The 66,458-nt window shown below is 34.5% G+C and overlaps 1 long non-coding RNA gene across 1 annotated transcript; it reads left to right on the top strand.

Annotated features, from left to right (window-relative positions):
* Nucleotides 1-27,803: 27,803 nt before the first annotated feature.
* Nucleotides 27,804-30,825, top strand: LOC115983296. The gene is made up of 3 exons (XR_004090000.1): nucleotides 27,804-27,892; nucleotides 30,510-30,565; nucleotides 30,674-30,825. It is a non-coding gene; the product is annotated as an uncharacterized LOC115983296 (long non-coding RNA).
* Nucleotides 30,826-66,458: the final 35,633 nt, after the last annotated feature.

Genomic DNA, 66,458 nt, shown 5'->3' with positions numbered 1-66,458 from the left:
CTTTGGAAAGGAATTGTGATGAATCTTTCGTTGTATGGTTATTAGAGATTTCTCCTTATTCAAATGTTCTTGATCTTCAAAATTTTGTAGTGAAAGTTTTTTGGGGCTTTAGAGCTTGAATCCTATGAAACTTCTATGGATCAAAGTCTTTGAAGTTTCTAGAGGCTTTGAAGCTTGTTTCTAGTAGAAAGTTAAGACTGGGAAGAATGGTTTGGATTGAAAGCTCGAAATTGTGTGAAAATACAAGAGCTACTCAGACCCCCAATTAAAAATTACGGCTAGATTGCTTTTACTCTAACTTATCTAAGTACGGAACAAAAGTAAATGAAGCACAATAAACCGATAAAATCCTAGTGCATAAAGATGAACAACAAACAATAAAAGTAAAGCACAAGAGTAAGGGAAGAGAGATGCAAACACAAGATAACACAGCGATATGTTATCGAAAAGGAAACCAAAAAACTTGGCGAAAAACCTCTCCACTGCCCTCTAAGCGATAAATCGATCCAGTAGACAATAAGTTGGGATACACGAATAGCAAGAGACCCTCCAAGCTTAATCTATCCAATGTACCTAAGCCCTCTAAGCTCCTACTCCAACAAGGCTTCTTGAAACCGTGTCTTGTCTACCTTTCCGGATCCCGCAATATGCCCGTTTGCATCTGCCAAGCCTCACCGGCTTATTTTGGCAAATCCCTAAAGCTTCCCAAGCTCCAAAACACTCTCTACACTCTGAAAAGGTGTGGGTTGTGTTTGGGTACAAATCTCCTCTCAAGGTATGACCATGGGAGAGGGAAGGAGAAGAGGCTACAATGATTTCTCACTAAGGATGGGTAGCTCTCTCTCTAAAAGATGGGTGTGTGTGTTGTTGAAAACCTATCTAGGGTTTTTCTCTCTGAATGGCCTCATTTACATTTGTGGGTAATAAGGGTATATATAGTATGGGTGAAGGGGTAAGAAAGTCACACTCAAAAATCCTCCAGGCAGAGAGTCTCGCGGGTATCTCACGGGAAGGCCTTACCCGTGAAATACTCACGAAATTGACAGCTTGACATGACTCTTCAGCTTCCAATCATGTGCTTCTTACATGCCTTTTCACGGGAACCCTTCTCGCGAACTTTTCATGAGCTAGTCGCGAAATGCACTAATCTTCAGTTAAGCTTGAGTCTTCACCAACTTAATACTAAACCCAATACAATAAAATCCCACAAAATACAAGGAACAAAATTAAAGCAATTACAACACTTTTTGTCATGGAATAAAGCCAACATAAAACATAGTTGTAAATCACAACTTTACATGGATGAATGTTCTTTGAATGTTCTTTGTCTTCAAAGATATGTAGTGGAAGTCCCTTGGGGCTTTAGAGGTTGTAGTCTCTTGGTATTTATAAAGGATTTTGAGCTTGATTCTAGTGAACTTTGAGATCTCGAAGGATGACTTGCATGATTTTGCTTTGAATGTTCTTCATATTCGTAGGTTGAAGAGGATCCATCAATAAAATCTGTGTTTTGACTTGTGCAAAATACTTATTCAATCCCATAAGAAACTTCATCTCAGATTCTTTAGCTTGCAGATCAACAAGCCTTTGATTCACATTACAAACACATTTTCCACAAGTACACATTGGAAAGGGACTATGTTAGGACATATGTGATTCACTTGTTAGGAACATATGTCACTATTTTATGTAATTGGCTAATCCTTTGACAAAACACACTTTACTTGTATTTGGGTAGATCTAGAATGTGTTCAATACTTCAAGAAACCTTGTTTCAAGTTCAAGTGTTAAAGCCATGCAAATCTGTCCAAGAATTAAGTGAGAAAGTGCTGAATTTTAAAGCTTGATAGCTACTTGACACCTCTCAACACCTGGCTTATCTGTCAAGCTCTTCAGTTGCTTCTTATCGCAATCTCGACACCTTTCGACAGTTAGGTCGATCAATCGAGCAAATTTCTGTCCCCTCGATACCTCTTCGATCGATCGAGCTTTACGAAATTCAAATTTCTAGATCTAATTTTTAGCCCATGCTGACATGTATGTGTAGGGTTTCTTTTCTCATGACCCTAGACTTATATAAGGCTTATTTCAGAGGCCGTCACATAAGAGAATACAAGGAGAACATATGCAAAAGGTGATCAATGCCTTATTCTCTCTAAAAGAAGCTACTGCATCTTTGCGCCTTAGGGTTTTGTAACCAAGTGCTTCTTGATCTTCATTATTGATGAAGTGAAGAACTTTGCAGCCAACATCTTCTTCTAGTTGGTGTATTAGTCACGTACCGGCAGCCATGCATCATTGGTTAGTCACGTACTGGGATTGGTGCAAAAAGGATGGTGTTCATATATTGAAGAGTTCAGATGTTCTGAAGCGGTAGAAGGTTTCTATTATGAGTTCAACTACGGGGATTGTAGAGTCTAGGGACAAAGGTTTTGTACTAGATCTGAAACTTCTCTTTACTATAGTGAATTGCTTTTCAGGAAGGTTTCCCCCTAGGTTTTTTACTGTGAAACTAGTTTGTTTCATTGGTTTTCCTGGGTCATCATATCTTGTCTTATTTATTTTTTCCGTTGCATGATTTTGACGTGATATTGATATTTGTTTGTTTTAACAAGTTTTATTCATAATAAATCTAATTAACAAATTGGGTTTAAAACTTGTTAATTCTTTCAACCGATGTCTAAATTTCTCAACAAACTAAAGTTTTGCAATTGATCCAACAAAACCTTCAGTTGAGTGAAAACATCTGTGATAGAAACCTCACTTTAATGAAGCTTTGCAATTTCTTTCTGTAAGTTATAGATATTTGGCCCATTTCCTTGAAAGAACCTTTCTTTAAGGCCATTCCAGATCTCTAATGTTGTATCTTTGTATATTATTGATGCTAATTTGAATCTTTAGTGAAACTGAATTGATAATCCAAGTCCCAACCATATTGTTTGAATGAATCCAAGCTTGAATTATTGATGGTGTGCTAACAAGAGGAGATGAAAGATTGAGAGAACCATCTATGAAACCTAGCTTTTTCTTGACAATAAGAGATTTCCTAACAAATCGAGCTCAAGCTGTGTAATTTACTCCACCAACTAAGGATTGAGAAACAAGAATTGCACCAGGATTCTCTCCATGATGCAAGAATAAAGGATCATCCTGCCATTGATGAATCCTGTGAAGATGGTGGTGTTTCAAAGGTAGAAGCATTGGTTATGACAGTAGCCATGGATGAATGCTTCAAGATTCTAAAGAAGAAGAAAGAAAAGGAAAAATGGAAAGCAGAGAATCAATCAAAACCCTAGAAATTTAGGCTCTAATACCATATATGAAAAGGAATTTGAGAGAAAATGATTTCTTGATTAATTACTTCACATAATTGGCTTTATATATACAACGGAAACACTAAGAAACTACTAACTAACTTACCTACCAAAGACGGCCAAAATGGCACAATAGCACAGTTTACTAAAATATATAACAGTCTACCACTATTTCGGAAATATGTAGGGATTTACCACTTTTTAGGTACTCAAGTTTAGGGAACTTGAGTTTTCCATGGGACTTGAGTTCCATGGAAAATTTTTGAAAATTTTTTATGGTACTTGAGTTTCACAAACTCAAGTTTCAAAAAGGTGGTAGGTCCCTACATATTTTCAAAACAGTGGTAAATTGATATATATTTCGGTAAACTGTGCTATTGTGCCATTTTGGCCTACCAAAGATAGCTAAAAACAATGATAAACAAAAAAGCAACTAACTCTAACATGTGTGGCACGTGTGTTCACTAAAGATCTATTTATGTGAAGCTAAACTACAAGTAGTTTTACTAGTAAGGTACTGTTGTTTTGTTCTTTCTTTTTCTTTCTTGTTTTATAGCTTCTATGTTTAAGGGCGGTGCTACATTATAGTCAAGGGGTTCAAATGAACCCCCTGACCTGAAAATTATATATGTGTGTGTGTGTGTGTGTGTGTGTGTGTGTGTGTGTGTGTGTGTGTGTGTATATAATATTTCTTATAAAAAATTGTTTTGAACCCCCTGCAATACAAATTTGCACGCCCTCACCATGAACATGACCCTCTCTTTTTTAAAGCCCAACTTAAACTTTGGAAAAAAAAGAAGTCCAACAGAAAATTTTTTCCTTTAATCTCATAAATAAAAAGCCTATAAATCAAATTTTGAAAAATCATGAATAAAAAATAGGGCCAAATAAAACCTAAGAATTTGCAGCTACCTAGCCTCCAAAATCTCTCACCCTCCTTTTCCACTCTCCAAACCCAAAGGAAAAAGGCTGCCTCTGCTTCACACATACAAAATATGCTGTTGTGTAGCCCCCATGATCTGCCGCTGCCTGGACTGTCCCTAATTTGCCGCCGCTACTTGATCTAGTTTTTCATCTCTCTCTTTCTCTCTTTCTTTCACTGTGAGAGTGTGTTTATAGTGTTTTGATATACTCTTTCATTGAATCTATATGAGTGAATCACCGGGTGTGTGTGTGGAGTTATAGTCTTTTGATTTTTTTGTTGAGTTTTGAATCTTTAACCGTGTGTGTGTGGGAGGGGAGGGGGTGTGGGATTATAGTGTTTAGATTTTTGTTGTTGAGTTTTGAGTCTCTAAGTCTAACCATGTGTGTGGGGGCTTGGGGGGGGGGGGGGGGGGGGGGGGGGGGGGGGGTGTTAATGGGTTGTAATGTTTTGAGTTTATTTACTATTACTGCAAGTATTTGATTGTTTTGATATAAAGTTGGGTTATAAGCTTGTCTTTTGCACTTTGACTATTTGACTAAATTTGTGACTTGTGAATGGTTTTTTCTTATTTTGCTAAATGTGACTTGTGAGTGGTTGTTGGCTATGTGAGTGGGTCAATACATTAACACTAAAGGACAATAAAAATATAAAACATTTAAAGAATTGTAAACTTATAAGTTAAATAATTGCAAAAAAATCACTTAACAATAATAATTAATATGTTTATTGTATTAGAAAAAAAAAAATGTCAAATGAACTTATAATTTATATTTTATTCTTTTACTAGTATTATGGACAAATATGTAATAAGGAAACCCCGTAGGCCGCAAGATTCATCTCCTACCCAAGATTCATCTCTTTTTCAAGATTCATCTTCTAAGGATGGTCATGTTGATATGAACAATCTTCCTTTGGACCTTGGGCAACGAAAAAAGATTTCATTTTATAAGATTTCGTTTTACTAGTAAGGTACTGTCGTTTGTTTTTTCTTCATCTTTCTTGATTTTGATATTCTCTTCCACAGTTGATGTACTTGAGATATTCAAAAGTGAAATCTCGAAAATGTGTTAAAAACACAAGAGCTGTTTAGACCCCCAAATAAAAGTTACGGCTCGATAGATTTTACACTAACTTAATTCTAAGTGCGGAATAGTGTAAATGCAAGTGAATAAACAAACAAGCTACTCTAACACATATTCAAATAATCATTGTAGTAAAATGAAATGTAAAAGAGTAGGGAAGAAGAATGCAAACACAGATAATCGATCCACTAGACAATCAGTTGGGATACATAGGTTAGCAAGAGACCCTCCAAGCCTAATCTACCCGCTGTACCTAAGCCCTCCAAGCTCCTACTCTGACAAGGCTTCTCGGAACCGTGTCTTGTCTAGCTCTCCGAATCCTGCAACAAGCTTCATGTTGCATCTGCCATCCTTGGCTTCTTTCAACGCTTCCCAGCAGCACCAAAACCTCACTTAACACTCTGAAAGGGTGTGGTAAGTGTTTGAGCTATCAACCTCTCAATGGTATGGAAATGGAGAGGTAGGAGTTGAGGAAATCCATAAACTTATGTGTAGAGATATATGGGTATGATAATCTCTAACTCTCAATGTGTTTGGCTAGGGTTTTCTCTCAGAAGCACTCCTTAACATTTGTGGGTAATGAGAGTATATATAGTGTGGGTATAGAAAGTGTGTATCTGATAGTACAGTCTGGCAGAACAGAATGTTTCGTGGGTGTCTCGCGGGAAGGCCTTACCCGCGAGATACTTACGAAACATAGCTGTCTCCATCTGTACTGACTCTTCGCATTCCAGTCATGTGCAAGGCACACGCTTCACTTTGCGGGATGCATAGTCGTGAGATACCCGCAAGAAATCTTCTGGCTTCAATTGCTTGAGTCTTCACACGCTCTCTCTCTATCACACAACCCTTACAATCAAATCCCACAATAAATACAGGGTACAAAAGATTGAATATGATTACAATCAAATTTGGCACGGAATAAAAGCCAACTAAATATATAGTTGTAAATCACAACTTTACAATCTCCCCCCTTTGGCTATTCCGTGACAAAACCCCTAAAATAGACTCTAGACTTAAACGTGAGTTTGGAAACACTAGCAAAACTCACTCACACCTAATCTAGAAACAGTGAAGCACTTGCACGTTTATACCTGTAACCTGAAACACCCGCACACAAACAAAATTTTCATTAATCTTATGACAAGTTGAATACAAGGTATGAACATGAGCAAGCATAGTGCAATCAAGTATGCAAACATTAGATATCATGTAAACAAAAACTTGATCAAACAAGTTCAGTCATTAAAGAATGACTACAATGAACATTTAGCAAGTAAGTGTTCATCCGAACATGCAAACAAAGATCAATCACTTATGATCACTTGTATGTCCAACACATAACCAATGCAAAATACATGAAGTATATGCATCTAGGAACAATATCCTACTAGGGTACAAGTGTAAAGTACTCAAGACATATCGGCAATATCTTAAAAGCACAAAAAAATGCTACAAAGCATTGAGATAATCACAAACTAAATATAAACTGAAATTAAAAAATATAGTGTACTGAAGTTTTAAACAAAAGCAGTAAAAGCATAAACATAAACCAACAGTTATAAAAGCTAAAAGTAAACACAAGTAAGCCACTTGTGAACCAATAACCAATGTTTCTAAGCCTAAACCTATGCTCCCCCTAGCACTGTGCAAGCTCTTCCTCAGCTCCCCCTCAAAATTTTCTCCCCCTTTTTGATCGAAATGGCCAAAGAGGCTAGAATTGATCATACTTTGAATCTGATCCTTGTGCCATGGACAAGTCCTCGATCTGTCAAGACAATGTAGTGATCTGTCCTTGGACATATGCAAACTGGGTCGCGCTATGCTACACATGGGAATCTAGCATGGTGAACATCTAATCCATTCTAGCTAGGATGTGATCTAGTCTGTCTGATCCTCATGTTGGTGTAGAAGACGATGGTTGTACTGAAGTCTCTGGGGTAGAAGTGAATCTATCAATCTCCTCCTCTGTATCTCCACCCTCGTCCTCATCACGTGCTTGAGGTATGGTATGCACACCTGTCTTGGAACCCTTGATGTGAGTTGTGCTCCTAGTCACTGTGTGTGCACCAATAGGATAGTCCCTCTAAACTACTGTCAGACCACTCAGGAGTTTAAGCCTTGTCTATGCAATTAGGCCCATAATCAGTGAAGGAAAAGGCAAAATTGTTCCAGAATTTTACTTCTCAATGCTTTTCTTCATTAGATGGAAGATGTATCCACATATATCAATCTCCTTATGAGTAAAGAGATCGTACAAAAACTTTGTCCTTGGAGTTGACAGTGTCGAATATAAGTTATGGATCATCACATATTGTTAAGTTCTAAAGACTTAGGAACTAATGTATTTAGAAATCTAATGTGTAATTTTGGCAAACCATGATCAAAACAGTTGTTAGTCTTGTTTATATTTACTCAAAGTGTGTGCGTTGTATGTAAAGTTGGAATGGAGTGGCTGCAGAAGTATTAGTGACTTTCGGTCTGGCTCGATCGATTGAAGAATAGGCTCAATCGATTGAATCTCGTGCAGAATGTTTTTTCTGCAAATTTTTCCAACTCAACCCTAGCCTATTAAAACATGTAGGATTTTATGTTTTGCCCTACGTATAAAAGGCAAACCATAGCCATGTTTTTCAGGTTGCTCTATTTTGCTCTGTGTGTGAATCTCTTGTGAGATCTAGAGGTGGTTGCCTTCATACATGCTTAGGATTATCAAGAAGGATATTTGATTGAGAGCTTGTTGATTATTTAGTTGCTGCACTAAGGACTTTAAAGAAACACAAGCGAGTGTACTTGTACTTGTTGGAGAATCCAAGAAAGAAGGAGTCCGTGGTCTCGGAACTTGCACATGGTTGTGTTAGTAAGTTTCTACTAGTGGGTAGAAATAGGATGTTAGTGGTCTAAGTCGCTATTGTAAAACTTCGATTCTTTCATAGTGGATTCAAGTTTACCTTAAGAATAGCTAGGTTAAATCCTCCCCAGGTTTTTACCGGTTTGGTTTTCTGGGTCATCATATCATTGTATTATTTATATTTCCACTGCTATGTATGATATGATTGTTTGATTGTGATAACCTAGATCTGGAATTTGAACTAAGTAATAACTTGACTAATTAACTAGGTTAATCCAATTGTGTTTTAAGGGGTCTAAAAACATACAAGTGGTATCAGAGCAGGTAGCTCTCTTGTTGTTGATCTTTTGATCTCTAAGATGATCCTTGACCCCTGTTGTCATGGATAATTTGAAATGTCTTTCTGATCATGTTTCTGCTAATGCCTCTATTGATTTTATTGATGTCTGTGAAACTCTTCATAAGGAATTATTGAAATCTATGAAAATTGCTAAGAAATTCAAGGAAGAGTTAAAATTGGCTAATCTTGAAAAATAGAAATTGGTTGTTAGATTAGATGAATCAAATAAAAAGAATGAATTTTTGAGAAATCAAATTTCCTCTCAAGATGAGAAGATGAAAAGCTTGGAACAAGAGTTAGTTGAATCTAAAGCTAAAATTGAAAATTTGACTAGTACCAAGCCTGCCGTTGATAACAGAAGTGTTTCAGTTTCTCTTAAGTCTAAAATTGAGAAAGTTTATATCCCTCCTTTTAAGAGGAATAATAAAGAAAATGCTTATTTTGTTAGGTTAGACAAAGGTAAAAGTTCTGATGTAGGCGCTAAAATTTCTAAACCTAAGTCTAAACCTATTGTTAGAGAGCATAATAAATCTATTTTTGTGCCTACTTGTCACCTTTGTGGTGTTGTTGGTCATATTAGATCAAATTGTTCTTTGTTGAAGCAAAAACCAAAAGCTGAGACTAGATTTGTTGTTAGGAATACTGATGTTCCTAAATTTGTTCCTATTTGTCACTTTTGTGGTGTCTCTGGTCACATTCGTCCTAATTGTCATAAACTAAAATTTAAGCATTCTGTGTTTCAATCTAGGATATGTGATGATATTTCTCCTGCCATAAGTCCATATAAATTGTTTCATATTCTCTTGAAAAATTTGAGCTTGTTGGCTTGTGAAAGGAATTTGCAGGATTTCAGTCTTTCTCAGAAGATTGGTGTAATCCCTCAAATACACTTTGCTTCTCATGGATTTTCACCTACAAAGCCGAAGAGTCGTGCTATATGGATGAGAAAAGATTCTCCAAGGTGAGTGTTGCTGACTTGTCCCTGATTTAATTCTTTCAATTGTTTGTGGACATGTTTTGTTTTTTGTTTTTGGTTTTTTTTTTTTAAAGATCCAAAAACATTGAAAATTTTCAAAAAGACAAAAATATTTTATTTTGTGTCTTGTTTTATTTTTCTTGAGGATTACATGAATTATGATATCTCTCTCTTGATTTAGAACATGCTTGACATTGTGGAGAAACTTGAATAATATGTGTTATATAAGTGCTAAGCTTTTTCTGATTTTGTGTGAGTATGTACTAGTTTGTACATGTACTCAAAGGTAAATTAAGAAATTGATATTTCTTGTTTGTGTACCCTTTATAGCTTAGTTAAGCACTGTCATGCATTGCATTTAGCACAATGTGTGATTTTTGTTTTTGGTCATAAATTTTTTAAAAACCAAAAGGATTTTTGTGTTTTGTATTTCATATCTTGGATTTATAATCAAGGATTGGCCATATTATCTTTACATAACAAGTTTATATACCTTGTTTAGCTTGAATAAGCTTCTTTTATTGCACTTTACTAGTTTGAGCTTTGTAGTGCATGTTGTGTAGGAGATGTTTATAATTTTTGATCACTTTGTCTTGATCTTGAAGTCACATGTCTTTGACTGTCGAACTTGAACCTTTTGAGAAAGGCATAAATAACCATCTCACCACTGTTTACTAGCCAATTATGAACACCTTAGTGCATATCGTAAGATTTTGTGCTCGAGAAAGTGTAGTACATACACAAAAAGAACATAAGGTGTAGCCTCGGTTTAAATGTTAAAATTGGTGTGTATATTATTGGAATTAATGTTAAATCAAACAAATAAAATTGGTGTGTACATTATCCTGGCTATTTTAATAAGTTTCTGATCAAATAAAAATTGGTGTGTACAATATGAGGCAAATCAAGAAACTTACATGATTGCAAGCTTGTTTTCTAGGAGATGTGGGAGTTATATGATGTAACTCTTTAGGTGATAGTCTCTTTCAAATTCTATGTGATGAATTTTGTAGAAATTGTGCTTGATTTCTATTTACATATCATCTCACATGTATGTGATCTTGTCGTGGCCATCCAAGATTACATGTTCCTAGATTTTGATGCAAAATGTCTTTAATATTTGAGTTTTGGAGACAAAATCGTTGGAAAACTTATTTTTGGAAGATCTAGGTTGAATTCAAGTGTTTTTGAAAAACTTTTCATCTCATACTCATGCATTTTATTCATAATACAATGTGCTTTGAGGAGTTTTTGCATTAAAATGCTCTGTTTTTCAAAAAATTGATTTTTCCAGATTTTCGATCGATTGAACCTGTTGCTCAATCGATCGAAATTGTGATAACAATTTTTGGTTAGAATCTGCCTGGCTTGATTGGTATTTGATCGATGCTTGACCGATTGAAACTGAAAAATTTTCAATTTTTAAGTATTTGACCAATTAATTTTTTTCATGTATCATTTATATTTAGGATTCACATGCATTGCATTGTTTTCTGTATCCATCTTGCAATTTTGCAGTCATATCTCTCATTGTTTCACACATAACATGGATACACTTTACTAAATTGGGTACTCAACTTGATTTAAAAATTGATTGACTAATTTTTGAGTTATGTACCATTTAGTATATGCTATTTTTATTTGTGAACTGCAGAAATATTTTTCTTAAGAGATATGATGAATAATCAATGTGCAAATATTTTCTCTACTCATGCAACTTTTATGGGTCACATAGTGTCATTTTTGCATTTATTGAAAAAGAGAATATTTTTCTTCATGTGTATCTTCAACTTAGTTTTTAAGTTTGGTTTGTGTCTTTTTACTTTTCCCTTCCTCCTGAATTTTCCCCAAAACTGTTTGTCCCAAAACTTGTTTTGTTTTTCCTATTTTTATAGGGGGAGAAGCTTTTTTTTAACCTTTGTTGCTCTTCATAGGGGGAGTTGTCTCTATTTTCTATAGAGTTGAATTGGTTTGTGTTCCCTTAATTCTCTATTTTCTCTTACCTTTTGTTGCGTATGTTTTTTAATTTGGGCAACAATGAGTTGTCTTTGTCAATACGTGACAAAAAGGGGGAGATTTAGATGAAATGTGGGAAAATGTGGGAATCTTGTTTGTTTTGTTTAGGGAGAGATAAAATTGTTTTTGATAAGGAGAGATTTTTGTTTGTTGGAGCTTGTGGAGATTAGATTGTATTTAGGTGCTTCACTTTGTATTTACCTTTTTTGGCTCTTGATGTATTTTTGTTGGGCTATTCATGTTAGGGGGAGATACATTTATTGTTTTATATGTTTCTTGTTTCATTGCTTATTGATTTACATTTATGAGTTATTCATTTAAATATGTCTTTATTTTGTGCTGAGTGAAATCAATAATTTATTTTGTTTACTTGTATTTTCCACACATGCGTTTATGCATTTTGTTTAGTATTTCAAGAAATATATAGGTTGATCCAATTGAGATGCTGTCTACACTTGCAACTGATGGATAGAAGTTAGGATTGGATTTGTTATAGTGGGCATTTTTTTGTAAAGGGCTCTTCTTTGTAAACTTTGAGCTTTTAGTTGTGTTTTGTCATGGATTGCCAAAGGGGGAGTTTGTTAGGTTCTAAATTCTTAGGAACTAATGTATTTAAAACTCTAATGTGTAATTTTGGCAAACCATGATCAAAACAGTTGTTAGTCTTGTTTAGACTTGCTCAAAGTGTGTGCATTGTATGTATAGTTAGAATCAAGCGGCTGCAGAAGTATTGTGACTCTCGGCCTGGCTCGATCGATCGAAGAACAGGCTCGATTGATCGAATCTCAGGCATAATGTTTTTTCTACAGATTTTTCCAACTTAGCCCTAGCCTATTAAAATGTGTAGGGTTTTATGTTTTGCCCTAAGTATAAAAGGCAAACCCTAGCCATGTTTTTCAGGTTGCTCTATTTTGCTGTGTGTGTGAATCTCTTGTGAGATCTAAAGGTGGTTGCCTTCACACATGCTTAGGATTATCAAGAATGAGATTTCATTGAGAGCTTGATGATCATTCAGTTGCTGCACCAAGGACTTTAAAGAAACACAAGCAGGTGTGCTTGTACTTGCTGGAGAATCCAAGAAAGAAGGAGTCCGTGTTCTCGGAGCTTGCACGTGGTCGTGTCAGTAAGTTTCTACTGGTGGGTAGCAATAGGATGTTAGTGGTCTAAGTCGCTATTGTAAAACTTCGATTCTTTCATAGTGGATTCAAGTTTACCTTAAGAATAGCTAAGTTAAATCCTCCCCAGGTTTTTACCGGTTTGGTTTCCTGGGTCATCATATCATTGTGTTATTTATATTTCTATTGCTATGCATGATATGATTGTTTGATTGTGATAACCTAGATCTGGAATTCGAACTAAGGAAAAACTTGGTTAATTAACTAGGTTAATCCAATTGTGTTTTAAGGGGTCTAAAAACATACAAGTGGTATCAGAGCAAGTAGCTCTCTTGTTGTTGATCTTTTGATCTCTGAGCTGATCCTTGACCCCTATTGTCATGGATAATTTGAAGTGTCTTTCTGATCATGTTTCTGCTCATGCTTCTGTTGATTTTATTGATGCCTGTGAAACTCTTCGTAAGGAATTATTGAAATCTATGAAAATTGCTAAGAAATTCAAGGAAGAGTTAAAATTAGCTAATCTTGAAAAAGAGAAATTGGTTGTTAGATTAGATGAATCAAATAAAAAGAATGAACTTTTGAGAAATCAAATTTCCTCTCAAGATGAGAAGATGAAAAGCTTGGAACAAGAGTTAGTTGAATCTATAGCTAAAATTGAAAATTTAACTAGTACCAAGCCTGCTGTTGATAACAGAAGTGTTTCTGTTTCTCTTAAGCCTAAAAATGAGAAAGTTTATATCCCTCCTTTTAAGAGGAATAATAAAGAAATGGCTTATTTTGCTAGGTTAGACAAAGGTAAAAGTTCTAATGTAGATGCTGAACTTTCTAAACCTAAGTCTAAACCTACTGATAGAGAGCATAATAAATTTGTTTTTGTGCCTACTTGTCACATTTGTGGTGTTGTTGGTCATATTAAACCAAATTGTTCTTTGTTGAGGCAAAAACCAAAAGCTGAGACTAGATTTGTTGTTAGGAATACTGATGTTCCTAAATTTGTTCCTGTTTGTCACTTTTGTGGTGTCTCCAGTCACATTCGTCCTAATTGTTATAAACTGAAATTTAAGCATTCTGTGTTTCAATCTAGGATATGTGTTGATATTTCTCCTGCCATAAGTCCATATAAATTTTTTCATATTTTTTTGAAAAATTTGAGCTTGTTGTCTTGTGAAAGGAATTTGCAGGATTTCAGTCTTTTTTAGAAGATTGGTGTAATCCCTTAAATACACTTTGCTTCTCATGGATTTTCACCTACAAAGCCGAAGACTCGTGCTATATGGGTGAGAAAAGATTCTTCCAGGTGAGTGTTGCTGACTTGTCCCTGATTTAATTCTTTCAATTGTTTGTGGACATGTTTTGTTTTTTTGTTTTTGGTTGTTTTTTTTTTTTTTTTAATCCAAAAAACATTGAAAATTTTCAAAAAGACAAAAATATTTTATTTTTGTATCTTGTTTTATTTTTCTTGAGGATTACATGAATTATGATATCTGTCTCTTGATTTAGAATATGCTTGACATTGTGGAGAAACTTGAATAGTAAGTGTTATATAAGTGCTAAGCTTTTTCTGATTTTGTGTGAGTATGTACTAGTTTGTACATTGTATTTCATATCAGCCTCAGCAGACTTGAAATTGTCAGAATCAGTGTGAGAACGTTTTGTGGATTTCTTGGTCGCAGATTGTTTGGTAGGAGACATCTGCACAAATATCATAGAGAACAAAACACAAAAACTAGTGCATAGACATGAAGACAAAACACAAAACTTGATTAGATTCAAGTTAATTCAAAACAAAAGTAAAACACCTTAAAAATAGAGCATAACCAACTCAAAACAGAGTAAATAAGCTCAAACAACATGCTAAAGATGTTTAACCATGTAAACAAAAACAAAATGCATGAAGTGAATCACTGTGCATGTGTGTGTCTGTGCTAAGCATGTGCTGATGCATGTGTGTGCAACATAAGATGCATGAGGTGTGCAGCATGAGATGCATGTGATGAGCCTAGTGTGTACAACATAGGCAAAGTGTGTGAAACACATAGGCAGTGACCAAAACAGGTGAAACAGAGTCAAGCAAGTGTAAACCCAGAAACTGGAATTCACTTGAATCCAATTTAGCACAAAAATGTCACTAGGACATTTAGTCAAGCACTTGACATACTATGATGCACAACTGATGTGAAGAATGCATGAACAAATTGGAAAATGCCTCAATACACACTTAAAATACCTCAAGGGGCCAACATAGATGCACAAACAACAAATGAGACTCAGCCCAATCAAAGATTTTGAAGAAAAATTGCACAATCATATAAATCCCAACCCATTTTTGAAAAACCCCAATTTTGAAAACCCTAAGCTAAAATCTGCAAAATTGAAGGAAAAATGAAAGCAATGTGTAGAAAAACATACCTTGAAGTGATTTTGCAAAGATTTTTGCTTGAAAATGATGGGGTTTAAGTGAAAGATGATTTTGGGTTGAGAAGGGTTCGAAGAGAGGCAGTGCGAGGGAAAGTCTAAGTGTTTGAAAAACTATCACATCTACATTATAAAACTGAAAACACGCGTTTTTCGCGGGTTAGGCAGTAGAGAGCCAGTCGTGAGACAACCACGAAAATGACCACTGAAGCTAAAAAAGCTTTCGCGAGAAGCTATTGTTCACTAAACAGTCACGATACAGTCACAAGACTTTTTGTATGAAATTGAAAACTTTCCAAATTTTGCCTAAATCCATTTCGCGAGAAAAGGTTAGTTGCAAAATACGCGCGAGACAGTCATGAGACTCTGTATGAATTGACAAAACTTTATTTCCCTTTAGCACATTTCACAGGAAGCTCTAAGTCGCGAGCTTTTCGCGAAACCACCTCTAAACTAGTCTAAACTAGTTTTTGGAGAAAAACACAAAAATGCATTTTGAACAAAAACGAAAAACACGAAAGTATAAAATCACTTTCAAAAACATATAAAACACTCAAAAATCTTTTTGGGTTTGATCAGCAAGTATTTGAGCATACACATCACATTTGAACATGTACAATCACACAAATGAGATAAACATTATCTGAACAAAGTCTTGTGTGTTGTGTGTGAGTATCAAATGTGGAATAGTCCATAGACCAGAGTGAGGCTTCAATGATCAATTCAATCAAGTCATACATAACTAGTACTAAATCAATTGGACTATCTCAATTATAGAAATGAACATATATGACCTCCCACAAGAGAATGATTACAAAACTTAGAAGTCTTTCATTTGGCTTCTACATAAATCATAACAATAGATCCTTTTTGGATTATACATCTCTTTTTGAGATCGGTGCTTGAAATTTTTGATATTTCAACATGTAGAGTTAGCCTTTGGCTTTTTGAGCACCATATATTTTAATACAAAAGTCGCTTTCCCTTTTTCCTAGTCAAATACTAGTATGAGTGACAGGCTTTTACAGCTCATTATCTCTTTTCATTTGGAGATTTACATTTGGAGAGTTCTATAGCAAAAACATATATATAAAATGGGAAAAGATATAGGCACAAGCCTATGCATGTGTAAAGACCATCAAGACTATTGACCAATCATTCATGACAAGCTTGAAGATCTATTTACAACAATCACACATAGATTTCAAGATTTCTCCCACACAAATAAATGTGCATACATAACAAGCTAGGCTCGTAAATGCACTATGCCATTAGTAAGAAGGTACTAGGCCAAACTCACATGTGATTCACATAAAAACAAGTGATCAAACTTTTTGAATATTTTTCAATTTTTATGGGTTTTTGGACACACTCAAAAACAAAGAAAAAAAAAGATCAATAACAACAAGTAAAAGCAAAAACTTGTATAAGAAACGTGATATACAAACAAAAAGCAATGGCATGAACCTATGATCCTAAGCATTGGAAGTATTGATGCATGGACATAGGATATTATCATGCATGAGTACCCCTCTTCACCCACACGTCACGTGCATTTAGGGTGATATCCCTATAGGATTGGGTACGTGAATTGTGACCTTCAAACCTGCTGTTGAAGTTTTCCAAACATGTGGTGAGCACCTCAATCATCTTCTTTACATCCATCACATCGTAATCTCCATTTTGACTTCTTGGTTGCCCAATGGCCCAATTCCTCTTGTCATCTCTTGGTCCTCTTGACCTTTGATCCCTAGCATTATTCAATGGTCTTAGCTTATGACAATTAGGTCTGGTGTGTCCTTAAAGTCCACAATGATGGCGTACATGGTTCGTCCTCGAACCTCTTTGTGATTTTGAAGGTGATCTCCCTTTGGCTTCAAAACTAATCGTTGATTGGTTACAAGGCTTGTTCAACACCCTTTGGTTAGCCACAATCTTCTTTTTCTCAATCTTAGCCTTCTCCACAGTAGGGGCAACTACAACTAGCTCTTTGGCCTTCACAAACTTCACTTCTTTGGAGATATTCACAGCTGAACTACTTTCTCCGGTGTATCCCAATCCAGTTTTGTCGGAGAAAGGTTTTTAATGAGAAAGGACTTCATCAAGCTTCTTGGAGGAGACTCGCTCAACTTTAGCATTGGCTTGAACCACTTCAAGCTCAAGAAATTTCACCTTTGTGTAAGCCTCGGTTAACTCACCATTCAACATCTCAATCTCACACTTGGCCTCCTTCTATCTTACTAGGAGACTTCTATAGTCCTCCTCTGCTTTCTTCATCTTCTTCACTGCCACCTTGGCCAACCTTGCATACTTTCTTGACTTCTCAAGTAAAGAGTTGTAATTCTCTCAAAGACCGGCTGTATCTTCATCTACTTCAGCATCTGATTCTTCTACAATTCCCATGGATTCCTCATCACTATGCTCCCCAAGTTCTTGCACAAGCAAATTCAAGTCCTCTAAAGATTCAACATGAGCAATAGTCATAAATGCTGAGAAATTCCCTTCTTCATCAAAGCTATCCTCTGAATCTGAATTGGAAGAGTCCGAATCACTGAGAGTTGTGGCATATGCCTTTCCCTTCATTCTCAAATACTTAGGACATTCTCTCTTAACATATCCATGTCCATTGCACTCGAAGCAAGTGATTCCTTGAGTAGATTGAGGCTTTTTCTCATCTTTCTTCCTGAATTCCTTCCTATCACCCTTGTGAGATGAAAACTTCCCTTTGTTGAAAGGATTCCCATTGTTCTTCATCTTTAGAAACTTTCGAAAATTCTTTGCAAGGAATGATACTTTCTTCTCCACATCATCCTCTTCGAAGGAGTTGTCCATTCTCTCGGTGATGGTTTTAAGAGCAAGTGATTTACTCGATTTATGAGAAGGCAGTCCCAATTCATATGTTTGGAGAGATCCAATTAGCTCTTGGATTTTGATCTCATCCAAGTCTTTACTCTTGTATGTTTTTAGACCCCTTAAAACACAATTGGATTAACCTAGTTAATTAGCCAAGTTATTACTTAGTCCAAATTCCAGATCTAGGTTATCACAATCAAACAATCATATCATGCATAGCAGCAGAAATATAAATAACACAATGATATGATGACCTAGGAAACCAAACCTGTAAAAACCTAGGGAGGATTTAACCTAGCTATCCTCAAGGTAAACCTGAATCCACTATGAAAGAATCGAAGTTTTACAATAGGACTTAGACCACTAACATCCTATTGCTACCCACTAGTAGAAACTTACTGACACGACCACATGCAAGCTTCGAGACCACAAACTCCTTCTTTCTTGGATTCTCCAGCAAGTACAAGCACACCCGCTTGTGTTTCTTTATACTCCTATGGCAGCAACTGAATGATCATCAAGCTTTTGAAGAAATCTCCTTCTTGATAATCCTAATCTTGTGTAAAGGAAAGCTCCTCACAGATCTCACAAGAGATTTACACAAACCGCAATATGAGCAACATCTAAAACGTGGCTAGGGTTTGCCTTATATACCTAGGGCAAAAACATATAACCCTAAATATTTTAATGAATTAGGACTGAGTTGGAATTCTGCAGAAAAATGCATTTTGCCCGATTTTCGATTGATCGAGCCAAAGCTTCGATCGATCGAGCCAAGCCAAAATGCACTATCAATTCTACATTAGCTCGAATCCAACTTTACATAAAAGACACAACTTTAAGCAAGTCTAAACAAGACTAATTAACCTGTTTTGATCATGGTTTGCCAACAATACACATTAGAGTTCTAAATACATTAGTTACTAAGTCTTTAGAACCTAACAAACTCCTTTTTTGGCAATTCGTGACAAAACACAACTAAAAGCTCAAAGTTTACAAAGAAAATCCCTTTACAAAAAAAATGCTCATTATAACAAATCCAATCCTAACTACTATCCATCAGTTGCAAGTATAGATAGCAGCTCAATTGAATCAACCTATATATTTCCTGAAGCACTAAACAAAACGCATAAACGTATGTGTGGAAAATACAAGTAAACAAAGTAAGTTCTTGATTTCACTCAACACAAAATAAAGACATATATCAATGAATAGCTCATAAATATAAATCAATAAGCAGTGAAACAAGAAACATATGAAACAAAAAAATATATATCGCCCTCGAACATGAATAGCCCAACAAAAATACAAAGTGAAGCACCTAGATGCAATCTAATCTCCACAAGCTCCAACAAACAAAAAACTCTTCCCCTGAAAACAAAAACCTTTACAAGTGTCTCAAATCCCTAAATGTACTCCCCCTTTTTGTGACGGAATGCCAAAGGGCAATCAAAATCCATCATCAAAAGGAGGTGGCGGCGAGGATCGTCGAAACTGTGCCAACTCTGCTCGCAAGGCACGGATCTCATCGAGCACGTCCACCAAAATCTGTCCATGAGCCGCCTGAACGGTCAAGACATGATCCAACGTACGTCGAATGTCTGAATCATCCGAAGTAGTCGGTGGAGGAACATTAGCATTAGCAGCATTACCACCAGATGCCTCAGCTGTATCAGCACCTGTAGAAGAGGGAGGAGGGGGTACAGCACCAAAAGACTCACCTCTAGGATGCGTAGAGCCAACTCTCAAATGAGCAGCCCTCTGCCTAAGAAAGGTGGCACCTATGGGAGCCATAACATGAACGGGCTCACCAGCAAGGAAATCAACTAAACCGAGAAACAACAAAATCCCATGAATGAAAATAGGATGGATAAGAGCATGAGCGATGGCAGAACTCCTATAAAATTCGTTCAAAAAACAAAGAACCAGATGAGGAAAATTAATAGACACACCAGAAACAAAGGCATACAAAAACACACATCGCTCAAGAGGGATGGTATGAAGATGAGAAATAGGCCATAAAGAATGACACGGTATCCTAAAGAAAAGATAGGTAGTCTCAGTAAGCTGAACAGACGTGATCCAAGGATCAGAACCCCACTGGATAGAAGACCCAGTGATGTATGACATAACGTCATCAAGGCGTGGAGACTCCTCATAAGGATAGACAAACTCCCTAACGACCGGAACCCCAGGAGCTTTAGCCACTACCCTAGGGGTAATGGTGAACTCAACACCTAGTATCCAACTCCTAACAAGGGTGTTGGAATTATATACGTGGCAAGATAGATTCAAGAAGAACTCTCTACTCAGGGCAGTCGGGGGTGGATGATCTACCTCTAACAAAGACAACCAGCCTCTACTCTCAAAGTTTGCCCTAACGGTAGGATCAACCTTATCTAACACAACAGAACGCTCAGCCCAAATCTTTTTTTTACAGTTCAGCTTCTCAAAAACCTCTTTACTTTTGTCATTCCGAAACAACTCACTCCTAAAGGGAGACTCAGAGGAAGTGGAGAGTGTCCTATGGGCTCTAGTCTTCCTAGGCATGGTGCTAGGATAAGGACAAAGACACAAAGCTGAATAAAAGAAAAACCAAGGGCAGACTGCAAGTTATCACAAAAAAAATATAGAACAAAAAAAGCTATATGATGCATGAACAGTTAAATGTCATGATACATGCTCTAATGCAGTGAAATTAAGTTTAATTTGAAGTACAAATTCACAAAATTGGCTTGAGCATAGAGTTTCTAACAAAAACCCCAAAAATTATAGAGAACCACTTGTTCAATTTGAAAAAATTTATCAATTGATCATCACACACAATAGAATACAGTTTATAATGATCAAATACATCAATCCAACAAGCCAATTTCATCAATTTGGACCTAATTGAACAAAATCCCCAATTCGGATACATACAAGCCCTAGAAATTTCAATTTCTCAAAATTCATCAAATTGATCAAATTAAACCATCAAGATCAAGTTTATGACATCCTAGAACAAAAACCCATTGATCAATTTCAAAAAAGTGGCTTGAATCATCAAAAACTCCAAATTTGAATAGTTCCGAAAATCCCAACAAAATGCATGAGTTATGTATGAAAACATGAAATAAAATGCAAAAGGAAGAGTATAATGGACTAACCGGCTTAGAGAGAGGAAAACCTTGCAAAACGAATGGACGAAAACGACAAAAAATTGAGATTGAGCCTTGACCGAGTCATATGGAAAGAGAAAAGTTAAAGAACTTTTTGAAAAAGTGTTTGACTGAACTGAAAATAAGTTTTTTTAAAAACTTCTCATACGATTTTCGATTGATCGAAATCTTAGATTCGATCGATTGAAACAAATAGAGGCTCACCTAAATTTTTTGAACCAAAAGCTTAAGATACATGTGAGGTGATATGTGAAAAGCAATCAACCACAAGGCCTACAAAATTCATCACATAGAGTTTGAAAGAGACTATCACCTAAAGAGTTACATCACATAACTCTCACATCTCCTAGATCATAAGCTTGCAATTATGTAAGTTTCTTGATTTTGCCTCATATTGTACACACAAATTTTAATTGTTTAGAAACTTATTAAAATAGCCAGGATAATTTACACACCAATTTTAGCATTTATTTGATTTAGCTTTAAGTCCAATAATGTACATACCAATTTTAGCATTTAAACCGAGGCTGCACCTTATGATCTTTTTGTGCATGTACTACACTTTCTCGAGCACAAAATCTTACGATATGCACTAAGGTGTTCATGATTGGCTAGTGAACAGTGGTGAGATGGTTATTTATGCCTTTCTCAAAAGGTTCAAGTCTGACAGTCAAAGACATGTGACTTTAAGATTAAGACAATGATCAAAACTATAAACATCTTTCCCATACAACATGCACTACAAAGCTTCAACTAGTAAAGTGCAATAAGTAAGTTCATCAAAGCTAAACAAAGTACAAAAGACATGTTATGTGAAAATAAATTGACCAACCTTGTTTTCAAAACCAAGAAAATAGTGCAAAACACAATTTGCTTCCTTTTTCTCCCTTTTTTTTTTATTTGAAAAAAATAAACAAAAACAACCTAGAATGAAATGCATGAATGTTATTCAATGCAAATCCTAAAAACAAAGAACAATGGTCACAAAGAATATAGCAATGAAGGACAAGGACCAAGAAAGTTAGGACAGATCAGGGACATAGAATCACACCAATTACTTGACGAAGTGTCTCAAACTTACTTCTATCAAGAGGTTTGGTGAGGATGTCAGCATTCTGTCATTCAGTAGGGATATACTCAAGACACAGGATCTTTCTTTCAACAAGATCACTAATGAAGTGATATATAATCTCTATATGCTTAGTCTTAGAATATTGAATAGAGTTCTTAGATATATCAATAGCACTAGAGTTATCACAATAAACAACTATGGTATCTTGGGATATCCCATAATCAGTCAAAACCTTTTTCATCCAAAGAAGCTGTGAGCAACAACTTCCAGCAGCAATATATTCTGCCTCTACAGTAGACAAAGACACAGAATTTTGCTTTTTACTCATCCAAGCAACAAGATTGGCTTCTACATAAAAACATCCACCAGTGGTGCTTTTTCTATCATCAACATTACTAGCCCAATTAGAATCAGAAAAACTAACAAGAGACAGATTATACTCTTTACTATAAAATAATCCATAATCACAAGTTCCACCAACATATTTAATGATTCTTTTTACATCATTCAAATGTGAAACTTTAGGATTAGATTGAAATCTAGAACAAACACCAACACTAAAGGCAATATCAGGCCGACTAGCAGTCAAATACAAAAGGCATCCAATCATACTTCTGTATAATGTAACATCAATAGACTCACCTAATAGATCATTTGTTAATTTTGCATTTGCATTCATTGGTATTCTAGCATGTGCAGCATTGTCCAGTCCAAATCTCTTGACTAGATTTCTTGTGGTTGGTTGATGTAGATTCCTAAGTCTGTTTGCTTAACCTGTAATCCCAAGAAATAAGTTAGTTCACCAACCATACTTATTTCGAATAAAGCCTTCATTTCATCTGTAAAAGAATGAACAAGAGAGTCATTAGTAGCACCAAAAACAATAACATTAAGATAAATTTGAGCTACAACAAAACTATTTTTATCCTTTCTTATGAAGAGAGTAGTGTCTGCAGATCCCCTTTTGAATCTATGCTCAGTGAGATATGCAATCAATCTATCATACCAAGGCCGTGGAGCTTGTTTCAAACCATACAAGGCTCTCTTTAACTTATACACATCATCCGGTCTGTAAGGATCAACAAAACCCTTCAGTTGTTCAACATATACCTCTTCTTGCAACATTCCATTTAAGAAAGCACTCTTAACAAACAAGCTACTCTAACACATATTCAAATAATCACAGCTGTAAAATGAAATGTAAAAGAGTAGGGAAGAAGAATGCAAACACAGATAACACATCGATGTGTTATTGAAGAGGAAACCGAAGACCTCGGCGAAAAACCTCTCCGCTGCCCTCCAAGCGGTAATCGATCCACTAGACAATCAGTTGGGATACATGAGTTAGCAAGAGACCCTCCAAGCCTAATCTACCCGCTGTACCTAAGCCCTCCAAGCTCCTACTCCAACAAGGCTTCTCGGAACCGTGTCTTGTCTAGCTCTCCGGATCACGCAACAAGCTCCATGTTGCATCTGCCATCCTTGGCTTCTTCCAATTCTTCCCAGCAGCACCAAAATCTCACTTGACACTCTGAAAGGGTGTGGTAAGTGTTTGGGCTATCAACCTCTCAATGGTATGGAAATGGAGAGGTATGAATTGAGGAAATCCACAAGTTTATGTGTAGAGATATAAGGGTATGATAATCTATAACTCTCAAGGCGTTTGGCTAGGGTTTTCTCTCAGAAGAACTCCTTAACATTTATGGGTAATGAGGGTATATATAGTGTGGGTACAGAAAGTGTGTATCAGATAGTACAGTCTGGCAGAACAGAATGTTTCGCGGGTGTCTCGCGGGAAGGCCTTACCCGCGAGATACTCGCGAAACACAGCTGTCTCCATCTATACTGACTCTTCACATTCCAGTCATGTGCAAGGCACATGCTTCACTTCACGAGATGCTTAGTCGCGAGATACCCGCGAGAAATCTTCTACCTTCAAGTGCTTGAATCTTCACACTCTCTCTCTCTATCACACAACCCTTACAATCAAATCCCAAAATAAATACAAGGTACAAAAGATTGAATATAATTACAATCAAATTTGGCACGAAATAAAAGCCAACTAAATATATAGTTGTAAATCACAACTTTACAAAAAGGATGGCCTACTCTCTAAGCAAAGAGTTGAAGCTTGATCTATTTTAAGGTTAATTCTATCTTTTGAATTTTCATTTGCTTTACACTTGATGAAAAATATTTTGGGGATCACAAATGAGTTGTCAATAGCATTACAAAAGAAAATTCAAGATATTGTAAATGCTATGACACTTATCAAAGTGTCTAAGCAGCGATTGCAGATGATAAGAGATGATGAATAGGAAGCTTTATTGACTAAAGTATCCTCATTTTTGTAGCAAGCATGATATTCCTATCTTGAACATGTATGAAATATTTGTAGTTGATGTGAGACCACGGCGCAATGCCCCACAAATTACAAATTTACATCACTATTGTGTTGATTTATTCTTTGAAGTCATAGATTTGCAACTTCAAGAGCTTAATAATCATTTTTTAGAGGCGACTACTGAGTTGCTACTTTGTATGGCTTACTTGAATCCAAGCAATTCGTTTTTGTCTTTTGACATAAAAAAATTGACCTATTTTGCAAAGAATCCATCTGATTTTTCTAAGACAAATGTATTGGCACTTGGTAATCAATTTTAAACTTACATTGTTGATATGCACTCCAATGACAAGTTTTTAGAGCTTTAAGGAATTGGGGACCTTTGCTAGAAAGATGGTGGAGACAAATAAGGATGTTATATTTCCATTAGTATATTTGCTTGTAAAGTTAGTTTTGACCCTTCCTGTTGCGACTGTAACAGTGGAAAGAAGTTTTTCAGTAATGAAATATATCAAGAATTGTAAAGTTGTGATTTACAACTATTTTGTATTGGTTTTAATTCCGTGCCAAATTTGATTGTAATTATGTTCAATTTTATATATCCTATATTTTATGTGAGATTTCTTTGTAAGGGTTGTGTGTGAGAGAGAGTGTGAAGACTCAAGGCAAAGTGAAAAGCAAAAAAGTTTTCGCAGGTAGCTCACGAGAAGCCTTCCTGTGAAGTGAAGCATGTGCTCAGCATATGACTGGAATGCAAAGAGTCATAACAGATGGTGACAACTGATTTTCGCAAGTGTCTCGCAGGTAAAGCCTTCTTGCTAGATACCCGCGAAACATTCAATTTTGCCAATTTGTCATATCTGATACACCAAGTCTCTACACACACTATATATAACTACATTACCTACATATTGAGAGGAGTGCTTTTCAAAGAGAGAACCCTAGCCACAACCTTTGAGAGTTAGAGATTATTATATCCACAATCCTCTACACAATCCATTGTGGTTTTCCTCAACTCCTACCTCTCCATTTCCAAATTGTCGAGAGGTTGATAGCCCAAACACTTACCACACCAATTATGAGTGTAAAGTGAGGTTTTGGTGCTACTGGGAAGTATTGGAAGAAGCCATTTGTTTGGTGGATGCAATCGGGCTGAATTACATGATCCGGAGAGCTAAAGAAGACAAGGCTTGGCGAAGTCAGTTGGTAGTAGGAGCTTGAATGTCTCGAGTACATGGGTTAGACTAGGATTAAAGGGTCTTTTTTTATTCGTTTACTCCAACTTATTCTTTAGTGGATCGATTTACCGCTTGGAGGGCGGCGAAGAGGTTTTTCGCCGAGTTCTTCGGTTTCCTCTTCGATAACACATCGGTGTGTTATCTTGTGTTTGTATTCTTCTTCCCTACTCTTTTAGCTTTCATTTTACTGCTGTGATTTGATGAATATGGCTTAGAGTAGTTATTTTGTTTGTTTGCTCGCATTTACTCTATTCCGCACTTAGGTTAAGTTAGAGTAAAATCAACCGAACCGCAATTTTAATTTGGGGGTCTAAACAGCTCTTGTGTTTTCACACAAATTCGAGCTTTCAAGAATGAACTGCGCAATCGAATGGGGGATTAGTGGATGAATGATTGTTTGACTATGTACATTAAAAAAAGATATAACGCGTAGGATTGATAATGAATCTATCATGCACCAGTTTCAAAATATGAAACCTCGTAGAAGACAATTGTAGAATTTCAATTTTTTTTTTTTGTGACATTGATATATTATAGTCTCTTTTGTTTTAGAATTTATATAATTTATGTTTCTTATTGATTCCCCTGGACAAAAATCCTAGAGCCGCCCCTATCTATGTTCAGCTTCTTCTTCAGTCACTGCTTCTTCTTCGACAGTATTCTTTTTGTTCCCTTTATGAATCTGATACAACTTGAATAAATAAATAAATGATTTTTTTTAAGAAAATAAATAAATCAATAAATGATTGGTGGTTGGAATAGCGGAGTAATGTAAATGAACAACGACAAGAGCCACACCAAAACTTTTAGGGTATTAGTATTATCATTGTTATAATTTTCCTTTTCAATTCATAGTTGATTTCTTGATGAAAAGAATCATATTGGTAAAAATTCTGCAAGATCTGAATAGCCCGAATTAATAACCATCAATTTAACGCTTCAGATTAAGTTACAATTAGCCAAATAACTAATACATTTTCAGTTTCACTCAGCTTGCACTATATCTTTTGTTTTTGATGCAGGGACCAATTAGATATACAAATTTTTAATATATGTTAGTCACTCGGCTTGTATTTTGCTCATCTTCATTTTTGTTTAATTTTTTGAAAATAAGGGACATTAATTCGTCCAACATTAGAAAAGGAAAAGGATCCAAATTCTTCAAGTCAGTCCTGAAAATCAAATGCCCAGAAAGGGGACCAAAAAATAATCAATGCCCCAGATGATAAAAACTCAAGAACAAAATAACGATGAATCAAAATTGACATCAGCTAGAAGAGTTGTGGCTGAGAAAAGAAGGAGGGAGCTGCATTGAATGAGAGAGTTAAAGAAGAAGAAGGAGATGGGAGTGAGTTTGAAATAGAGAGAGTTTGATTGAGGGTTTTGTTAGGGCTGAGTTTGCATTTGAGTGATAGTGTTGAGAGAGTAGGAAGAAAAAATTAACTGTGTATGGGTAGGGTTTTTTGTTTGCGGCTGATTTCTACGTTTAGGCTCCTCTTGTAGTTGGGTTTTAATAAGAATCAAGTTTGTAATTTGTATTTGGTGGAAAAAAAAAGATTTATTATCTATATATATATATATATATATAACCGAAGCTTTTGAAGCTCCCACAATTTTCCACGTCAGCATTATTAAAAAAAAAAAAATTCTGATTTTTAAAAATCTGATAATACATCAAACCCAATAATACAAAAAGACTAAATTCTGATTTTCTATCTCCCATTCCCCTTCTCCTTCCCCATTCCACTTCTCTGTCATACAATACACGCCTCACAGTCAAACCTTCGCCGTCGTCCAAAAAATTCTCCGTCGTCCAAAACAAACCCTACAGCCAAAGCCCATCTCCATCATCCAAAGACCCATATTAGCTCCAACAAAACCCGATCCCATTCCCCTTCTCCGTCATCCAAAACGCCTCTGAAGTGATTCACTCCAATCGCAGATATAGGTCGGCCAAACCCCTTCTCCGTATCAGACCATTCTCTCTGTATTTCTCAATTAATCTATGAATAATATCTTTTCCTATTGTCTTTAATTAGATTTTTCTGTCAATTTAGGGATTTTGTCTTTAATTAGGTTTTTCTATCATTTTAGGGATTTTCACTTCCTAACCCTCGGGTGTGTTGGGTTTTGGCCTTCAACTGCAACTGAAGCCAGTCTCCTCTGTAAAGGAAGTCCAAACCCGAGGTAAGAATTTTGATTTGCTCTTCAATTGAAAACCTACCTGCCCAGTTATTCTTCCAATATACTGTTCTTTCTCCACTTCAATTGTTCATGGAATTTTGTTTGTGGTTGTGGGTGATTTGCTTCGGTGTTTTGGGTTGCTATGGCTGAATGGTTGGCCTTTGGTTTGCCGGCATTAAAAAATATATATTTTTTTTTTTTTAGATGGATTTGCTGGGCGGGGTAACAGACTAACAGTGGTGTTCATGGATTGCAATAAGGGTATCCTCATGCCCAATTTTTTTGTTTTATGTATTGAATATAAATTGGATTTTCTGGATGAAGCCCGAAATTGGTGGTATATCAATTTTCTGTCAATAAGTTTTTAATTTCTAGATTAGATTATTCTAATTTTTTTTTCGAGTTCTTTTGTTTCAGCACCTATACACCTCCAAGAATCCAGTTTTGGTCTGTACAAAACACCCGTATCTTGAATGTGTTTGGCTTTTGATTAGGAAGCTTCTATACAAAAAAAAAAAAAAAAAAAAAAATTTAGATGGTTCTAATGTGAAATGAGTCTGCCATGATGATATGTTAGATAATTGATGCAGAATCTGTTTTATAACTTATATTTATGACAATGATGGTTAATATCTTAGACCTTGTTACCTGACCGGGGTGTAGTTATATGCAAAATGGGGTGCACTGACTTGACCTTTTTTGAAGGCTAGGTTATTTCTGTTAGCATGCTGGATTATTTTTATGTGTGTTGTTTCAAGTCCACCCTTTGGGAACTATGTAGGTATTTATGTGTGCTGTTATCTATATTTGTTGGTGGGAGTGAAACTGTGGAGCACTTTGGTTTACTAATCTCTTTAAATTGTGTTATTTTAATTCAAAACTTTTGAATAAGGTTCTAAATGATGTATTATAAATTTTTGGGTGTCAATGTCAATTAGTTACTATTTTGTTATATTAGATGTTACCCATAAGATAATTTTAGACTAGCTATGAGTTTTCCGTGTTTGAAAAACTGAATCTTTATCCAAATATACGGAGGCTTAAAAAGTAAAATTCCATTTTAAATTTGGGGATTTAAAAGGATTTAGTTTTTGGTATTTTGATCAATTGGTTTTGAATTACGTGATTGGGTTAGATTTTGTTTTAATTAAGGTTTTGATTTAGACTTATTATTCTTCATCTATTGTAATTTCAAAAGGTAGTTTATTCATTTGAATGAAATTGATACCTCTTTTTGGTTGTTTAATTGTTATGATAATGATTGATTTTGTTTATTTGTTTGGTGTTTTCAAGTTCCCAAAGCGGTTTATTTAGGCTATTATCAGATCGGCCTCAACCTCCGACTCATGGTTTGAATTTTTCACAAAGACAGTGCTCAATAAAGGCTAACACTGAGCCAAAATGTAATGATTTGATGGCCCCTAGTGAGTGCAAAAGTTTGAGTTTGAATTTTTTTTACGAAGACATTATCTTTTTCAATCATTTGTTATTATTTTAATGATTTAATTTAAAATAAATTTCTTAAACAACTTCATTTCAAGCAATATCATCCTTATTAGTTTATGTACTTTGATGACATGCTTCCTTATGCTCTAAAGAGTGAAGGAGATTGTGTATGGGGCTTGCAAAAAATATGATGGGGATGTGCAGAGTGATGTGTTAGCGTAAGATTTGTGTCTATATGAGAATAATTTGTGCTTGACATATTGTTCATTGTAGCTTTTGCTACTTTTGTTGTAAATGAATGGACCTAGGGTTGTATTTAAAATTTTGTTATTTAAGATCCATATGTTTTTTTTTTTTAAGGTATTGATATCTTGGATTTGTATAAAAATGTTTGCTTTCTTTGTAGGGTTTGGTGTTGTTGGCACACAAAAAGCTCATTAGGGAGAAGCTTCCAGAAGAGGCTGAACAAAACGTCAAGCAGGGGAGGCCAAGAGGGAATATTACTTGGTAACAAGTATTTCATACTGGACTGCATTGTTCAAGAGCTACTGTTGCATTAAGGTTGCATCAATTAAGTGCTACTGCATATTGAGACAAACAAATTTAATTCTATGCAACACTCAATCAAATTAAATCATTTTGAGTTCAAGCCTAAAGTAGACTTGGCAGTGTATGAAAATTGAGGAATAGATGTCTTGAATTGGTTGGATGAAAGTTTTTGAATTAGCAGAGTGAATGTGTTAGCAGATAAATATATGCAAAAACTTCTATTCACATTTCATATAAATCAAGATAAATGCATTCTGATTTCGAAGCCGATAAATTCTTTGTTCTTATTCTTCATATTTCTCTTCTAATCCAGGTTTAATTAACTTTCCTAGAAGCAAAATAGTTTCACTTTTCATAGACGCACACCATCTGTTTGATATAAAGCTTCCAAAGTATTTTCACAACCAGACAAACTTAATACCAATTCAAGCACTGGGATTTAATTTATGTGAGGGCATTGGATCAATTAAATTTTGGAAGTGAATAATTTTAGACTTAGCCATGTGCATTAGATTAATTAAATTTTGAAAGTGAATAATTTTAAACTTAGCCACATATCTATATCTTAAATTAATAAATAACTGAATTCTAATTTTAAAGTTTGAGTACTATACTATTGTTGCAGATTTGCATAAGCATGTACCAGAAAATGTTAATGGAGCTCTTCATTTCTCTATTAAGGTAAGTTTTTCATTTTTTTCATAAACAATATCAAAAGAAGTTCTTGAATGAATATTCCTTGGTATTGGATTTGGATTGTGAATTTTTGTATCATAATTGTTTTTATAGGTTGGTAGAATTGTGGGCCAATCTGTAAAACCAAGATTAGTGCTATTGCTAGGCCTTTGCTACCTAGCCTATGCTACTATGCAGAAGGTTGGATTTCATGGAGCACAGGATTGCCATTTCATATTCAGATTCACTTTGGTTTTCTTTATTTTACTTTATGTTTTCTAGCCCACCAATGAGCTTAAATATAATTTCAATCCATTGATATCGAACCATACTATTATATTGTTGTTTTGTTATGAAAGTCTAATATCTAGCAACAAGCTTCTTCTTCTTTTCCTATTATCCCATTGGTTATAAAAGTACATCATAAAGGTACAGATCAATGGAGATAAAAGATGATATTATATCATTTTTATGTTTAATTGATACAATGCATGCATATCCTCTAAAAAAAATTAGGTTTGAGCATTATCTTAGCAGGCTAAGACCTGCCAATTTAAAGTCTATATGTATTATTCTAGTTAGCTCATTAGCTCAAGTGAACAATGATGGACACAAACACATTATGGTTGTTGATTGTAATATATATTTATTTTCCTTTTGACATTGTGGTTGTTGATTGTAATATTTTTTTTTTATTTTCCTTTTCAAGTGTTAGGAAACTGGGAATTAATTTTGCCAAGTGAAGCGTACAATTTCTTTACCATAAACAGTCCATCTTGGCAAAGCTAATAACTCCCAAGGGGTAAAGTTTAGCTTTGAATGGTATTGGATTCAATTGAAATTTTCTCTCAACCTGTTCTTTATAATTATGTGGAGTCAAAGAATTAGTAGAGCTGATACATTGATTGTCTTGAATACTTTTTGGCCTTTATATGCGTGTCTTCCACATTCTTAATTCCTTTAGACTAGATTTTAGTATGAGTTTTGGAGTCCTAGAAAAAAAAGATATGTCTCATGAAAAAACATGTCATTGATGATGCAATTTATATAACTATTGATATCTATTTATAGGTATATATTGCAATATTTATGGTTTGAATTTATACAATAAATGTGGTTGCTCATTTCCATTATTGTTGCAACCCAAGATAGATTTCTACTTGTACTTCTTCTTTTTCTTTTCGCATTCATATATGTGATGTTTACAATTACTTGATTCCAAATAAATTTTTCCTTTTCAAACTTCATCCCATCTTAATAATTAGTAGTTAATGATTGTTAGTTTATTAGATTATTTGCTTATGTACAGTTTTTAAAAACATCACTTATGACTGTACTTTTGTCAACTTTCAACAATAACTTTTTCTTAATTAAATTCATAAAAACCATTGTGGGTTTTGTTTTTATATGTTTGTATAATGTTCTCTATCAGTTTATAAAGTTTGTTCATAAAAATTTTCTACAAATGAATTAATAGAGAGATTAGAGAATGAGTTGAAGCTTATGCAAGCATATGACCAAAAAGTTAGATTTTGTTAAATTTATTTGTTTTACTTATATGTAATAAAACAGAGGATTATGAGCATTAGAGATCTAATAGGATTATCAAATAGTCATAATATAATTGTAGGATAGCTTGTGTACCTGGAATTTGGTTCTCTACAATCCATCTATTAAGTTTGGTATTGGTCTTTATGACATTCAGAGAATCTTGATACCAGAATTTGTGTTAAGTTTCAATTTTAAGTGGAAGGTGAGCCTAACTTGATGCAAAATATGTATTCTTGCACGATCAATTTCCTTTGTACTTATTGTAGTGTGCATATATTGTAACTTTTGATATTCATTTTTAGACACAGGTTTATATATGGCTCAATTTCAAGAATTATGTGTCATTCCTATTTGGTGATCCTCTATTAAGCAAATTCAGCATATTGAGAATTTTACATCACTTCAAAAGGGTTAACATGTCATTGAAGTGAATATTATGTTCTTCAACATTTTGAGAGCATTTCCAAGCCTGAAGATAATTTAGAAAATGTTATTTTTAATGAAATCAACGATTTAGTAATCTTTCTCTAATTGTATTTATTACATTATTTATGATGAGAAAAGTGTATTTTTAAATGGCACTGTGAGATAAATTTATACTTTTGACCAAACTCATTATTATTATTATTATTATTATTATTATTATTATTATTATTATTATTAGATTAGAGAGCAAAGCGTATTTTTAATTTCTCATATTTAATAGCTTATCCGTGCATCGCACGGGTTGGTGACTAATTATTTATATAAGTATTCCTGACGTGGAAAATTGGGAGTTTCAAAGGTTTCGGTTTTATATATATATATATATATATATATATATATATATATAGATAATAATGTGTCTCTTCATCCCCAAAAAAGTGAGAGCAGGGTAGGATTTTTTATTTTATTTTTTTAAAATTTTTTTTTTTGGGAGAAAAACGGGGTAGGACTAGACTTTTTTTTTTTTGAGAACAAGGTAAGCGAAATTTTATTAAGGAAAAACAAACGAACTACAACGCAAAAACAAAAAACTAACTCAAGGAAGATCCGACTGGAAAACACCATCCACGTCATCGGGTAATTCTTCTACCCAAACCTCAAAATCTGCAGATAGAACTGCTTTTTTAGCTAAGCTATGAGCTAATCTATTCCCCTCCCGCCTAACATGTTGAAACTCACAGCTTCTTAAGACAGCTCCCAGACGCTTTGTCTCATCCACAATGTGACCAAATAGCAGAGGACAAAGACCACTACGACGCAAGGCCTGAATAACTGCCAGGCAATCACCTTCAACAATGACACTAAATAAACTCAGTTCCCCGGCGAAGACCACAGCCCTTCGCGCCGCCAGAGCTTCAGCCATCTCTATTGACTGCACCTGACCCAGATTCTGTCTAAGAGCTGCGATAACTTGACCATAATTATCCCGGCAAACCACTCCGATACCAGCCAGTCCTGAATCCTCACCAAACGCAGCATCAAAATTAACTTTGAAGCAGTCCACTAGCGGAGGAGACCAGCGCACCCTGTGCCGAGGAATAGGCGCGCCACACTCCTGAGAATTCACGTTCCAAAATTCATCCACCAATCGCTGGGCGTTGTCACCAAGTTCATGCAGCTTCCACGTTGACTGGTTTTCCCTTAACCGGTTGCGCCGCTGCCATATGCACCATGCCACAGTAGCGAACAACGACACCTTCCTAGCTGGCCCAGCACTGAAGACTTCCTCCAATAAGTCACAGAACGACCAACATTTCTTCTGCACCAGTGAGCGAAACTCCAGGAGCGACATCCACACCGACCTCGCCTGATCACACAACCATAAACAATGAATTATCGACTCCGTGTGATCTCCACAGCCATCACACTCTCCTCCAACTGGGATGTGCCGAGCCTGTAAATTCTGTTTTGTGGGCAACGCATCCTTCGCAGCATGCCAAATAAAGTGTCGAATCTTTGGAGGCACCTTCATCTTCCAAATTTTCTTCCAAACCAACCCGTTACTACCCAAAACTGATGAACTTGGCTGAAGATTTGATTCGGCTGAAACCAGCAAGCGGTATGCACTCCGCACACTATAATCCCCATCATTCGTCAACGGCCAAACTAAAGTATCCTCTGCCTCAGCTTCACACACCTGTATCCTTCGCACCAAATCTGCCTCCCATGGAATCAAACAATTGTCAAGACAACCCGGGTCCCAAACTCTAGTATCCGGATAGAACAGATCACACACCCGATGCACTGATAAATCAACTCTTGGGGAGATGATCTTGCTGTGATGAAGGTCAGGCAGCCACCTATGTCGCCACACATCAATTCGCTTCCCATCACCAACCCTCCAAATAGCCCCTTTATCAATGACTTCTCGTGCTTGTAGAATACTCCGCCATGCATAGGAACATTTTGGATGAACAGCCGCCTCAAGAATATTACCCTGCGGAAAATACTTGGCACTAAAAGCTTTAAAAAGAAGGGAGTCTCGATTATGGATAAAACGCCACACCTGTTTTGCTAGCAGTGCGTTATTGAATTTTTGGAAATCCCGAAAACCCATGCCACCAATTGATTTTGAAGAAACAAGAGAGCTCCATTTGACCCAGTGAATTTTCTTCCCACCACCATTACCCCACCAAAATTTACGGACCTTTGCCTCTATATCCTTACAAAGACTTACTGGAAGTTTGAACACACTCATTGAATAAACCGGGATAGATTGAACCACAGCCTTGATCATGATCTCTCGACCGGCTTGAGACAGCAGCTTTTCCTTCCACCCTTGCATAGCATATGGGCCAAGTCCGTAGGAAATAATTAACATTATAAGCATATAACGAAAATATTATACAAAGTTCACAAAATTACCTTAATGGACGCATACCCTGATAGGCTTTGGATCTTTTTTTTCTTGTCACTATTACTCAATTTATTATACAACTCATTTAGTGGAAAATTACATGTTGAAGTAGGCAAATTGAAGAATATTAATTATTTGTCATTGAAAATTATTTGTATTGTGAAATTCTAGCAAAAATTGGAAATCTGTTGAAATTAAAGTCCCTATACTTGCAAGGAAATTACTTTAAAGGGATCATGCCTTCGTCCATGGCTGCCTTGAAAAGTCTTGACTATTTACATGTTTCGTGAAACAGCTTCACTAGATTGATTCTTAAGGGTCTAGAAAAAATTAATTTAAAAATTAATTAAACCTTTCGTTCAATGATATTGAGGGTGAGCTACCAATAGGAGTTTTCATAAATGTTGGTGCAATATTAATGATTGGAAACAATAATCTTGATCAATACCTCATCTTAATGTTGGGCATTTGGGTTTTGCCAACAAGGTAAATGGGTTTGGGCATAATGTATTTGTTGGGCTCTTTGGGTTTTGCCAACAAGAGAAAAGAGTTTCTTGCCAAATTTGCTGAAATCATTGGTCACACAGATTATAATCATTGGAGATTATAATCTATGTGACCCACTAATTCTTCAGTGATGTAAATCTTTCGAATTAATGAAATACTACTATCTATCTTAAATTAAAAAAGAAAAAAAAAATCTAAAACTCATCATATTAAAATTGGGTTGTCCTAGTCAAGGATTTTTCCTTTTTCATGTCTATATATATATTATGATATTATCCGCACATATATTTCTACGTTTAATATATATATATATATATATATATATATATTGGAGAAGATTTCGTAGGTAAAAACTAAAGCTTTGAGAAAGTTTAACTTAACATTTTTTTTTTTTTTTTGAGAAATAATTACAATATACTGCTAACCCGTAGTTCAAACCCTTTTCCCCCTAGACTCCCAAGCACTTTGTACATGGAGAGGTGCCAATTCAGGTATAAGGCCTTTGGCAAGTTTAACTTAACATTAAAAACTCTAGAATGGTCTCAAGTCTACCATGCAACTATGTTAGAAGGTCTAGAATTCTGCCACGTGTCATTTTTCTTTTATTTATTTTTATAAAAACCCCCAATAAATATTTGAGTACCTATATATCTATTTGAATTATGATTCATATTAAATGTTATATTTTTAATTTATAAATTTGATTAAAGTAGTTATAAACATATTATATTTGAAAAAAAATTGATTATTTTCTCTACATTGGTATCTTAAATTAATTTGGATATTAAATATTTTTCACACGTACTTAATTATTCTTTACTATTTATAATTTTTTTTTTGAAAAAAATTATATTATTACATCTATTCTTTTTTTAAAAAACTAAAATCATATATAGTCTCTTGCATCACATGGGACAATTACAAGCTAGTCAAATATTTATATATATTAATAGACAAAGCTGAGAGAAAATCTAATTAGATTTTAATTGGATTCTCAATTTTGCAACCCGTGTCCTATTTAATTTTAATTTTTTTGTCAAGTGAATTATTGAGTGTAAAAATCAAAAAGTCCAAATCCAATTAGATTCTAAATTAGATTTTAATAGGAATCCAATTTTTCGCTACGGGTCCTTCTAAGTTTTTTTTTTTTTTTGGCAAATAAATTATTGAGTGCAAAAACCAAAGAGTCTAAAACCAATTAAATTCTAAATCATATATATATATATATAATAAGAAACCATTACATATTTTAGAAATGTATTGTTTAAAAAAAAAAAAAAGTTTAAGTTAATACCGTGTAAATTTGAATCCCTTTCTAAAAAAAATGTATAATTTGAATTATATAATTGTGATTTTTTTTAATTACACCTATGCATGTGCACGGACTACGTACTAGCTAAGAATAAGAATACGTGGTTCATAACATGGCTTACATGATAGCACAGAAGTCAAAGAAATAGGAAGAGAAAGAAGCTCTGCACCTAATTCAATTACCCAAGGAAAGGGTCAAAGAGACTCTTGAACTTTGGGTCATAAAAAAATATTCCTAATCTGATTTATAACTACCCTGGGTGGGCTAGATTGCGCCAGTTATTCTTATTATATTAGCAATGTTAACGTGTTATGATTTAAAATGGGATATAAATTTAGTGCCTTAGAGCCCTTTGGCACTTAAAGGTCTCTTGCATCACATGGGAGGATTACAGGCTAGTCAAATTAAAAAAGAAACCCAACAAAAACAAAAACAAAAACACCGTTAATAACACGATTTACATGATAGTTGATGAGACCAAAAAGTAACAGAACCATCATATGACATTGACGAACCCAAATATACGTTACTCATTCATGGCAAGCATTTATGTAAGAGAGTAACAGACGAAGCAACAGTAATAAAGAAGTAACTAATATCAGGAGATCGATTTGTAACGCATTAGCCATTACAAAAAAATGCGAAGATCCGTTGGACATTAAGGTTGAAATGAATATAAACAGAAAACAGAATGAAACCAAAAGGTACACACAATTCTCATCTCAAAAATTACTCTCAAGTTGAATTCTCTTACAATACATTCCAAGTGAATTCCTTTCTAACTTGATCATTGGAGGGTTTTTGGCAAACACCACACCAGTGTATTTCTTTCTTTCTATTTCATATCTCATTGCAGGTTTCTCTTAGGACAAATTCATCCCCTCGTCCATTTACATTGACGAGGAACTCGACTGTTGAATTAGGTGCAGTGAAGAGCTACTTTTTCTTCTTATTTCTTTTATTCAAAGTAAGGTTAAAACAGAATATGGAATATGAAAACTGAAACTTGTAAAATCTTACTTGAATAAAAACTTCTTCTTTGATAAAACTTGAAAGCAAACTTCTATTTGGTACAAGCTTTGAAAATAAAATTGTCTAAAGAGTTACAAGATTACAAAATAAAACTATCTTAGAAACTAAACGGTTACAAGGTTCTGTCTGAGGGAAGAGTTACAAGTTTACAAGAGAGGAAGTCTTTTTACAAGAGAGGAAGTCTTTTTGAAGGAGAGGGAAGGCTATTACAAAGTCTTTTCTAAAACTTGGAACTTTAGAAGCTTTTGGAATTTTAAAAGCCTGTCTTCTGTCTGCGTAGTCCGTCGCTTTTATAGATGTAATGAACCATGGTAAATTAACCTGAGTAGGTAAAGTTAACTCAAGTTAAACTGTCGGTAGGAACCATATATTTTGAGAATCAGAATCTGTCAAGATACTTTCTGTCGCCTGCAAGTGAACAGTAGCGACTCATTTGTCTTTATCTATCTAGACTGTCTTGGATTTGTTTGGAAGTGCACATAATATTCTGTCAAAATATCTTTCTGGATCTTTCTGTCTTGTGTGCTTGTGATCTATCATTAAAGGGTCTGTCATTTTGTCTTATCTGTCATATGTCATAAGGGTCTTGAGAATCTTGGAATGCTTCTGGGTGAGTCTTGTAGTTTGGAGAGAAGGATTTCATTACTATGTCATCTTCATCATCTGATATCTATGATGCAACTTCAAGCAGTTGCTTTTTAAGCTATCTTTTGTCTAAGACGGAGACAAGCTGGCATTGGACTTGACTATTTTCTATAATGAAATTAGAATTTTCTGTCTGGGAGGAAGAGGTCTTTTCTGTAATTCTTGGCAAATATGATCAAAATTAAACTTATTCCATCATTTTAATTTAAACTTTCTAGTAAGCATGGGAAAAGGATATTGGGGATGCTTTTCTATCTTGTATTCCCATCTGATGATCCATGGGAGATTTGGAAACCTGTAAAAGAATTGCAAAAATGTGGGAAATCTTTAAGATGCGGTATGCTCGGTTCTTTCTTGAAAATTTCATAGGCTTTAAGGAGATCAGGAGGTAGGAACATAACTTCAGGACCATAAGAATTCCACCAGTCAATGAACCATCTTGGTATCATCATGTCTTTCTTTCTATACATATCAAATCAGAAAAACCAAGTATGTCTGTAAATATTGTTTTGGAATGAAAGGAATCTGTCCAACGCTTCCATATAGTCATAATAATTATAGAACTGAGGCTCAAAGGTTTGGGAAAAGTTCCTGGTGATCCAAGGCTGTGCCCTCCATTAGGAGGGAGTGAGAATCTGTTTTATGACTACTTTAGAGTAACCAACTCTGTTTGGGTCTTGGAAGCAAGGCATATGTGTAACCAAGATTGAGTCTATGTCGACTAAAATAAACTCATAAAATGTCTGGGTCTTTAATGTTTCTGTCTTAGGGTGTTCCCATCCTAGGGGTAAAAGCTGACTGACTAGTGAGAGGGGATTTGTAATGTGCTAGTATTCTCTTTCAATCCATAAAATAAAATTCCAGGAATCTTTCGAGAGTTCAACACTGTGATCTTCTTTTAGGGCTTGGGCTGGGGTTTGAGAGGTAGAGGGTCTGTCCTTTGATTGGTTAGAGGAAGAGGGAGAGGTTAAAGGGGGAAAAGAAGATGCAATTATGTTAAATGGTGTTTTTAAGGGAGGAGGAGGAGTTGAGGGCATGGCATAAGACTGCTTAGTTGTTGGAGTGGAGTTTGGGGAAAGTGGTTGGAAAGGGTTCGGGCTACAAGGTAATAGGGTTTGTCTGAAGAGAAACTTGGTGAGTTGAATGAAGGACAAGGGAGAAATATGCTAGGGGGAGGAAGGATAGGTGGAGCAGCATAAGACTGTCTAGTTTTGGGTTTTGGGAAATTGTTCTTATCTGCAGGGGAGTTCATCTTCCCTATAGAAATTCACGAGTTAATAAATCAGGAATAGAATTAGATTCTCCTTTAATATATTCAATATCAAAGTCAAAAACACTTAAAATAGCCTGCCATCTTGCAAAACTTTGTTTGGAAACAAGATTTTGAACATCTTTCTGTAAAACTTCCTTAGCACTTTTACAATCAACTCTGATTAAAAACTTTTGATTAAAAAGGCCATTTTGGAATTTTGAAACACATAATATAATGGATAAAATTTATTTCTTAATAATGTTGTAATTCTGCTGGGTAGCTATCCAAGAGCCAGAATGGAATCTCACAATCTATTCTCTATTATCATTTTTTGCTACTTGTTTTAGAATTCCACCATAGCCTATGTTAGAAGCATCTGTCTCAACGATTTTGAAAGTATTAGGGGAAGGAATAACAAAACAAGGAAGTTGCTTAACATATTTTTTTATCTATCTAACTATCATAGTGTGTTTTTCTATCCATGGAGGAGAATTTTTCTCTAGCCTTTTATATAAAGGTCTACATTGGTAGGTTCTAAAAGTTTAGAACAATTAGCAAATCGTGAACACACAAGAACATACAAGCTGCAGAAAGAAGATTTCAGAACTTTCCTGGTTCAATTGATAGAAGAACAGGCTCGACCGATCGAAAGTCGTATCTACAGAATTTTAATTAAGCCCAAACAACAGTTCAAGCCCATTAAGGATTAGGGTTTTTGATCTACTTCTCCCACTATATAAAGGAAACCCTAAGAAAGTTTTTTATAAGGCTTTTTAGAGAGAGAAGAGTGTGCCTCTTTTGTATTTAGGGTTTTGTACCTAAAAAGCTCTCTCATATTTTCTACCGGTGTTATTACTTGAAGAATCTCAAGATCCGGTGTTGTAGAAGTTGTTGCCTTCTCTAGTCATCAAAGGTGCTGATGATCTAAACCTTCAAGGGTGGTCTTGGAGTCACAAAAAAGAGATTTTGTGTTGCTAAACATTTGAGTGTGATCTCAAAGTCACAAATGTGGGTGTTTGTGTTTTTGCAAAGGCTAAGAAAGAAGTAGTCCATGGACTTGGAGCTATCATGGGGTCGTGGTAGTAAGTTTCCTACTCGAGGTAGCAATTGGATGTTAGTGGTCTAAGTTGCTATTATGTAAACTTCAATTCTTTCATAGTGAATTTGCTTTTTACCTTGAGGATAGCTAAGTTAAATCCTCCCCAGGTTTTTTACCGGTTTGGTTTTCCTAGGTTACCATATCGTTGTGTTCTTTATTTTTCGCACTTGTCAATGATATGATATATGTGTGTTAACCTAGATTTGCATAATTTACCTAAGTTAATCACTTGGCTAAATAACTAGGTTAATTTGGTTGTGTTTTAAGGGGTCTGAAAACAAACATACATATCTTTCTTAATCCTTGAAAATAGTCTGAAACATAATTTAGACTGCCAAGAAATCTTTGTAATTGATTTTTATCTTTTATTTCATCTGGGAATTTATCTGCAAATTGAATAGCTCTGTCAATGGGGATTAAAGTTCCCCTGTAAATATTATAGCCTAAAAATCGGATTTTATCTTTGAAAAAATTTATCTTGGTAGCTGATACAACTAATCCATTATGTTTAATTACTTTAACAAATATATCTAAATGTTTCCAATGGTTATCAATTGTTTTGGAAAAAATTAAAACATCATCTATATAAACAATTGAAAAGTCTGTGAAAGGTGTAAATATATCATTCATTATATTTTGAAATTCACTAGGTGCATTTTTTAAACCAAAATGCATGACATTTCACTCATAATGACCAAAAGGAACTGTAAAAGCAATTTTATATCTATCCTTCTCATCTATTTGTATTTGCAAAAATCCACTTTTCATATCAAACTTAGAAAATATGGTTGCTTCATGAAGTCTGTCAAGTAAATCTTTCTTATTAGGAATAGGATATCTTATCCATTGTAGTACCTTATTTAAAGGTTTATAATTTATAACTAATCTTGGAACTCCTTGTTCCAGTTCTGCCTATTTATTAACATAAAAAGCAACACAACTCCAAGGGGACTTACTTTTCCTAATTAATCCTTTATTTAAAATATCTTCAATTTCTTTTTCACAATGTTCTAATAATTCATTATTCATTTGTATTGGTCTAGCCTTAGTAGGTATCTGTCTTTCATTAAAGTCTTTTTCATAAGGTAATTGTACTATATGTCGATGCCTATGCCAAAAAGTAGTAGGGAGATTAGAACAAATTTTTGTCTCAATTTGTTTTCTGGATACTTCTATTTTATGATTTAATATGGGATCTATCAATTGATCAGTAATTTTTTCATATATTATTTCTGACTTTAAGAATAATAAATGTCTGTTTTTCCTGTAAATTCTTTCTTTATCAATTTCTTTTATTATGGAAATATTATCTAGTGAATAGATTTCTTTTGGGATGGGTGGTAAAATGAATTTAAAAAATATATCTTTTCCTAACACATTAGTTTTAATTCCTTTGGCTGTTGTTATGAAGGGATAAAGTAAGGCCATAGAGGGATTTCCTAAAATAATCTTAGAAGAAAGGTCTTTTAATTAAAATGAAAACAGTTTCAAAACATACTCCATCATTACATATATGAACATTTGGTATTTTGTAATTAATTATGAGATTTTCACCATTAGCCCGAGTTAATCTTTCAGATGATTTTTCATAATACCTTAAGGATATTAATCCTTCTTGTATACAATTCATATTAGTACCTAAGTCTATTAAAGCAATTTCTGTCAAAGAGAATTCTTTATTAATTAGTAAAGTAATTTCTATATGCCATTTTTGGAAAATTACTCTGTCAATTAAACTCAAGAAATTCTATCTATTGCCATCATCTTTTTCTAATAAAGGTGGGTCTGTCATGGGTTTAGAAAATTCTTTTAAATCTATTATTTCTGCAACATTTTGTTCATCTATTTTTGTGGAATTATCTTCTTTAATTTCTTTAATTTCTTGTTTTATCATTTTTTCTTCTGTCATTAAGTCTTGTAGAGTTACTGGTTTTATATCGACGCCATCTTGTTTCTTTTTTGTCTTTTCTATCTTATCTTTTTTGTTAAGGACATATTTTGTGTAATTGGCTAATCCTTTGACAAAACGCACTTTCCTTGTAATTGGGTAAATCTAGGATGTATTTAACACTTCAAGGAACAAGAGTTCAAGTCCAGTATTGAAACCATGCAAATCTGTCCAAGAAACAAGTGAAGAAGTGCTGATTTTTTAAAGCTCAATAGCTTCTCGACACCTCTCAACAGCTAGGCTATCCGTCAAGCTCTTCAGTTGATTGTTATTGCAATCTCGACACCTTTCGATAGCTAGGTGGATCGATCGAGAAATCTCCAGTCTCCTCGATAGCTGTATCTGTCAAAGTTTAAAGCTCAACACCTCCTCGACACCTCTCGATCGATCGAGGTTACAGGAATTCAGATTTTCAGATCTAATTTTTGATCCATGCTAACATGTATGTGTAGGGTTTCTTTTCTCACAACCCTAGACCTATATAAGGCTTATTTTAGAGGCCGTCACATAAGAGAATACAAGGAGAACATATGCAAAAGGTGACCGATGCCTTATTCTCTCTGAAAGAAGCTACTATGTCTTTGCGCCTTAGGGTTTTGTAACCAAGTGTTTCTTGATCTTCATTGTCGATGAAGTGAAGAACTTTGCAGTTAACAATCTTCTTCTAGTTGGTGATTAAGTCGCATACTGAGATCCGCGCAATTGGTTAGTCACGTACTGGAATTCGTGCATCAAAAGGGTGGCGTTTATATATTGAAGAGTTCAGAGGTTCTGAAGCGGTAGAAGGTTTCTGCTGTGAGTTCATCTACGGGAATTGTAGAGTCTAGGGACAAAAGTTTTGTACTAGATCTGAAACTTCTCTTTTCTATAGTGGATTTCTTTTCAGGAAGGTTTCCCCCCAGGTTTTTTACTGTGAAACTAGTTTGTTTCATTGGTTTTCTTGGGTCATCATATCTTGTCTTATTTATTTTTCCGCTGCATGATTTTGACATGATATTGATGTTTGTTTGTTTTAACAAGTTTTATTCATAATAAATCTAATTGACAACTTGGATTTAAAACTTGTTAATTCTATCAACCGGGGTCTAAATTTACCAGCAAGTGGTATCAGAGCGAGTTCACTCTGATTGGATTAATTTCCTGAGTGTGATCCTTGACCCCAGTTGTCATGGATCGTGGACAATCTCTTTTGATTCCTCCTTTATTTGATGGAACTAATTATGCGTACTAGAAAGTTCGTATGAAAGTTTTTTTGCGGGCTCTAGGTGAACGGGTATGGCAAGCTGTTGAAGTTGGCTGGATTAAGCCAAAGGAAGCGTCGGTGGATTGGGATGATGCAACAATCATAACGGCAAATTTCAACAGTAGAGCATTGAATGCTTTGTTTTATGGGGTGACCAATGAGGAATTCAAGAAAATATCATCCACAAAAGTTGCCAAGGAAGCATGGACCATTCTTGAGACCACCTATAAAGGTACCAAGGCAGTAAAGATTGTGAAGCTTCAAAGACTCACTAGTAGTTTTGAAGAAATAAGGATGGAGGAGGATGAGACCTTTGATGAGTTCTATGCTAAACTCAAGGATATTGTGAATTTTGCCTTCAACCTTGGAGAATCAATAGCTGAATCCAAAATTGTTAGGAAAATCTTTAGGTCCTTACCTGAAAGATTCCATGCCAAGATCACTACCTTTGAAGAAGCAAAGGACATTGATCAAATTCCTTTGACTGAGCTTGTAAGGAACCTTCAAACTTATAAGATGGGATTAGGCTTAATGGGAAAAGGTGGAAAGAATAGAAACTTGGCTCTCAAGGGTATAGAGGAAGAGATTGAGGACTCTGAAGATGAAGATGAAGATGAAAGTGAAAATGAGGATGAGGATCTAACCTTCATAACTGATGAGATTATCAAGCTTCTTCAGTTTAGGAAAAAGGATAAAGGCAAACCTCCTAGGAAATCTAAATCCTCTAGGAAGGGCAAGAATGAGAAACCCTTCATCCAATGCCATGAGCGCAAAGGTTTTGGTCATATAAGGATAGAGTGCCCAAACTGCCTTATGAAGGAAAAGACCAAGAAGTCAAAAGATAAAGGGTTGGTTGCTACCTGGCCTGATACTGAGAATGACTCTTCTGATGAGCATGTCGATGAATACAGTCACGTTATGGCCTTTGCTACCTCAACCGATAAGGTGATTGCGGAGAGTGCTAGTGATAGTGAGGACTCTTCTGATGATGAAGTACCCAAGAAGATGACCCTTCAAGAACCCTATGATAAGCTATGCACTAAATTCATAAAATCTGAAAAGACTTCTCATCTTTGTAGAAAAGAGCTTAATGAGGTAAAAACTAGAAAAACTGATCTGTTAGTCAAACTAGATGAGACTACAAGGTTAGTTAAGACTCTCGTTGTGGAGAACAGCTCATTAGAACAGAAGGTCAAGAATCTTGAAGTTGAGCTTAGTCAAGCTAGAACTCAAATAGAGAGGATGTCTAGTGCAAAGCTTGATGAGGTATTCAGTGCTCAAAAGCCTAGTTCTGATAAGACTGGCTTAGAATATGATGTCTCCTACAGCCCCTCCTCTTCCACGGCTTTTGGATCAAGGACTATCTTTGTGCCACAATCTGAGATAGGTGATAAAGGTATGAAATCCAAAACTATTTTGGCTAATTCTAAATCCTTTGTTAGACATCATGTTTGTCACCATTGTGGTGTTTCTAGACACATTCGTCCTAATTGCTTTAAGTTGTATCCTCATAATCAATTGTCCAAACGGTCATAGGTTTCCTCTCAAGGACCTACACATTTATTTGGAGAGTTATTAAAAGTCTTGAGCTTTTTAACTCAATTTCAGGAGAATTATAATTCTTCTATGTCCTTTAGTAGACATACTAGGACACGTGTCTTTTCATCTTCACGGTCAAAGACTCATGCTATGTGGGTGAGAAAGGAGCCTAAGACTTAATTGTCTTTTCTGTTTGTCCTTTGCTCTAATTCTTTCTATCTAAAGTAGGACTCTCTTTGCTTGATTTCTTATCTATTTTTGGAATCATGCTTTCATGCATCTGCATCTTTCTATCATGCCTTCATGCATATGCATCTTTCTTTCTGCTTTCATGTTGTTTGTCTGTTTTTGTTTGGTTGTTTAGTTTTTATTTTGTTTTGTTTTCAAAATAAAAATAAAAAGGAAAAATCAGAAAAATACAAAAACAGTGTGTGTTTTGTGTACATTGGTACTTGTGTACCTTGGATGGCCATTGAAGCAAAGTTTTCTAAACTTTGTATCTCTTGTAGTTTAGATGAGTATCTTTATACACAACTAAGCAAGTGAGCTTTGTGACTCTTGTTTGTGATGAATAAGATTAAATAATCTCTAGTACTTAACACTCGTATGACAGGAAGGACTAGAAAATCCTAAGAGAAAGGCATAAATAACCATCTTACCACTATTGCCCGCCAATCATAATATGACACCTGTATGCTTCGGCATAGCAAAAGTGTAGTGTCAATGACATTTATGTGCTTCAGCATAGCAAAATTGGAATTTCAAATGCTTACCATCATTAGGTATTTCTTTTCTTTCTCTTATATGCCCATGCATGACTTGCTCAAATAAAATATGCAAAGAAAATGAAAAGCAAAAAGATAAAAAATGCTTTAAATATGATTGCAAGCGTGTATTCTAGGAGATGTGGGAGTTATAGGATGTACCTTGAAGGTGATAGTCTCCATCAAACAGTTATGATCGTGTGTGAGTTAAAGTGATTTTCTCATATCTCAAATCGTCATAACATGTATACTCTTATGCAATCTTGAGATGTTTTTCACACACAACATGCAATATTCTTTGCTACTCTTGAATACATGAGCAAGTACAATGTGATTTGGCCATCACAAGATTTTATATGTGTTAATGTATGCTCACTAAACTGTCTTAACTTGTTTTTGAAATATAAAATTGGTTAGACTTGTTTAGTGTGTGTGTGTGTGTTTTGGGATCTATATGCATAATGTTTTTCTTGTTGAGAGATTTGTTTTTCACATGTTTTGCATCCTTCTATTATCTTGTCATCCATAGCTTCTTGTTTCATTACATTCATGCATTTTTATGGATTCTTTGTGCTCTCTTGATCATCTTTATATTTCTCGAGTGAAGCGTTCTAGCTTCTTGTACCCTTTGTCAATCATGACAAAAAAGGGGAGAAATTGTGGAGACTTTGTGGTTTCTTTTTTAAAGATTCTACATGTTAGGGGGAGAAATACATGCCTCTATAAGGGAGAGATGTAAATACATGCCTCTGTAAGGGGGAGATGTGTTTCATCTTGTTAGGGGGAGTGCTTACTTCCTTCTTCTTGTACATCAATCTTGTGACCATGTTTACATACATTGTGCTTATCTTTGATGATGTATGGCTTCTTCACCTATCCTTACATGTGTTGGTATGTCTTCTTCACTTATCCTTACATGTGTTGTTTCTTTTCTATCTTTATACACATGTTTCTACTTGTATACAATCTATTATTTCTGTTTCACACAAAGATGCCTTGATGAGTTTTGTTTCAAGTGTTTCAGAAATACAGGTTGTCAAAGTCTATTTGTAATAAACTCTCTTCTTGCAGAGTTTTTCAAGAGTTTGTGTTAAGATAGATTTTATTGTATTCAACAAGGGAATATGAGTTAAGTGATTTATGACTTCTCTCATATGTTTATTTGATTGTTGTGGTTTTGTCACGGATTGCCAAAGGGGGAGATTGTTAAGGACATATTTTGTATAATTGGCTAATCCTTTGACAAAACGCACTTTCCTTATAATTGGGTAGATCTAGGATGTATTTAATACTTCAAGGAACAAGAGTTCAAGTCTAGTATTGAAGCCATGCAAATCTGTCTAAGAAACAAGTAAAGAAGTGCTGATTTTTTAAAGCTTGATAGCTTCTTGACACCTCTCGATAGCCAGGCTATCTGTCGAGCTCTTCAGTTGATTGTTATCGCAATCTCGACACCTCTCTATAGCTAGGTGGATCGATCAAGAAATCTCCTATCTCCTCGATAGCACCTCGATAGCTTCTCGATAGCTGTGTTTGTCGAAGTTTAAAACTCGACACCTCCTCGACACCTCTCGATTGATCGAGGTTACGGGAATTCAGATTTTCAAATCTGATTTTTGACCCATGCTGACATGTATGTGTAGGGTTTCTTTTCTTACAACCCTAGACTATAGGTATGTGTATAAGGCTTATTTTAGAGGCCATCACATAAGAGAATACAAGGAGAACATATGCAAAAGGTGATCGATGCCTTATTCTCTCTGAAAGAAGCTACTGCGTCTTTGCGCCTTAGGGTTTTGTAGCCAAGTGCTTCCTGATCTTCATTGTTGATGAAGTGAAAAACTTTGCAGCCAACAATCTTCTTCTAGTTGGTGATTAAGTCGCGTACTGGGATCCGCGCAATTGGTTAGTCATGTACTGGGATTCGTGCATCAAAAGGGTGGCATTCATATATTGAAGAGTTCAGAGGTTTTGAAGCCGTAGAAGGTTTCTACTGTGAGTTCATCTATGAGGATTGTAGAGTCTAAGGACAAAGGTTTTGTACTAGATCTAAAACTTTTCTTTTCTATAGTGGATTGCTTTTCGAGAAGGTTTCCTCCCAGGTTTTTTACTATGAAACTAGTTTGTTTCATTGGTTTTCCTGGGTCACCGTATCTTGTCTTATTTATTTTTCCGTTGCATGATTTTGACATGATATTGATGTTTGTTTGTTTTAACAAGTTTCATTCATAATAAATCTAATTAACAACTTGGGTTTAAAACTTGTTAACTCTATCAACCAGGGTCTAAATTTCCCAACATTTTTTACCATTTTCACATTCCGTAACATGATGTCCATATTTTCTACACTTAATACAAGTAATAAGTATTTCTATAGAATCTTTCAATTTTAGCAAATATTATGTCTTGTCTTTATGGTGATTTGGTAGATTTTCTATCAATTTCATTATTATGTCTTTTTGTTTTCTTTTTCTTATATTAATTTTAAGTGGGTTTGTTGATTTTAATTCTTCCGTTTTCATTACTTGATCTATCTCTTTTTGCTTAACATTAAATATTTCCATTAATTCATTTATTATGTCTTTCTCAAATTCTAATTTACTTATTCGTTTTACATTTTTATTATGCCTGTCACATTGTTTTTTAATATGCCTATATTTTTTACATTTATGACAAATAATACTTTTAATATGTCTGTTAGGTTTCTCATTATCTAATAACTCAGTAATCTCTAGAACTGTTATGTCCTTTTCCATTTCTTTTATCTCTATTGGTGAATTTAGAATTTCTATCCTTTTAGCCAATTTTACTAAGCTGTTGTCTCGAGTATAGTCCACAGTTCTTTCAATTGATTTTAGTCTCTCATCAATTTCTTCTTTAAAACTATTACTCTTTTTGGCATCATTCTTTTTCTCTTTTCTGTTGACTACTTTTACTACATTATCTTTATCAAATAAGTCTAGCTTGTCATTTTCTTCCATATTCTACATATGGGTTACAATGTCCTAGTTTCCTTACTATTATGTCTTTCCATACTTCTTTCTTTGTTGACTAATTTTAGGTCATCATCATTTTTGTCTCTTTCTATATTTAAATCATTACGTAGAGTTCCATCTTTTGAATTGGTTAGAGTACTATTGCCTTGTTGTCTTTCTCTTCTTTCTAACATCTCTTTTACTATACCTTTCCTTATTATTCCTTTTTCTTTGTCTCCATCTAGCTTCATCTTTTGTATTGTTTCTATTATGTCATCTTTCCTATTATTATTTTCTTGTCTTTCTATTGAACTTCTTACTTTTACTACGTCTATCATCTTTTGCATTTCTTGACTATAGTCTTTCCTTTCTGTCAAAGTGGTCTCTAGAGTTTTTGAATTATTTCTCACATCATCTTTTCTACATGTAATATTTATGAATTTGTCAATGCTTACTAAGCTACTATTTTTTCTATCATGCCAATTATCTGTTACTAAAGATAATCTTTGATGGGGTTCAAAGTTTCTTTCTTGTTCTGAATTTAAACCTTTAATTTTTTATAAAGTTCCAAAAAACTGTATATTCTATTATCTTTATCATTTTTTCTTTCTACAGTGGTGGATCTTTCAATAGCTTCTAAAGATTCCAATTTTTTATTAATCCTATCTAAGAAACTATTATTGTGTCTATCAGTCTGTCTGTTGATTTTATCTCCTGTGTAACTACTCCAATTATTTGTATTATTATAATTATAATTATAATCATCAATATCACTATCAGGATCAGAATCAGTTTCATAATCCATATTACCATTAAACCAATCATTGTCTATATCACTCATGCTATAACCTTCATCATAATCTATATTATCATAGTTCATGTTTCAAATTAGTGTGTGCCTAACCTAAGTGTAAACAAGCAAACAGATGATGAGCTGATAAACGTATTTATTCTATTTCTAAGCAATTAATAATTACCGAAGGAACTATTACTAACCACTGGTTTCCTTGTTATCGAGACCACCTCCTTGGGAAACTCCATTGTGGGACCACCCAGACACACGCCTGTCCATCGGCTAACAAAAAAGGGGCTGACCAACGCGAAACTATGGTTTGCCAACGAGTCTTAAGGCTGACCAACGCTAACAAGAAGCAAGTAGTGGCTATGCAGTAATAAAATTCCTTCTTAATTGCAAAGAAATAAAACTCATACATCTACCATCCATGGCTCTGATACCAATCATGGAAGCATAAACAATGATAAAATAGATGATAAAGAAGAAAATAGCAAAATAGATATATTCAAAATAAGGTTAAAACGGAATATAGAGTATGAAAATTGAAACAAATAAAATCTTATTTGAAATAAAACTTTTGTCTTTGATAAAACTTGAAAACAACTGTCTAATACAAGCTTGAAAATAAAACACTCTCAGAAGAGTTACAAGATTACAAAATAAAACTGTCTTAGACACTAAAAGGTTACAAGGTTTTGTCTGAGGGAAGAGTTACAAGATTACAAGAGGAAACTCTTTCTGAGGGAGAGGGAAGGCTATTACAAAGTCTTTCTAAAGCTTGGGATCTTAGAAACTTTTGGAATTTTTAGAAGCCTGTCTTCTGTCAGCGTAGTCCGTCCCTTTTATACATGCAATGAACCATGGCAAATTAACCTGAGTAGGTAAAGTTAACTCTAGTTAAACTGTCGATAGACACTTGTAGTAGCTTTTGTCAAATCTAGGAGACTGTCAGACGCGTGCAAGTGAATAGTGTTCTGTTTTTCTAGGAATCTGTCTGCATGCTAGCAAACAGTAGTGAAAAATCTGCCTATATTTGTCTAGACTATTTTGGATCTGTCTGGAAATTATTTACACGTACTGGTGAATAGTGATTTGTCATAGTGAATAGTGTTCTATCATTGATGAATAGTAATTTGTCGCATTTTTTCTTTCTTGGAACATCTAATCTGTATCCGCATAGTTATCATAATCTAGCGGATCAAAATTATCCTCATATTGCTCATGCTCATGAACTACTCCATAATTACTACATAAAACGCAATATGAAAAAGGAAGATAAATAGGGACGCGATCCTTTACTGTCATTAGTCTAGGATCCTTAACAATCCTTCTTCTTCCAAAAAGCCTCCTTACTAAAGGTCTTGGACCATATACGGCTATCCTGTCAGTGTAGCTATATAAGTGGAAGCCTTTATCTAATTCTTTCAGTATATCATAAATCTTATTACTCATAAAATTAGACCATTCTTGAGCTAGAGCATCCGGATCATCAAGTGGTAAATAGGTATCTCCTATATACCAGTTATATTCAGGGATACAACCCCAATCATGGATAAGGACCAAGATATGTGCTGGCCAAACTTCCATATGATAGCTATTGTCCCAAGCTGGAAGGGTACTCTAGATGGTGATCCTCATATAATTAAGTCCTCCAATCTGTGCGGATACTTCTTGGATGACTTTGGGAATTTGCTAATAAACTCTGCTTCTAGCATTTCAGATAACCATAAAGGATCACGAATTATTGGATCTTCTGTCTCCGTATTGATAAGTAATCTTGGATAGGGATTGTTTCTATCTCCAGTTCCTTCATAAACTCTGTCCGCTTCTCCAAAAATTTCATACCATGTAACATTATGAGATAGCCATGTATCATTCGTCATGTCTTCTGTTCTGATAAATGCTGTAGAAACTAATACTTTAAAAAGATGCATCCATCTATTATAAGAACTTGTCAGGGCTTTATGAGTTAATATATTATGTTGGATTTCAGGGGGTAAGGTTCTAATGGCAAGTCTCATCTTTTGCTGAATCTTAGGGTGGAGCTTTGAAAGCTTGTTCCCATAAGATAGCTTTTCAGAGACTGTGATTCTATCATTGTGGAGGTTGAATCTCCATCCTCCTTGCCAAGGAGTTGACAACCAGATGCTTCAATGAATGCATTGTTGCTAACAAGATGTAATTCCAAAGCCATAAGGCTCTTTTGGAATAAAGGTTTATGTTTGAGGGTAAAGGCTGCTTGTAAATTATCAAGAAGTATTTTAATATGAAGAGGAAGGTCTGTGAATTCTCCGTCCTGAAACATGAGGTCAATGCAGAACACTTTTTGCAAAATTACATTTTTCTCACCACATGAATACATTGCCTCTTCTAGCAACGTATCCTGAAGGGATATTGTCTTTATTGAGATGCCTTCATGCCTATCTGAAATCCTTACTGAAGGCTTCCAGAATTGTTTGCGTTGCACCGCTGGTGCTTTGTCCTTTCCTTTCATGTTTGCCTGGGGTTTCTTTTACTCATAGTAGTCTGCAAATGGGTTTTGGGAAAAGGATTATGTCTTGAAAAATGTTCTTGAAAATAAATATTTTCTTGCAAAGCTTCTGTAAAATTTATTTTAAAAACTCTTCTATCAATGTCCTTTTGTAGATTCTTAAGAAAATCAATTTTAAAATTTAAACAAACATTTCCCTGTAAACCTTTGTGCTCTTGCTGAGTAACAGTGGTATTAGAGCAATCATGATGAAGTCTATCAAAATGAAGGGATTCAAAAAAATTTTAAAATCTAGTATGTATGTATTACTATATATCTCATTCTTTGAGAATAAAGTTTCTCCATAAAGTCTTTCATCAACTACTGTAATAGTCTGGGGAAATCTTATCAAAAACTTATGATTGAATTTTCCTGTGAAGAAATTAAATCTATCTTTGTTCAAGAGATTTCCACAATTAATGCTTTCTTTAATAATTAGTAAAGGAGAATCTGTCAAGACTTCAGTTATTAAAACATCTATTATATGAGTATTTAAGGATACTATAAAGGGTGTAAATATGTCGTTTATTATCATTTTGTTTGGTACTTCTATCATACTGTCAGTCCATGCATATTGACTAAAAAAGATTGCATCCATATTTCCGTCTTTTATGCCTTTTCTACTAAGTTCTTTTGCACAAGGTGATTGGACTATATGTCAGTGCTTATGTAAAAAAGCAATAGGGGAACAAATCTCTGTCTCTTTATCTTGTTTGAATTTCTTTTTGTCATTTTCTGTCAATTGGTCATCTAGTGATATTTCTGTCTTTAAAGATGACAAACTTCTTTCAGTTCTATAGATTCTTTCTTTATTGGTATCTTTTAGAATAGTGACCTTTTTGGAAGAATGATTTTATATGAATCTAAAGAATATATCTTTTCCCAACACATTAGTTTTAATTCCTTCATCCGTCACTAAAAAAGGGTAAAGTAAAGCCATAAAAGGAGTTACTAAAATTATTTTAAAAGGAAGTTTCTTAATTAAAACAAAGACTGTTTCAAAACATATTCCATCATGGTATATATGAGCATTAGGTTTTTTATTAATTATGAGATTTGTTAGTTTTTAGACCCCTTAAAACACAATTGGATTAACCTAGGTAATTAGCCAAGTTGTTACTTAGTCCAAATTCCAAATCTAGGTTATCACAATCAAACAATCATATCATGAAAAGCAGCGGAAAAATAAATAACACAACGATATGATAACCCAGGAAAACCAAACCAGTAAAAAACCTGGGGAGGATTTAACCTAGCTATCCTCAAGGTAAAAAGCAAAATCATTAGAAAGAATCGAAGTTCATACAATAAGACTTACAAGCCCCCACGCTCGACTTCTTATTGCTACCCACCAGTAGAACTTATTGACACGATCACGTGCAAGCTCCGAATCCACAGACTCCTTCTTTCTTTGGCCTTTGCAAAACACAAACACCCCCGTTCGTGATGTTGAGGTCCCACTCAAAGGTTTATTAACACAAACTCTCCTATTTATGACTCCAAGACCACCCTTGAAGGTTTAGATCATCAACACCTTTGATGACAAGAGAAGGCAACAACTTCTACAATACCGGATCTTGAGATTCTTCAAGGAATAACACCGGTAGAAGATATAAGAGAGCTTTTTAGGAACAAAACCCTAAATCCAAAAGAGGCACACTCTTTTCTCTCAGAAAAGCCACATAAAAATGTGCTTAGGGTTTCCTTTATATACTGGGAGAAGTAGATTAGAAACCCTAATCCTTAATGGGCTTGAACTACTATTTGGGTTTAATTAAAATTCTACAGATATGACTTTCGATCGATCGAGCCTATCTTTTGATCGATTGAACCAGACAGATTATGAAATCTTCTTCCTGCAGCTTGTATGTTCTTGAATCACCTTAAGCATTGTCTAATAATACCTATAGACTCTAAGATCTATATCTAGACAAGTTTGTGTCCACGATTTGCCAATTGTTCTGAATATTTAGAACCTAACAAACTCCCCCTTTGGCAATTCGTGACAAAACTTTCATACAAAATGAAAATGCTCAAATACAAGAACAACCCAATACAATAAAATGCCCAATTACATCACAAATCCCAATCTAAGACTCCTAACCTAGAAGTTGCAAATAAGAGGTAGATGGTCTTGATCAGAATATACTTGTCTTTCCTGAAACACTCAACAAACACATCACCGCATATGTGGAAAGAAAGACATATAAATAATAATATGAAACAGAATATAAAAAACAAAAGTAAATTCTAACTCTCCCCCTAAGTTAGATACATCAAAATGTTTTTATATTCTCCCCCTTTGAAAAACTATTTTATCTCCCCCTAAACAAAACAAACAGGATTCCCACATATTCTCACATTTCATCTCCCCCTTTTTGTCACGTATTGACAAAGTCTACCTAATCAAAAAGTAGACAGAAAACATACACAACAGAGTAAGAGAAAATAGAGACAACTCCCCCTATGAAGAGCAACAACTCCCCCTATGAACAACAAGGGTTAAAGACAAGCTTCTCTCCCTATAAAAATAGGAAACACCAAACAAGTGTTGGAAAAAACAATTTTGGGGAAAAATAAAGGGGGTGGGGATAAATAAAAAGACACAAACCAAGTTTAAAAAAAAAAAAAAAAAACTAAGTTGAGGATACGCATGAAGAAAAAATATTCTCTTTTGCAATAAATGCAAACATGACACTATGTGACCCATAAACAGTTGCATGAGTAGAGAAAATATTTGCACATTGATTATCCATCATAACTCTTAAGAAAATAATTTTCTACAATTCACACATAAAAATAGCATATACTAGAAAGTACAGAACTCAAAAATTAATAAATCAATTTTTAAATCAAGTTGAGTACCCAATTTAGCAAAGTGTATGCATGTTATGTGTGAAAAAAATGAGAGATATGACTGCAAAATTGCAAGATGGATACAGAAAACAATGCAATGCATGTGAATCCTAAACATAAATGATGCATGGAAAAATCAAATTTTTGAAAAAACAGAGCAATTTAATGCAGAAACTCCTCAAAGCACAATATTTCATGAATGAAATGCATGAGTATGAGATTAAAATTTTTTCAAAAAAACACTTGAATTCAACCCAAATCTTCTAAAAACAAGTTTTTCAACCAATTGTCCTCAAAAACTCAAACATTAAGCACATTTTGCATCAAAATCAAGAAACTTTAATCTTGGATGGCCACAACAAGATCACACACAATATAATGTACCAAGTTTAGTAAAGAGTAACTTGTGTAGTGTGTGCAACTAGCAAAAGCTTGAGATACATGTGAGGTGATATGTAAATAGAAATCAATCACAATGTCTATAAAATTCATCACATAGAATTTGAAAGAGACTATCACCTAAAGAGTTACATCATATAACTCCCACATCTCCTAGATAACTCCCACATCTCCTAGATCATGAGCTTGCAATCATGTAAGTTTCTTGAATTATGCCTCATAATATACACACCAATTTTAATTCATTCAGAAACTTATTAAAAGGCCAGGATAATGTACACTCCAATTTTAATTATGTGATTTTGGCATCAAGCCTAATAGTACACACCAATTTTAGCATTTATAATCGAGGCTACACCTTATGTTCTTTTTGTACATGTGCTACACTTTCTCGAGCACGAAATCTTACAATATGCACTAAGGTGTTCATGATTAGCTAGTAAACAGTAGTAAGATGGTTATTTATGCCTTTCTCTAAAGGTTCAAGTCTGACAGTCAAAGACATGTGACTTCAAGATCAAGACAAAGTGATCAAAACCATAAACATCTTTCCCACACAACATGCACTACAAAGCTTCAACTAGTAAAGTGCAATAAGTAAGCTTATCAAAACTAAACAAGGTACATAAACTTGTTATGTAAAGATAAAACGGCCAATCCTTGATTATAAATCCAAGATGTGAAATACAAAACACAAAAATCTTTTTGGTTTAAAAAAATTTATGACCAAAAACAAAAAAGCACACATTATGCTAAATGAACAATGCAAATGCAATGCATGACGATGTTTAACTAAGCTATAGAGGGTACACAAACAAAAAATATCAATTTCTTAATTAACCCTTGAGTACATGTACAAAACTAGTACATACTCACACAAAATCAGAAAAAGCTTAGCACTTATATAACACATACCATTCAAGTTTCTCCACAATGTCAAGCATGTTCTAAATCAAGAGAGATATCATAATTCATGTAATCCTCAAGAAAAATAAAACAAGACTCAAAATAAAATATTTTTGTCTTTTTGAAAATTTTCAATGTTTTTTTTTTTTTGGATTTTTTTTTTATAAAAAAAAAAAAACTAAAAAACAAAACAACAAAAACAAAACATGTCCACAAACAATTGAAAGAATTAAATCAGGGACAAGTCAGCAACACTCACCTTAGAGAATCTTTTCTCACCCATCTAGCACGAGTCTTCGGCTTTGTAGGTGAAAATCCATGAGAAGCAGAGTGTATTTGAGAGATTACACCAATCTTCTGAGAAAGACAAAAATCCTGCAAATTCCTTTCACAAGCCAACAAGCTTAAATTTTTCAAAATAATATGAAACAATTTATATGGACTTATGGCAGGAGAAATATCATCACAAATCCTAGATTGAAACACAAATGCTTAAATTTTAGTTTATGACAATTAGGACGAATGTGACCATGGACACCACAAAAGTGACAAACAGGAACAAATTTAGGAACATTAGTATTCCTAACAACAAATCTAGTCTCAAATTTTGGTTTTTGCCTCAACAAAGAGCAATTTGGTTTAATATGACCAACAACACCACAAAGGTGACAGGTAGATGAAAAAACAGATTTATTGTGCTCTCTAATAGTAGGTTTAGACATAGGTTTAAAAACTTCAGCGTCTACATCAGAACTTTTACCTTTGTCTAACTTAGCAAAATAAGCCTTTTCTTTATTATTCCTCTTGAAAGGAGGGATATAAATTTTCTCAGTTTTAGGCTTAAGAGAAACAGAAACACTTCTGTTATCAACAGCAGGCTTGGTATTAGTCAAATTTTCAATTTTAGCTTTAGATTCATCTAACTCTTGTTCCAAGCTTTTCATCTTCTCATCTTGAGAGGAAATTTGATTTCTCAAAAATTCATTCTTTTTATTAGATTCATCTAATCTAACAATCAATTCCTCTTTTTCAAGATTAGCCAATTTTAACTCTTCCTTGAATTTCTTAGCAATTTTCATAGATTTCAATAATTCCTTACGAAGAGTTTCACAGGCATCAATAAAATCAACAGAAGCATGAGCATAAACATAATCAGAAAGACCCTTCAAATTATCCATGATAACAGGGGTCAAGGATTAGCTTTTAGATCAAAAGATCTAAAACAAAAGAGCAACCCGCTCTGATACCACTTGTATGTTTTTAGACCCCTTAAAACACAATTGGATTAACCTAGGTAATTAGCCAAGTTGTTACTTAGTCCAAATTCCAAATCTAGGTTATCACAATCAAACAATCATATCATGAAAAGCAGCGGAAAAATAAATAACACAACGATATGTCAACCTAGGAAAACCAAACCGGTAAAAAACCTGGGGAGGATTTAACCTAGCTATCCTCAAGGTAAAAAGCAAAACCACTAGAAAGAATCGAAATTCATACAATAAGACTTACAAGCCCCCACGATCGACTTCTTATTGCTACCCACTAGTAGAACTTACTGACATGACTACGTGCAAGCTCCGAATCCATGGACTCCTTCTTTCTTTGGCCTTTGCAAAACACAAACACCCCTGTTTGTGACTTTGAGATCCCACTCAAACGTTTAGTAACACAAACTCTCCTATTTGTGACTCCAAGACCACCCTTGAAGGTTTACTGACATGACCACGTGCAAGCTCCGAATCCACGGACTCCTTCTTTCTCTGGCCTTTGCAAAACACAAACACCCCTGTTTGTGACTTTGAGATCCCACTCAAAGGTTTAGTAACACAAACTCTCCTATTTGTGACTCCAAGACCACCCTTGAAGGTTTAGATCATCAACACCTTTGATGACAAGAGAAGGCAGCAACTTCTACAATACCGGATCTTGAGATTTTTCAAGGAATAACACCGGTAGAAGATATAAGAGAGCTTTTTAGGAACAAAATCCTAAATACAAAAGAGACACACTCTGTTCTCTCAGAAAAGCCACATAAAAACGTGTTTAGAATTTCCTTAATATACTGGGAGAAGTAGATTAGAAACCCTAATCTTTAATGGGCTTAAACTGCTGTTTGGGTTTAATTAAAATTCTGCAGATACAACTTTCGATCGATCGAGCTTGTCTTTCGATCGATCGAACCAGACAGATTATGAAATCTTCTTCCTGCAGTTTGTATGTTCTTGAATCTTGACTTGAATCACCTTGAGCATTGTCTAATAATACCTATAGACTTTAAGATCTATATCTAGACAAGTTTGTGTTCACGATTTGCCAATTGTTCTAAACATTTAGAACCTAATCAATTGGTCATCTAGTGATATTTCTGTCTTTAAAGATGACAAACTTTTTTTAGTTCTATAGATTCTTTCTTTATTGGTATCTTTTAGAATAGTGACCTTTTTGGAAGAATGATTTTATATGAATCTAAAGAATATATCTTTTCCCAACACATTAGTTTTAATTCCTTCATCTGTCACTAAAAAAGTGTAAAGTAAAGCCATAAAAGGAGTTCCTAAAATTATTTTAAAAGGAAGTTTCTTAATTAAAACAAAGACTATTTCAAAACATATTCCATCATGGTATATATGAGCATTAGGTATTTTATTAATTATGAAATTTTCTCCATTGGCCTGAGTTAATCTTTCAGATGATTTTTCATAATACTTTAAGGGTATTAATCCTTCTTGTATATAATTCTGTAAAGTTGTAATTTACAACTATGTGTTTTGTTGGCTTTTATTCCGTGCAAAATTTGATTGTAATTTTATTCAATCTTTTGTACCCTATATTTATTGTGGGATTTAATTGTAAGGGTTGTGTGTGAAAGAGAGAGAATGTGAAGAATCAAGCAAATTGAAGACTAAAGAGTTTTCGCGGGTAGTTCACAACTAAGCATCGCGCAAAATGATGCATGTGCCCTGCACATGACTAGAATGCGAAGAGTCAGGACAGGATGGAGACAGTTGTGTTTCACGAGTAGATCGCAGGTAAGGCCTTCTCGCGAGACACTTGCGAAACATTTTGTTTTGCCAAATTGTCCTATCTAATGCACACTTTCTGTACCCACACTATATATACCCACATTACCTACATATGTTGACGAGTGCTTCTAAGAGAAAACCCTAGCCACAAACCTTAAGAGTTAGAGATTGTTATACCCACAATCTTCTACACAATTGCTTGTGGATTTTCCTCAACTCCTACCTCTCCATTTTCTTATCCTTGAGAGGTTAATAGCCCAAACACTTACCACACCCTTTCAGAATGTTCAGTGAAGTTTTGGTGCTACTGGGAAGCATTGGAAGAAACCAAGGATGGCAGATGCAACATGGAGCTTGTTGTGGGATCCGGAAAGCTAGACAAGACACGATTCCGAGAAGCCTTGTTGGAGTAGGAGCTTGGAGGGCTTAGGTACATCGGGTAGTAAAAGTTCAAATAGTGTATAAAACACCCTTGAACGTTTAGATCCCCAATTACAAAACAACCAATTCAAGCTTTATGACAAACACTAAGTGTGTGGAAAATGAACACAAGCTATAAACAGAATTTGTAAACAATCTAAGCCAATTAAAAACACATCCAAAGCAGAAAATAAAAGGCAAAGATTAAGAGAAGAGAGATGCAAACATAAGGACAACACACAACCGAAGCCCTCGACGTAAAACCTCTCCGCCGCCCTCCAAGCGGTCAATAATCCACTAGAAAATGTAGTTGGGATACATGAATAGCAATAAACCCTCCAAGCCTAATCTACCCGATGTACCTAAGCCCTCCAAGCTTCTTTCTCCAATGAGGTTGCACCGAACCTTTTTCTTTTCTAGCTTACCGGATTCCGCTATAATCCTAGCATCCGCCATCCTTGGCATCTTCCAATGCTTCCCAAAGCTCCAAAAACACTCAACACTCTAAATGGGTGTGGGTAGTGTTTGGATAGAAATCTCTTGTCAATAGGTATGACAATGAGAGAGGGAATGAGAAGAGACTACAAAAATTTCTCTCTAAGAATGAGTAGCTCTCTCTAATTGGGTGGGTGTTTTTAAGAAACCTCTCTCAGAGTTTTTCTTTCTGAATGACCACACATATTTTGTGGGAATGAGGGATATTTATACTGGTGTGAGAATGGAATGCAAAGAGTCATATTTTCCAAAACAGGGTTAGCTGGTGACTTGACCTCGCGACTTAACTGAGTCGCGAGTTCAAGCCGCGAGCTAACTGAGTGGCCAGTCTGGATTTTTGTCCTGTAGTACTCAAGTTAGCATGACTATTCAGCTCCCCTGCACGCTCTACGCGTGTGCAACTTTTGGCAGCTTACAAGACGCGAGCCTCCCGCGAGTCTAGCCGCGAGTCCCTGCTTCACTGCACAGTCTTGAGCATTTCTTCACACTCTCTCACACACTATCCTTACATGATACCCACCTAAATACAGGATTTCTAAGTGCTGTATTATAAGCAAATTTGTCACGGAATAAAGCCAACACAAGGTTGATTAAATTCAACCTTACAGGTAGATTAGGCTTGGAGGGTCTCTTGCTAACCCATGTATCCCAACTGATTGTCTAGTGGATCGATTACCGCTTGGAGGGCGGCGGAGAGGTCTTACGTCGAGGACTTCGGTTTCCTCTTCGATAACACATCGCTATGTTGTCTTTGTGTTTGCATCTTTCTTCCCTACTCTTTTACCTTTCATTTAACTGCTGTGTTATTATGAATATGGGTTAGAGTAGCTTGTTTGTTTATATGCTTGCATTTACTCTTTTCTGCACTTAGTAAAAGTTAGAGTAAAATCTATCGAACCGTAATTTTTATTTGGAGGGTCTAAATAGCTCTTGTGTTTTCACACATTTTAGAGCATTCAAATTCATATCAGCACCTAAGTTTATTAAAGCAATTTCTGTCAAAGAGAATTCTTTATTAATTACTTAAGTTATTTCGGTATGCCATTTTCAGAAAATTACTTTGTCAACTAAACTCAAGAAATTCTGTCTATTGCCATAATCTTTTTCTAATAAAGGTGGGTCTATAATGGGTTTAGAAAATTATTTTAAATTTATTATTTCTACAATATTTTGTTCATCTATTCTTGTGGAATTATCTTCCTTAATTTCTTGTTTTACCATTTTTGTTTCTATCATTAAGTCTTGTAGAGTTACTCGTTTTATCTCTACACCATCTTGTTTCTTTTTTGTCTTTTCTTTCTTATCTTTTTTACCTTTTTCACATTCCGTAACATGATATCCATATTTTCTACACTTAATACAAGCAATAGATATTTCTATAGAATCTTTCAATTTTAGCAAATATTCTTTATTGTCTTTATGGTGATTCGGTAGATTTTCTATCAATTTCATTATTATGTCTTTTCGTTTTCTTTTTCTTTTATTAATTTTAAGTGGGTTAGTTGATTTTATTTCTTCCTTTTTCATTACTTGGTCTATCTCTTCTTGCTTAACATTAAACATTTCCATTAATTCATTTATTATGTCTTTCTCAAATTCTAACTTACTTATTCGTTTTAGGTTTTTATTATGTCTGTCACATTGTTTTTTAGTATGCCCATATTCTTTATATTTATGACAAATAATATTTTTAATATGTCTGTCAGGTTTCTCATTACCATTGTCTGATAACTCAGTAATTTCTAGAACTGTTATGTCCTTTTCCATTTCTTCTATCTCTATTGGTGAATTTAAAATTTCTATCTTTTTAGCCAATTCTACTAAACTATTGTCTCGGGTATAATCCATTGATTTTTCTATTGATTTTAGTCTTTCATCAATTTTTTCTTTAAAACAATTACTCTTTTTGGAACTATCATCTTTTTCATTTTTGTTGACTAGTCTTTCTTCTTCTTTTGTATCTAGCTTCCTATGTATCGTTTCATTATTTTGTCTTTCAAACATTTCTTTTGAACTATCATCATTCCTAGGACTATTATTTGTCTTTTCTAGACTATCATTCTATTTCTCTTTCCTTATCATGTTTCTTTCTTTTACTATGTCTTTTCCTATATCTAACTCTTTACGTAGAGTTCCATTTTTTGAATTGATTAGAGTACTATTGCCTTGTTGTCTTTCTATTCTTTCTAACATCTCTTTTACTATACCTTCCTTATTATTCCTTTTTCTTTGTCTCCATCTAGCTTCATCTTTTGTATTGTTTCTATTAAGTTATCTTTCCTATTATTATTTTCTTGTCTTTCTATTGATCTTCTTACTTTCACTACATCTATCATCTTTTGCACTTCTTGACTATAGTCTTTCCTTTCGGTCAGAGTGGTCTCTAGAGTTTTTGAATTATTTCTCACATCATCTTTTCTACATGTAATATTAATGAATTTGCCAGTGCTTACTAATCTACTATTTTTTATATCATGCCAATTATCTGTTACTAAAGATCATCTTTGATGGGGTTCAAAGTTTCTTTCTTGTTCTGAATTTAAATCTTTAATCTTTTCATAGAGTTCGAAAAAACTGCCTATTCTATTATCTCTATCATTTTTTCTTTCTACAGTGGTGGATCTTTCAATGGCTTTTAAATATTCCAATTTTTTATTAATCCTATCTAAGAAACTATTATTGTCTATCAGTCTGTCTATTGATTTTATCCCCTCTGTATGTACTCCAATTATTTGTATTATTATGATTATAATTATAATCATCAGTATCACTATCAGGATGAAGATCAGTTTCATAATTCATATTACCATTAAACCAATCATTGTCTATATCACTCATGCTATAACCTTCATAATAATCTATATTATCATAGTCCATGTTTCAATTAGTGTGTGCCTAACCTAAGTGTGAACAAGCAAATAGATGATGAGCTGATAAACGTATTTATTCTATTTCCAAGCAATTAATAATTAATGGTTGAACTATTACTAACCACTGGTTAGTAATAGACAGGAATATAGCATGAAAGATATAGACAGGAATTTGTTAGAATGGAATAATTGGAATATACCGACAGAAAGAACTGATAAAATCTACAGACAAACTTCATTCTCTAAATTATCTTTTTTGACAGACTACACAATAAAAACTGTTGAAAGAACTTACAATTTATTTAATGAATATGAAACTATTCAGTTATTTTCAATGGATTCTATCAACCGACATAGAGAAAAATATGTCTTTTTACATGTTGGTTTGGTTCAAGTGGCTGTAAAACCATTAACAAGAGAAGCTTTAAATACAAGTGTTTTACTTTGTTTAAGAGATGATAGACATTTAAGATTTAATGACTCACTTTTAGGAATGATGGAAACAAGTCTACATAATGGACCAGTATATTTTAACTGTTACCCTCATTTTGCTTTAAGTTTATCTGACAGAAATATTATGGATGCTTTAACTTTGAATGTAAAAACAAATGATTACTATATGAAAGAAGGCTCAGAACCTTTAGCTATCATTTATAGAATTTATTATAAACTTATGAAAACTACCCTTGACCCTCAATCCATGGTTGAACCATCCCCCAAAGGACATACTCTCCTTCTTCAAGCCTTAACCCCAGATAGTAGACTTCGTGTACCCTAACAGATACAACGGAAATACATAAACCTTCTAGAACAATGGAAGTTACAGGCCATTGCCCCTACACCAAAGATAGAAAACACTGAACCAGACTTCATAGCACAATAGGCAGATGGTACAGTTATTATTGCTTTCAATAATAATGACAGACAAACTAACAGCCTTATTAGACCTAGTAGTTCTTCAGGCAAAAAGACCCTATGATGTTTGCCCCTAGAAGCTCCTTCTCCTCCAAGACATCATTCTCAGATTCCAGACCTTTACCTCCTTAGAGTCTTCCTCCAGTTATACACCTTCCCCCTATAAACACTAAGAAAACCCCTGTCCAAATAGAAACAACTTATTATCCGACAGATACTACACAACCTACCCCTAATGTTCACCAACCCCTTTATCAGCCCCAACCTCAACTTGATTCTCTTACCCACAAAGACATTAGGATTCACAGAACAGGACAAACAAATTAATGTTTTATCTAAAGAATTTGATTTAGATAAAGAATCATTAAAATATGATTATTTAAAACCTGAAAATACTAATAGGAAAAACCAGTTTTTTGAACAATATAATGAACAAGAAAGGAATAATTTAAGGACTAAATATTATGAAATGGTGACAAACTTGCAAACACACTTTAGTTTCTTTGACTTTTTGGACTATCATAATAAAAAGATAAGTGTGATAGAAAAAACATTTTCATGGACGAAGACAGAAAATCATGAAAAGGTGTACCAAACTTATCCACCCTTTGAGTCAGTTATATTAAATCAAAGTAGTGGAGCTCAAGTTTTGGCTACTCCTATTAAAAGACCTAGTCTAAGTGATGATAATAAGAACCTAGATAGTATAATTCAACAAAATAATTATACTAATATATATCTAAAAACAATTGGTCAAAAGTTACAAGACATAGAAGACAGAATAACACCCCCTTCTACTTCCATAAAAAAAAAATGTGTCTAATATCCCTTTATTTATCCCTCATGAAATACCTCCTCATCTTAGGCACCTTTAAAGAGACCCATGATAGAGAAAACAGATAATCTGCTTGATGAGATAAATAAAAAAGTTAGACTTAATGAAATTAGAGTCACAAAAAGACACCCACTAAAAAACAAAAATAGGACGTTAAATACAATAGGAAGAACTGAATCTTTAGAGGATAAAGATTCAGAAGATAATCAATTGACAAATTTGACAGATTCATCAGATATAGATAATTTAGAATCACAATTTACTGATAAATTATAGATTAATAAATTAACTTTATCATCTTCATCACAAGATCGTAAAAAAGGAAGAATTGAGGAACCATACCCCAAAAAGAATTGTTAATTCATCTTATTCGCCAGATTTAATTTATGAATGGAATATTGATGGAATGTCTGAATATGAAATAATAAATCTTTTACATGAAATGACTTTACTCACTAATTGTCACCGGTTTATAAGAATCATGGAAAACAAGACCACTAGATAGCCCATCTAATTGTCATCGGTTTTACTGGCCAGTTGAAAGGTTGGTGGGATCACTATTTAAATAATGATGACAGAAATGAAATATTAACAGCTGTTAAAAGAGAAACAGATGGAAGTGTTATCATGACAGACAGACAGCCTTCACAAGATGTAGTTAATACTTTAATTTTTACCATAACTAAACACTTTGTTGGAGATCCCAATCAATATAAAGAAAGAGCTTTACATGTTTTAATTAATTTAAGATGTTCACAACTTTTAGATTTTAGATGGTATAAAGATGTTTTTATTTCAAAAGTTTTAAGTAGGAATGATTGTCAACAATCATACTGGAGAGAAAAATTTATTGCTGGTTTACCTTACTTCTTTGCTCAAAAAGTTAGACTTGATTTAGCCAATAATGATGATGGGACTATAGACTATCCTAAATTAACATATGGTGACATAATATCTTCAATCAATAAAATAGGTTTATGGCTATGTAATGATTTAAGATTGAAAAATTAGATAGAGAAAGAAAAAAAGATATGCTAAAAAGGAGCTAGGAACATTTTGTGAGCAATATGGCTTTGAACCATTGATTGCTCCCTCTAGGAAAAGAACAAAAGAGAAGAAAGATGTGGATAGTTACAAGAATA

Source organism: Quercus lobata, chromosome 4 (genome assembly GCF_001633185.2).
Source record: "Quercus lobata isolate SW786 chromosome 4, ValleyOak3.0 Primary Assembly, whole genome shotgun sequence".
Taxonomy (NCBI): Eukaryota; Viridiplantae; Streptophyta; class Magnoliopsida; order Fagales; family Fagaceae; genus Quercus; species Quercus lobata.
This window is presented reverse-complemented; position numbering and strand designations above follow the sequence as displayed.